The 72,089-nt window shown below is 42.2% G+C and overlaps 1 long non-coding RNA gene across 3 annotated transcripts; it reads right to left on the reverse strand.

The window, feature by feature from the left end:
• Positions 1–21,155: 21,155 nt before the first annotated feature.
• On the reverse strand, positions 21,156–46,758 carry LOC144988989 (uncharacterized). 3 transcript variants are annotated; one of them, XR_013653107.1, is made up of 4 exons: positions 45,568–46,758; positions 31,321–33,062; positions 28,434–31,249; positions 21,156–22,365 (listed from the first exon to the last, which is right to left on the reverse strand). It is a non-coding gene; the product is annotated as an uncharacterized LOC144988989 (long non-coding RNA). The 3 variants fall into 3 exon arrangements; XR_013653108.1 differs by having other exon boundaries at positions 28,434–30,915; positions 31,105–33,062; XR_013653106.1 differs by having other exon boundaries at positions 28,434–33,062.
• Between the last annotated feature and the right edge of the window lie 25,331 nt (positions 46,759–72,089).

The following is a 72,089-nucleotide window of genomic DNA, read 5'->3' on the forward strand; positions in this document are numbered from 1 at the left end:
TGATTGAGGAGGCACGTGGGCCAGGGTCAGATTGGTCCTCCGCCGTGGACCCGGCGTACAGAGAACTGGCAGAGGCTCTGTGATGGCAGGCAGAATGTTTGCCCACTGTAGCTGAACATGCATGTGCAGTGACCTTTGAATCAGAGGATGTTCGATTGGCTGTTCTGGATTTCAATTAAAAGACCTACTTTATGGTGAGGATAATTATTTGCTAAGAGAATGTTTTTAAAAATTGTTGATATTGTTATTGTTGTTTATTTATTTTTGATCCCCCGCGATCGGACACATGTCCTTCACAATCGACCGGTCCATCAAAATCAATGTAATTGGTGTGCGTTTGTGTGTGTGTGTAGGAGTGATTGTTTGGCCCTGCGCAGACCGGGCAAATGTCCAGGGTGTACCACGCCTTCACCCAATAGTAGCCAGGACAGGCTCCGCCAAGCCTGTAACCCCAAAAGAGATATAACGGGTTAAGAAAATGGGTTGATCGAAATTTAGATGAGTCTGTAAGATTACAACCTGACAAAAGGTTCCTCTGTCAGTTTCCTTCAACAGCCTGTTGAATTGGACCAGTGTGTTCATAGTTGTCATGTTAACAGTGTGTCGACTACAGAAACATTCCATTGGCGTTCTGTTTGAGGTTCTTTTTAAAAGACTGATCTCATATCCATGGTAGGGAGTCTGACGCTGAACGCTCACATCTTTCTGACGTTTAGGAGGAAGAAGAATTCCACTCTTCACCTGCAGACAACAGCAAACGAGGATTCAGCTTAGTCACAGCAATAAACAGCATGAGCACAGTGGCCTGAAGACACACTTACCAGCTCAGAGCTAAATGAACCATTGTGTTGTCTGCAGCCACAACCATTGTCTTTCTGTCTTTCAACATATTCCTTTTGGTGCAAGACAGCCAGCTTCTTTTTATCTTGACTGCTTTAATTTGTTTGTTTGCATAAGACAGCACTCCCTATTGTGATGTCCTGAGAGACCTCAGCGGAGGATAATGGGCTTCTGAGGATGCAAAATGTTTTGGTTCATTTAGGTTTGTTAAGGTTTGTTTTAGTTGCATTTTTCTTGTGTTGTTGTTGTTCTGGCCCAAATATAGTCAAATAATTGTGTTTTTGCAGCACCTGTAATCCAGACAGTCCAGGCTGTAGGGTACTGAGCATATTATAATATAATCTATATGAACATATAGATGAACAGAGCATGTGGAAACAATGTTCTTTGGTAGGATAGAGTAAAAATAGAAATACAGCACTTCCTTTTTTTGTGTAAATCAGAGTTTGTGATCCTATAAAGCAGGGCTCGCAACCTGAGGCTCTGGAGCCACATATGGCTCCTTCACCCCTCCATAGTGGCCGTTTGGCTGAAAAAAAAAAGTAAGTTATTTGTTTAGGGTTGATTTATGAATTTAAGACAGTGGTGCTTCCAATACAGTAAAATTTGGATTTGGAAATGTTCATTTCAAGCAATCAAATAAGAATAATACACAAGATGTTTAGACATATTTATAAATATTGCTTGAAAGGGAGTGGAAGGAAAATCAAATGAAATACAAATCGGTTGGTCTTGTGTGATCTATACATTCTCCAGAATGCTCACCTTTCAAATACTGAGCAAAAATGTGGTCAAAAGCTTGATTTATTGTAAGCTTTCTTAACAACTGCAAGAGCACATTGTATCTTATGCTGCACAACAATGTTTTGTTTTTGTACAGACAGAAAGAGATATATTGTTGTGTGCATATTTGTACATTTTTGTTTATCATAAACCTGTTAAAATTGGGTGAATTCCCACAGAAGTTATTGTTTCTTAGTATTTCTACATTTAATAGAATGTGTCAATGTTCTCTAGGTCTGTATTTTGAATGGTTAAATGTTGACAGTGGATTTTGAGTTCTGCTTTTTCAATACTGACTATGGCCGTGGTTACATGAGCAAAATATCTTGATTGGATCAATGGTCGGATTAAAATCCAACCCTGCACATGGGCCCAGAAAACGTTCACATGGTCTCACTTCCGGCGGAATAAATCATCTGGGCATGCACAGTAGTGTTGAAAATACCGGAAAAAGAAAATCAGTCCGACAGTAAAAAAACCTTTGCTGTCATATACATTTATGCAGCAGCTTGGTAATATACGAGACGATCTTCTAAATGTGCTTTTATTACTGTTGTGAATATTATGAAGTGCCTGTTCGCTCATCGTTTTAATTTTAATCCGTGTGGTCAGTGCTTTTTGTGTGGAAGAATGGAGCTGAAAGAAGCCAGTGTTAGGAGAGGCTAACACGCGCTAACACCATTAGCCTTGTTTGATGAACACAAAATCCATGCAGGAAAAGCTGCAATCTGCATCTTGGCTGCACGTAAATATGTGGAAATATCATCTGCCTTTATTTTGTCGGGACGCGACTGGAAACACAAATCCACGTAATTGTTTGAACAGTTTCTAAGGACTGAGTGACATTTCTGCTTTGAAAAGCTGACACACCGCCCCAAAGCCGCTGAGTGAGCTGGAAGTCCGAGCTCTGCTCGAACACACGGTTCTCCTGACAGCAGCTAACCGAGAGCGGTAGGACGGATCACAGTCCTACAAACAACAAAACGCACACGTAACAAAGCATCCTCCCTCCCCTCAAACACAGTTATTAATCCAGCTGCTCTGCTCAGAGACACAGTTTTAGCGTATCGTTACACCCCTAGTGTATATATAAGATCCATTGTTGTTATCTATTTTGTCATGATTTGTCTTTTAAGATGAAAAGTCAGTTCTTGTTCCTGAATTTAAAAAAAAACATTTTCTTCTTTATTATACATTTTGGACTTTTGCAACTATTGAAAGTGGTTAGACACTGGCTTTCCCTCCTTGTGGATGCAGCCCATTTCATGACGTCAACCTAGAGCCCATGAAAACAAACAACAGCCAAACTTTTGTACAGATGCATGTGCATACAAAAGGAAAGCCTTTTTGCCCAAATACCGCTAGCTCCGTCGATAAAGTGTGTGTGTGTGTGTGTTAGACTGGGGGCGGTGCTGGCAGCGTACACCCTTCCTTGAAGAAGCTGTTCCTCCCTTTGTGACGTCACAGTGTGAGACCCCACTCATTTTGGTAGATTGGAAAGTGCTGGAGTTCAGAGCTGTTGGTTTTTACAGGAATGCTCAGAAATACATGAGTGGATAAAAATACTGCTCTGGATTATTTTTCTGTGAGGAATTACCATAATAATACAATTAAAAGCCCAAAAGTTGATTTTTCATGATATCAGCCCTATAAAACATAAAAAGTCAAAGTTAGTTCAAATAGCAGCAACACACACAAAAGATTTTTTTCTTGTCTCTCAAAATCCTTGAATGTTATTGTGTTTGAACTATTGCCAACAGCTTTGGAATAACTTTTTAAAAAGCAGCAAGAATCTTGACATTGCTTCTTTTTAGAGCAGCAACATAGTTTGAAGATGTAGCCGTGTACATTCAAAGTTCAGTGAAAACATAATGGCCAGAGGCAGAAAAAACCCCCAACTAAACCTCAAATCAAAAGGACTTTTCTTTAACAGAAACTTTAGGAAGTATCTGCCTTTGTAACTTCAACAAGCAGGAAAGAAGAAGAGTGCTACGACTCTGACTCACCGTCAGCTGCTTCATTATTTTGGCATATTTTTAGAAGTCAGAAACTCATAGAGGTTGTTCTCCTTTCCCCAGTAGCTTGACTCCTGACTTATAGAATGAATGCAAGGCCCTGTTAGAACCAGTGACTCCGAAAACACACATTTGTAAGGCAGACTGATGTCGCGGCTTCCTATTTTAAACCTGCCATCACTAAGCTTTGCTCTGCCACACAGACGTGTTTGGTGGAGGGGAAAAATACCTCTGATGAAGGGCCAAAAATGCAAAACATGTTTTCCTAAAAGTTTTCAGAACATTATACTAGAAATAAACCATTTTTTGCTGTATTGTTTATTTTACAATTTAGTTAAAAATGTGTACTCAAATGAGATCAATAAGAGTGTTACTATTAACTTTCTTCTTTGGCTTTTCCCATCAGGGGTCGCTACAGCGTAACAACCTCTCTTTCGGGGATGAGTCGCATGGTTAACTTGGCAATGTTTTACGCCGGATGCCCTTCCTGACACAACCCTCTCAATTTATCCGGGCTTGGGACCGGCACAGAAGCAGAGAAGGGAATAGGGAGCAGCCCGGATTCGAACCTTGGTTTCACAGACGGAAGGCGCTGCAAACCAGCACGAGCTAAACTTGCTCCTGTTTCTATTAACTTTGATTATACAAAAACACAAATTTTGAACCCGTTAAGAAAGAAAAATTGTACAAATCTCTCCTCACATTGTGAAAACAAATTGTCACAAATATCGGGTGACAGCAGTAATCCAGTTTTAATGAGTCACTCACCAAAGTGTCACTGAGTCACTCACTCAGTACAAAGTATACATGTTTACACAAATATTACTTGCTGTCATGTCCAAAATATTCAAACTACTAAAATAATTGGTAACCCTCCTGTTATGTTCATTTGTAAGACACAGAAATGGTGTTCCCGGGTCATATGGTTGACCCGGGTCATATTTAATTATCGAAAAGATGTCAGACACCAAACCATCCTAACAAGCAGTGTTAGGAAGTTTTCATGCAAGTATGCAAGTTTTCCTAAATACCCTGCTAAATCAGCCACATGCAGAAAATGCTGTAAACATGGACATTTTGAGAGAGTCTGCAGGAGTGGGACTGTGTTAAATAACGTGAGGGAGGTGTCGGTTGAACAGCCTGATACAATCAAAACATTACTAGTGGAAGAAGAGGACATGACGAGCCTTAACAGCAGGCTGATGTGCAAAGTCTCTATGCGTGCAGCTGAGGGACCTACAATTACAGTTGACCTGCTCGATCTGCAGTTTCCATTCTCCCTATGCGCCTGTACCAGAAGCATTATGGTCATATTCCACTTTCCGCAGCAAAAAGAAGATTAGTTACATACTCAGGAGAACCTATTTCTGTCTTAGGCTGTTTGGAACTGACAGTGAGCTGTGGAACAAGCTGTGCCACAATCAATGTGTATGTGGTGTCAACTGGAAACCCACTTTTGGGTTTGGATCTTTTCAATGCTTTGAACCTAGTTATCAGAGATGGCCGGGTCAGTGCAGCTGTGCCTTCTCCAGCTGTGCCTTCGACTTCAGAACATCCTTCGGTCTCTGTGCAGTACACAGCTCCTGCCAACAACCTTGAGGAACCCCTAAATAATGCTGACCAACTGGGACTAGTGACGGGTTTTGCCCACAAGGTGAAGGTCAGACCGGAAGTTCGCCCTGTGCAACAAAAGCTGCGTCGCCTGCCATTTACTGTGCGGGATGCAGTTTCCAAGGAACTGCAGAGATTGGAACACGACGGCGTCATTGAACGCATTGACTCATCCCCATGGGTTTCGCCTATTGTGGTCGTGAAAAGAAAGTCCGGCCGTATCCGATTGTGTCCTGATTTAAGAGAGCCCAATAAAGCAGTGGTTGTTGACAGCCATCCGCTACCACACATTGAGGAGGTGTTTCATCAGGCTACGTGGAGCACGGATGTTTTCCACCATAGACTTGCAGAATGCTTACCTCCAAGTACCCCTTCATCCTGAAAGCAGGGACCTTACTGGTTTCATTACACATGATGGACTGTTCCGTTTTACCAGAGTACCTTTTGGTTTGGCTTCAGCCCCCAGTGCTTTTCAAAGGATGATGACACAGATTCTGTCAGGTTTGGATGGTGTTCAATGTTATTTGGATGATGTGATTGTGTTTGCTAACACGCCTGATCTCCATGAAAAGCGATTAAAGGCTGTGCAGTAGTGGGCTGAAACTTAACATGGAAAAGTGCTTGTTCAGACAAACTGAGCTGTCATTTTTGGGGCACATTGTTTCTGCTGCAGGTATCAGGCCAAATCCTGATCACATCAGTGCTATCACAGATGCTGCTCCCCCTTGTGATGCTACAACTCTACATTCTTTCCTGGGCCTCACAGGGTGGTATGCAAAGTTCATTCCCAACTACGCTTGTGTTGTGGAACCACTTCGTTCCATGTTGCGTAAGAACGCAAACTTCAAATGGACCGAGGAAGCACAAGTGGCTTTTGAGAACTCTAAAAAACTGATAGCTACTAGCTCTGCTCTTTCTCTGTTTGACCCAGCTCTTCCCACCATAGTTACCACAGATGCATGTGATTATGGTATTGTTGCAGTTCTTACCCAGTTACATGGGGACACCAAAAAAACCATTGCGTTTGCTTCACGGTCTCTTAGTGAGTGTGAAAGGAAGCATTCTATCATTGAGAAAGAGGCGCTCGCCTGTGTTTGGGCTGCTGATCGTGGCGTACATATTTGTGGGGTAAACAATTTACTCTACGCACTGACCATAGCCCACTCACCACGCTGCTATCTACTAAAGCAGGGGTGTCAAACATACGGCCCGCGGGCCGCAATCGGCCCGCCAGGTGGTTAAGTGCGGTCCACACATGAAGAGTAAGAATCACAAGGATGGTTAAAAAAGAAAGCAAGTTTTGTAGTCCATTCCTGTGGTGAGTTATGATTTTTTAAAGAAATAACCGAAATGCGCAATTCCGCCACTAGGGGGAGCAAAGGAAAAGCAAAACAGGTGAAACAGCATGTCTCTGCATGTGCCAAAAGTGAAACCTAACAGTTCTGTGTCTGGGTAGGATGCATTTTGGTTCCCTATGAGACTTACCACTGTTATCTTGCTATAAGGATGATCATTAGCGACACCCTAATAACCAAAATGTTGTCAAAGTGAAGTGAAGTGAAGATCTTTCCAGGAAAAATGGACAGTTTTTTTTTTTCTTTCACGAAGCTGAATGCAAAACCCCCATGCTTGGTATGTCATCAACAGGTTGCAGTGTTCAAAGACTACAACATTCAGCACCACTATGAGACTCACTATAAAGAAAAGTTTCTGGATTGCTTCAGTGTCATATGTTAAATATTCAGTCTGTATAAAATTAAATAGACCAACTTTTTTTTAATTGAAATTAATTTTATTTGAGATCCATTGGCCCCAAGTGATTAGTTGCCTATGTTGGTTGAAGCATTGGTTCCAACTGAGTAAAAAACTAAAACAAAGCTGTTATTTTGCCTTTATGTTTCTGGTCCGGCCCACTTGAGATCAGATGGGCTGAATGTGGCCCCTGAACCAAAATGAGTTTGACACCCCTGCTGTAGAGTATAAACCGGGTTGTGAGAACGTTGTGGCAGACTGTTTATCTCGTTTACCTGTTTCTTCTCCTCCACCACACAAGCTAGAAGAGGACATGGTAGCACTGGTGGCTAATGGGGACTTTGCCACTGTCACAAAAGACCAGCTGATCCAGGTCTGTCTGGACTGTCCTGTGTTGCAACAGGTTTTAGTTTATCTTCGTGATGGCTGGTCCCGTAACGCAAAAGGCCTTGACCCAGCTCTTTTACCCTACTACTGCATCCAAGCAGAGCTGGCTGAAATAGACGGTTACCTGATCCGTGGATCTCATCGTCTTATCATTCCAAACTCTCAGCTTATACAGCTAGCTCACGACACGCACCAAGGTATTGTTAGGACCAAACAACGTTTGAGAGAGCTCTATTTGTGGCCTGATATGGATGTGGAAGCTGCTGTTAAATCATGCACAACCTGCTCCCAGCACCTACAAAACTGCTATAACTAGAGCTGCCCCTTTACAACCGGTTCCATTTCCCAGTACAGCGTGGGAAAAGGTTGCTATAGATATAGTGGGACCCTTTAACTCTGCTTCAGCTGACTGTCCTTACGCCATCACACTGATAGATTACTACAGTAAGTGGCCTGAAGTAGCATTTCTCTCAAATGTGACCACTGCGACTGTCACTTCGTTTTTGTCTGCTGTGTTCAGTCGTGAACCCCCTCGAATTAGTGACTGATAATGGTTCTTGTTTTGTTTCTACTGAGTTTGAGGACTTCTTAGCTGCTCACGACATTACGCACTGCCGCAGCTCCAACTACTACCCTCAGAGTAATGGTGAAATAGAGAGGTGGAACAGGGTGTTTGTACACTGCTTACAAACAGCCGACATTCAAGGTCAGCCATGGCTCCCCTATGTTACTGACTTTCTCCTTGCTTATCGGGCTACTCCTCATGCAATAACTTCTGTTTCACCAGCCGAACTGCTGCATGGCTGCCCTTTTAGCACCAAACTCAACATGAAAAACCTGGCTCCTCCACGTGCATCTTCTCAGATGAAATGTGGGACGTTGAGCAATATGGTTGCGCGACGCCAAGCTAAGATTAAACAGTACACAGATAAGCGACGTGCAGCACAAACCACAAACTTTCCATGTGGTTCCTATGTGTGGATTAGGAAACCTGGTTTTGTGAAGAAAAGACGTTCCAAGTTCACACAGCCGCTTCGGGTTTTAGCACAAAAAGGACCTTCAACATTCAAACTCTGAGATGGCAAGGTGTGGAATGCCATTCATTTGTCCCCAGCATCACCTGCCATTGGTGAAGAGACTCATGACAGTTCTGTACAGCCTGAGGAGGTGTATCTACCATCTTTTGCTCCTTTGCCTTCTCCTCTGGGGCGCCAGCGTGGTCGCAGCTACGTTCTGCCTCCTGGCTCAGTGATTACGTCACTTAAGTGTTTTTTTTCAGGGGGATGACAGGTTATGATAAACTGTTACATATGTTTATGTTGTTCCTGACTTTGACATTGGTTGCTAATTAAATTTGATATTACCAAGGTCATATATTTAAGCTAAACATTCTGGCCACAGGTTATCTTTTACGGTTCCATTTGATTGGAGATTGAATATTATTAACCTTAATGTTCAGGCGTTTACTCAAATTGGCAATTCTATTTCTGTTTGTATTTTGCTATTCATACCATTTGAAAAGTTATGGAGTCAAATGTTTCCTCTTATGGAGAATCCTCTATTTGTTATAAAAAAACAAAGGGGGATATGTGGTGTTGTTATGGAGTGTCATTACACCTTTTACCCAGTAGGTGGAGATAACCCCTGATGTATGAGTAATTGGGACTGAGAGAAGCTGCAGAAGAATAAAGTTGGATCTTGAACTGAGCGGGTGTCTACATTTCTTTTCTACAACTCGACCGACACAACATACTCTTATAATCTAAATGAAAGGCAGAATCAGCTGTGAGTTTCTATGAGTTATGCTGTTTATTACATTATTGCCTGAATAAAATTAGTAAGTTGGACACTAATGTTAGTTTATGTTTGTAAAAAGTGGTGGAATTGATTCATTTTCTTTAGTTTGCTTTGCAACACAAAGTGACGAATGAATTTAATAATAATGGGGACAGGCTATCAGAGTAGAGCAGCAGCTGAGGAGAGGAAGCAGTTCCTCCCGGTAAAACATGCTGTTAAGGTAAAGCTAAACTAAGCTAAAGCTATAACGTTAGCTGAGCCGCAGCTCGGATGGAGCTCAGCTAAGACTGTAGCCGAGCTGCTACTGCGAAGTGATTCTTCCAAACGATTCACCTCGAAACTAGGCAAACTGCTCGGGGATTCGTTTATAAATCCTGACTAATGATTCAGTCCAAACCGAGGCGGTCCGAACCGGTGAGCTCTGAGTCGTGAAACTTGTTGTGGTTCATACCATTGAGCTCAAAATAAGGCGAATTGTTGAAGCGTTCAGTGATTGGTTCAGAGGTATGAGTCCTAACTCAAACCTGTTCCTACGATTCAGCCCAGACTCAGAGAGAAGCCCCTGGCTGCAGTGTACAGAATGAGGCGTGGCTCAACATGGGCGGAGTTAAAGGTGGCAAGCCCACTGGCCACTGTATGTGATTTTTCATCACAGTAAAGGTTGGCATTCAAAAATATTACATGTCTTAGCTTTGTGAAGCTAATCTGGTTTCTTCAGTCAGTAATGACCTGCTCTGTAAAGGAGAAGGTTCTCTCAGTTCACAGGTGCAGGTTGGATGAAATTGTTTTCTTGCTGACTCTAAATTCTCTTTTCACATTATCAATTCAAGTAATGTCAAATTTGGCCAAAACCGCTAGCATGTTTCTGAAAAAGTAGCTAAATGTCAAATTAGCATACAAATCCACAGTACATACCAAATCAGCATAATGCAAATTTAACCATTAAATGGCAAATAAAAACCATAAGGAATTTTAAAAGCAAAAAAAAAAACAAGTTTGAGAGCACAAAGTCTGCTGAGTAGTTTAAATGTTGAATGGTTTTTGTAGTTGAAAGTCTTCTTGAGTTAAAGAGGTATGTAGTTGAAACTTTCGAGCACCCATCCTGAAGGAGCTGAACAATTTGATCGTTGAATGAGTTGAATGGATGAAGGGCTTGAAGAGCTGGGGATGTCCTGAAAGTGTATGGAAGAAAAACAGGAACACTATAGCATGAATGCTCCACAACATTCACACAATAGTTCAAAACAGGTTTAGGAAGATTTAAGTGACAATTATATGATCTGAGAAAACATCTGCACTTAATAAAAAAACAGGTTTAATAAATCAGCAAATATTTGAAACAGTGACACACAGACACAGACACACACACACGCACACAAAAGGTGCAGATATACATCATGAAAGTAGAATATTCTGAATTACACACAAAAAAGCTGTATGCAACCTAATGTTTTCCTGTACAAGTCATGGATTTACAACTTTAGAACAAATACATTTAGAGGAAAAAGTCATGGTGCCTCAGGCAGCACTCCTCCCCCTCCTCCCCACTGCGAGAGACGCAGTGAGTAAACACCCTGACAGCCGCCACCGCCGTCGCCCGAACGTAACCCACGTCCTCGTGGGATCATCAAACAATGCGGGGTCTCCATCTGCGGTCGCGACCGGGGCGTCAGGTTCAAAGTTCGCTGCGTCTCCCCTCGCGGCAGGTGTCGCGGTGACCGCCGCCACCTCTCCTCTTCCTGGCGGCTCGCCCCCCTCGTCGGCCGCTTCCCCGGCCCGCGCAACAGGTGTAACGCCAACTCCCGCTTGTCCTGCTGCGACAAGCCCGCTCACTTCGGCGGCCAGATCTCACGGCCGTGGGGACCCCCCTGGCTACGTCTTCGTGGGAACCTCTATGGTCAGGCATGTCCGCGTTAACGGGGGCCGCACCTTCTGTCACCCAGGCGCCCTCATCCGAGACATCACCAACTCTGCCCACCAGGATTCCCTTCGCAACCCCTCCACACACACAGTAATAGTCCACGCAGGAGTGAATGACCTCAAGTTTCAGCAAACGGAGGCCCTCAAGAAGGACTTCATCACCCTCATCCATCATCAAGCAGTTGGACAAACAATGCATCATCTCCGGTCCGCTTCCATCTGCCCGCTTTGGAGACATTAAATTCAGCCGTCTGCGACAACTTCACATCTGGCTTAAAGGACACTGCATTTCTAATAATATTCCATATGTTGATAATTTCACCACCTTCCTCAATAGACCAAATCTCTTTAAACCAGACGGCATCCATCCAAACCAAACAGGATCTCAACTTCTGGCCATGAATATTGAACTCACACTCCGCTCTGCTAAACTTCTCACTGACTGACTGGACCACCGGCATCCATCCTTAGTTAAAACAACAGTTATCACACAACATATCCCAGTTCACATAACAAGCAGATCTCACAAACACCCCCAGAACAGATCCACCAGACCCACAGTTATATATGTCCATCACATTCACACATTACTGGACAAAAAAGATAAATCAGTCCATCTGCACACACACACTGTTTTAAACATTCGCTCTCTTTTAAACAAATCTTTTATTGTGAATGAGCTCATTTTAGACAACAGTTTAGATTGCCTTCTTTTAACAGAGACCTGGCTGGGTACTGATGCTGCTGTTGTTCTCACTGAAGCTTCCCCACTAAATTTTAACTTTTTATTTTCTACCAGGGGAGATAAAAAAGGCGGTGGCACTGCATCGATTGCTCGTGGCTCATTTGAAATCAAAACAATCACGCTACATAGCTACTCCTCATTTGAGCACCATGCATTTTCTTTTGTAACAGCCCGTCTATTTTATGTGTTACTGTATACAGACCACCAAAGCCTCCCTCCTGTTTTATTCAAGAATTTTCTGAATTTTATCAATAATACACTCCAAATACAGAAGAGTTTTAATATATAACCTAGAGATAGTGATGCTCATGCAAAGGAGTTTCTCAACGTTTTGCACTGTATGGAGTTCACACAGCATGTCACACAGCCTACCCACAGCAGGGGGCGCACTCTAGACTTGGTGATAACCTATGGCCTGTCATGCAGTGTGTCCTCTGTTGTTGACATGGCTGTGTCAGATCACTGTTATACAATTTTTAAGATCACCAGTTTTACTCGACAGGAAGCTCCAGTGAGAACTGTGAGGAAACAATACATAACTCCTGATGTCGCTGCAAATTTTATTAATATTTTACATCAAACTCCTGCTCAGATTTTACCTGCATCATGTGATATTATGGTTGAACATTTTAACAACAAACTACAGTCAGCCATTGATGCTGTAGCTCCACTTAAAACTAAAACGTTGAAAACTAAAGCTACAGCACCCTGGAGGAAGAACCAATCAGAGCCTTGAAACGTGAATGCAGGAGAGCGGAGAGGCAGTGGAAAAAAACAAAATTAACTGTACATCGCGACATTTTTAAAGAACAGCAAATGATGTACAGTCATGCAATAAAAAAAAGCCAGAACCCTCCACTTCTCAAACTTAATTTTAGAAAACAAAAACGATCCTAAAGTTCTATTTAAAACAATAGACAGTTTAACTAAAAGAGACTCTCAAAGGTCCTCCATAGCAGCATCAGATGCTGTATGTGAGAGTTTTGCAGACCACTTCAGGAGTAAAATCAATGCTATTAGATCTAGTCTCTTAACTCAGAAAGGTGTTGATTTTAATGAATCTATAGCATTGTATTTATCAGAGGAAACACTGGAAAGTTTTGTCCTGGTTGATGTTGTGCCTCTTGGTCAGGTTTTCTCCCAGTTAAAGCCAACCACCTGCCTTTTAGACCCAATCCCCACATCATTGTTGAAATCATTTTATGACTTCTTTGAGTTTGAGCTTTTAAATATAGTAAATTACTCTCTTCAGACAGGTGTCTTCCCTGCTGCCTTTAAAACGGCAGTGGTGAGGCCTCTTCTTGCATTGCATAACTGCCAGCACCCAAACCCCCCCACGCAGCCTCAACATAACAAAGGAGCAGGTGAGAAAAGAGCTTCGGAGGATCAAGACCAGGAAAGCCACAGGTCCAGATGGCATCTGCTCCAGACTGCTCAGGGACTGCACTGACCAACTCTGCCTGGTTGTAGCATACATGTTCAACCTGAGCCTCGACATGAGGAGGGTCCCTGGGCTGTGGAAAACCTTCTGCGTGGTCCCAATACCAAAGACCGCACAGGCAAGGGAGCCCAACAACTACAGACCTGTGGCTTTAAGGTCTCACCTAATGAAGACCCTGAGAGGCTGATCCTGAATCACCTCCAGCCCCTAGTGAGCCCAGTGCTTGACCCCCTGCAGTTTGCATATCAACCTGGCATTGGAGCGGATGACGCTGTCATCTACTTGATGCATAGAACCCTGCTACACCTAGAGGAACCTGGAAGTACTGTCAGAATCATGTTCTTCGACTTCTCCAGCGCCTTCAACACAATTCAACCATCACTGCTAAGGGGAAAACTGGAAGGTGCTGGGGTTGACAACCGGCTGACCTCATGGATTGTTGTCTACCTCACCAACAGACCACAGTACGTGAGGCTCCAAGTCGTTGTGCTGTCGTTGCATCAGCAACTTTCTGTGGTCTGCTGGTGTGGAGGAATCAATGAAAGGGACAGAAAGAAGCTGGACAAGCTGGTGAAGAGAGCTAGCTCTGTCCTGGGCTGTCCCCTGGACTCAGTGGACTATGTAGGCGAAAGGAGGATGCTGACCAAGCTGTCCAGCATTCGGAACAACCCCTCCCACCCCCTGTATGCGACGGTGAGGACTATGAGCAGCTCATTCAGCCAGAGACTGCTACACCCCCTAGTGCAAAAAAGAGCGTTACCGAAGGTCCTTCATCCCAACAGCAGTAAGACTATTCAACAACACGTTCTAGGACTGTTGAAAACCGCTGCTGCTATTTATTGCCTTATTTAATCTGTTATTTATGACCTGTACTTTTACTTCCACCTTGTATTATTTTTATTCTTACCCATTGCTACTTTTTTTTCCGTACTTTTCCAACTGCCATTTTTTTCTTGTTTTTGGCTGCTGTGACAACCCAATTTCCCCCCGGGGATCAATAAAGTCCTTCCTTCCTATCTATCTATCTATCTATCTATCTATCTATCTATCTATCTATCTATCTATCTATCTATCTATCTATCTATCTATCTATCTATCTATCTATCTATCTATCTATCTATCTATCTATCTATCTATCTATCTATCTATCTATCTATCTATCTATCTATCTATCTATCGCTCTCTCGCTCTCTCGCTCTCTCGCTCTCTTTTTATTTTTTATTTAACCTTTATTTAACCAGGAAAGTCCCATTGAGATTAAAAACCTCTTTTGCAAGGGAGTCCTGGCCAAGAGGCAGCAAAAAGTTACTTCTGAAGAAGAGTCATTTAGATCCAAGCAACTATAACAATTATCGTATCCAACTTACCATTTTTAAGTAAAATGATTGAAAAAACAGTTTTAATCCAATTTAATGAGTTTTTAAATAGAAATAACATCTGTGAAAAATATCAATCTGGTTTTAGGACAAACCACAGCACAGAGACGGCCTTTGTTAAAATAGTAAATGATATTAGATGTAACCTGGATTGTCAGAAACTCTCAGTTCTGGTACTACTGGATCTCAGTGCTGCATTTGACACTGTAGATCACAGTATTTTACTCAACAGGGTGAGAGGTTTGGGCATCTCTGGTACTGTACTAAAGTGGTTTTATTCCTATCTCACAGATCGAAGTTTTTACGTAAGTATGAATACATGCTCCTCAAAGGTCATTGACATTAACTGCGGGGTCCCCCAAGGTTCAATTTTAGGCCCACTACTTTTTAATCTACATATGCTGCCACTAGGGGACGTCATCAGGAGGCATGGCGTTTGTTTTCATAGTTACGCTGATGACACTCAACTCTGTCTCCTGATGACGAAGAGTCGGTCAACACACTCTTAAAATGCATTTTAGACATTGAGTCAGAGAACTTTGTAACAAACTTTTCCAAACTTAATTTTGGAAAAGAGTACAATAAAGCAATTCAAAATATTAACTGCTTAAATTAAGGAAAACAGGTGCGTGCAACATAAACATTAAACAAAGAATGACAACTCAGAGGTCCCACTTGAGGTTTGTTCAGGTGTATATTATATATTCACCACGCCCAAAACCGTTCATCCGACAAAACATACGACCACCACCGTATTTTTACATATGTATATATATAAGTCTCTGTTCATAACCTAGAGTCCAACTACTAATGGAGTTTGTAAACTCAGTCCCAGCAATGCATTGCAAACAAAAACAAAAAAGGCTCGATCTCACCGGCGTTTTCCAGATCTATGACGTGTAGATTTCATGATGAGGAAGTTCCACGCAATAATCCGCCCTCCAGGAAGTGGGGAGTATAATCCAGTGTGTGGAGCATGAAAACGGAGCGGCTCTGGGACATTCGACGCAGTTTCTCAGACACGGCCCATCCGTTGTGTTTCTCTTTCGCGCTCCCGGTCTTTCTCTTTTTTTAAAGCATCAGCTGTTTGCCCTCGCTGCCTTTGCGTCATTGGCCGCCTCCCTCTCGTAGATCCGCCTCTTCTTAAAGGGGCATGCTGCTTTTCCTCATTCACCAAAGTCCATTCATAAAAGTCCCAAAACATAAAGCTCTGTCCAGATAAAGTACATTAGCAGCATAAGCAAGTATTCTGCCCCTGCAGGGATTCGTAACAAAATACATAAAACAGTGCTCAGCATGCTGTTTGTGGCAACGTCACAACTTCCTACAGCTAAACCAGGACAAAACAGAGGTTTTAGTGATTGGTTCTGAGGACAAGAGAGAGATAGTTTTATCGAAACTAAAGAATTACAAAACTTCTCAGTGTGTGAGAAACCTGGGCGTTATTTTTGACTCTGAAATGAATTTTTTCCCACAAATTAAAAATATCACGAAAACAGGATTTTATCATCCAAAAAATATAGCCAGAGTCCGCCCATTTCTCTCTCTTGCCAGTACAGAGGTGCTAATGCATGCTTTTATTACCAGCAGACTAGATTACTGTAATGCTCTGCTCTCTGGTCTTCCCAGAACAAGGACAGCAAACCTTCAACTGCTGCAAAATTCAGCAGCACGCGTATTGACAAGAACCAGAGGGCGGGAACACATTACACCCATTTTAAAATCGCTGCATTGGCTCCCTGTGCAATTCAGGATTGATTTTAAAGTTCTTTTATTGGTTTATAATTGTTTTTTTGGTCTCGGGCCTTCATATTTATCTGACATGATTTTAAAGTATGAGCCCCCGTGGACCCTGAGGTCCTCTGATACAGGCCTTTTGGTTATCCCAAAAGTTAGAATTAAAACATACGGCGAGGCTTCATTCAGTTTTTACGGACCCCGCCTGTGGAACAGCCTCCCAGAGAGCCTCAGGGCCGCAGAGACAGTTCATGTTTTTAAAGGAAGGCTTAAGACCTACCTTTTTAATTTAGGTTTTAGTTGAATTGTAGGAATTTATTTGATATTTGAATTATTTATTTTTTCTTTTTATTAGTTTCATATGTGTATGTAAATACATTTATTTATTTAATTTATTTATTTTTAATTTTTTAGTCACACTTACCATTTCATATGTCTATTAAGGTTTATGTAATTATTTGTTTCGTGTTCATGTTTTAAATATATTTTAATTTTATTCCTTTTACATTTCATTTGTAACTCCAGTGTTTTCCTCTGAGGGATCCTTCACATCGGTGACTGACCCTTCTCAGTGAACGGGGTCGCTGCAATGGGACCTCCCGGGTCTGACTCTTTTGATCGGATCTGGGGGGTTCTGTGGTAGTGTTCTCCGTGAACTTGGGTGGGGGGTCACTGATGTGGACATGTCCCCAAAATATCGTTTCCCCACTTCAGGACAAAGCCAGGTCTCTACATTCTATCATTTTATCACTTTTTTTTTATCATGGTGTGCATATGTATGTCTGTGTGTGTGTGGGTGTGTGTGTGTATGGGGGGGGGGGGGTCCCACTGTTTGTCTTGTCATCTTGTTTTTTAAATTTTATTGTATTTTATGCACAGCACTTTGAGTGACATATGTTGTTGTAAAAGTGCTATTGATTTGAATAACATTAAAGTTTCCTCTGAGTAAATAAAAAAAGGTGCTCAAGGATACAGTACCTTTCTGCACAAGCATTCCTGTGCAGACCACCGCCAAATCTCCAGACTGCTGCCAGAGTTCAAAGACAATCCTTTTTCTCTTTTGGGTTGAGCAGAAAAAGCAATTACTGCTCTGTGGCACGTGACTATGGCCCCAAATGTCACTTGCGCTAAGAGATTTTGACTGTGAGCATCAAGAAATGGCCCAGTGGCCCTGAAAATCTATTTAAAATGACAACATCCTTTTTTATAGTTCATAGTTTTACAGACCTAATTAAGCACTAAAATGAAGCAATTTGTTTTACATAATTCTCTTTTCCCCTGTCAAAAAGCTAATGTGCTTCCCCAGAGAAATGTGCAAAGATCTGGACAACAACAGTCAAAAATGAACAACACCCCCCGGCCCACCCTCTACATTTTGGTGTATTAGAACAGAACCAAATTTCATTTTCAAAATCACCTCAGACTTAAGTCAAAATATAGAACACAAGGATTGGAGCCAAAAGATGTTCCTGCTTAATAATTGTGTTGTTAAAGCTGTTATGTTGTTGTTTGCTGTTACAGTAGTAGGTGTGTGTCTTTATGAAGTCTATGATATTGCTTTACATATTTTCTTAACTTTGCATTTTGCATGTGTTTTTCAAATGAGTAACAGAAAAGAATTCATGACCACACAAGAAGATTATTCAGACTGGACACGTTTGGTTTGCTTAAAGTGAATCCAGACTTTGTTTCCCCCGATAATCTGTAAAAAACTTTCAGTCTGATTACACCCAAGTAGACCCTGGTCTGGGATCAGGAACTGCTCTTGCATCCATCCTTTGAGTTGTTCTTGGTTCATTTCCAAACAGACTAAGCTCCGGTTAGCTCTGAGTTTCCTCAGTCCGAATAGGCTCCATGCTCGGAGTGGGGCAACGCGACCAGAACTGCCACTGTAGCCGGGCGTTACGATGTGAACAGAGAGCGGTGGAGAAACGTGAAGCAACAGTAAGACACAGCAACTCATTGAAATGTGGTTGGATGAATGCAAGGTCATTAAAACAACTTTAAACATGATCCACATTGCTTCTTACACTATTTTCCCCATAATTTGTATGTCATAAACACTTATCAGTGCACCTTAATAGCTTTTGTCTCCTCAGTAACCACCATTCAGCATGCCTCCAAAGTAGCAAGTTAAAAGTTTTGTTACTAACGTTAATACAGACGTACAAAATCGGTGAGCAAAATACAAAGTTTGACTAAGTAAACTATCCCGACAAGGACTGGAAAGTGCAGGACTACCATAATTTCAGCCTCTAGTTGCTTTAGCCTGCCCTCTTAATTCTTGGCCAATGAGATCTTTAGTGATGTGCTATTGATCACAAGCTTTGGTATGAAACAGGAAAGGCTGGTAGACCAAACGCAAGGTTCAGGACTCGATCCAGACCAAATTAAGCTGACTTGGTCCAAACCAGATGCTCTTTCCAGTCTGAACAGACCATAGAAGATTAATTCCAATTAATTCTGGTCTATCCAACCAGCAAGACCCACTCTTATAAAAATTGTGTTTTTGGTGTTTTTGACATGTTCGTGTGGTATTTTTCTCATCATGGAGGACATACAAGAAGAAAATTATGATTGAAATTGCATTTCTTAGTATTTTTTATACATATAGTTGTGAATAAGGAACAAGAATAACGCGTTTGAAAAAGCGTGTAGTTGTGACATAGAAGCTACAAGCTCCATGTGCCTCTCCATTCTGATGCATCCACTTTCAGATAAATAGATCCCTGTGTGACCTTGTTTTCTTCATCTAAGCTTGCATCTGGCTGAAAACTGTATGTGTCAGAAGTCAGAGCTCTGTCTCCCCCTCTGGTCACCGGAGTTCTGAGTGCACTTCATCTCCCAGCAACCCCAGCACACAGTTTCTGGATGCCACACACCTGACTCTCATTAGCAATCACTCACAGTACACTTAAGCAGTGCACTGAGCCTCACTCAGTGCGAAGTATTGTTTGTGCCACTCTTCCTGCATTAACCAATATTATATCTGGAGCTGATATTCTAATTTCCATACCCTTTTTGTCCCTCACTTCATTTGCCTGCCACCTGCCCCAAATCTCGTCTGGATCCTGACTACTAGGGATGGGAGTAGAAGTCCCATGAAGCTTTCCTTGGGGTTCATGTAATTGTACCGGAAAAATGAACCAACCATTCAGTGCTTTGAAACCACACAGAACAGCAGCATCTGGGGGTGGACTGGGTGTATATCATCTGCTTGGACCAAGCTCCTTGTCCTTGTAACCCTTCAATGTGGAAATGATACTGAAAAAATGTAAAACATGTTGTTGATAATATATTAAAAAAACATAAAACAAAACAATACAACATGTGATGATTTCTGTGAGAAGTGCTTTCTTGACACTGCAAAACATACTTCACTTGAAGAAAATAAACGCAAGGCAAAAATTGTAAAATGCTGGTCTCAAACTCATGACCCCTGGATCCAAACACCTCTGACTTTGTCATTGAGCTATCTGTAATGCGTCTACGACACCCATAAAACCACCCAATTTATATTATCACCTTATTAGAAGAACCCAAGTTGAAATGATCCCAAGCCACAAAACCTTTTTCACCAGGAGTCATGATAAAGTGCAATGAACTGGCAATGATTCCGATAGTGGGGAAACAATAGAACTGGTCGGGAAACAATGTTTGGGATTAATTTGTATTTATAGAGAATAGCTCGCCCTACTGTTCAAACACAAGTGACATCTGAACCCTGGTTCGACCAAACAATGCATTTGCCGCTTCAAACGTCATCAGCCACGCGATCTGCGCTAGTTATCACTCTGTTTCACGAAGGTGAAACAAGTACAGAAGTGTCCGTGTCAAACGGGCCATCCCTACTGACTACTCTAGTTTCCTCTCTAATGCTCTTATGCTTGTTATTGAACCCTGCCTGCCTGACCCTGATTTCGCTTTGTGGACTTTTAGCTGTGCAAATAAAACTTGCTGCAATTGGAACCAGCCGTCTGCCTGTTCTTGTGACAGAATGGCTGGATGGCTCCAGTGTTACACGCCATTTTTGTTGCACCAGTAATGTCAGGTTGGTGGTGTGAGTGGCTGCAAACCGGGAGAGAACTTTAGCAAGAGCATCATGGGAAATGAGGGAAGGATTACTCTTTGCCAAAAGTGCCGCCCACAACTCAGAGGCAAATTTCTGATGAACTCCAGTTGCTCTGCAGAAAGTGTCCTTATTAAATTACTCTGATTTTTACATTTTAGCTAAAAGTGACGTAATCATAAAAAAAGACCAGTGGGAATGCTTTAATAATAGATTATTTGATGATCAGAGTGGGACTTTAAACTGTTTTCTGTGAGCTGATAGTCCAAACCTAAAACAGCTTTATAAGTAGGTATATAGACCAATAATGCACACATTTAATTTTTTCTTATTGTTGCAGAAAGGTTTGTAATAAAATATTCAAAATGAACAATGGGTAGAAAGTGAATCACTGGGAGTGAATTGGTCCAGCGCCTGTGTAATTTTAAATATGTTGTTTTACTCCACTCTTCTGGCATGTCTTTGACTGATTGTGTGCCCTAGGAACTGGTGCAGTAATCAGCCCATTCACTGCAAGTATAAAGAACTACAGTAATTTCACTTTTTAGCCAGAGTTTCCTTCAAAGGTTCCTGTTTGGTAAAAGAATCCTGTGCAGATACAAAATTGAAATAGTTATATAGTTATGAGCATGAGGCATATGCAAAGAACTTGTAATGCTCTCAATATATCACATTTGCTGGATATTTATTTTAAAAGACTTTGAACAACAAAGAAAAAAGTACAGTGTTAGTCTAGTGTTTCCTTATGTCAAACTTCTACATATGTAATAAGCAAATACTAAAAAATAACAATTTAGGACTAGTATGAATTTATCTGTAAACAGACAGACTGACCAACATTGATGGACAAGATATAGAAGTATACAAAAAACTACAATAAAAAATTAAATAAAATTATAAAAAGCACAGCATGTAAATTGAATCGGTTAGTTCAAAAGGGGCCCAAGCCCAAGAGGTTTGTTTTCCCTGGAAATGACTGTAATTCCAAAGCATAAAGGGAGGCTACACCAAATAATTCATACTTTATCCAGATTTAGCACCAGTTCATAGCTTACAAATGCTATAATATGAAGCACCTCACTTTTATCATTTCAGAGGACTAGCAAACTAAAGTCTCTGGACTTGGGCCCTTCTTGAATTAAACATGGGTGCTGCCATATTGGGTAACTAGTGCTGCCATCTATGGGATAAACCCATGCAAGAGAGGCCCAAGTCCAGGAATTTTGCATTTAATGCATTTTAAGTGTCAAGCATAGTCAATACATTACAACAGACTTGGGACTTTTCTGCACATAATCTTATAGCTTTTCCCTTGAAGACCATTGAACATGTAATATCTCTATTTTGAAAAAAATGTGGGCTTGGGCTCCTTTTGAACTAACTGATTCAATTAGCTTAAAGGACAGATACAAAGGCAACTCTTCCAGTGTTTTCACATATCTGACGAAAAGTGTATGGCACTAAACACAATATGGCTTATGGAAGAGATAACAGCGATTTCTGACATATTCAAACTACAGGTAAACAATACGAGGGTCATTGTGACGCATAGAGTGTTAATTCTGGAAGAAAAACAACTCATCGGCACTTGTCCACCTCAGCTTTTTAGAAAACACTCTTTATGGTTTATAAATACACATAAATACATTTTTTTTAAACAACCTTTAACTTTGTCCCTAATTCTTGATGTGATGAATGCTGATGTACAGATGGGCGAGTCAGGCATCTGTGGAAAATCTTCTGCAGCACATCTTAAAGGTTGTTAGCAGATTAAAATCTGGACTCAGTGGTAACCAATCCATGCGTAAAACATATCGCGTGGTTCTTAAGCACATGGCATGATGATGCATCACTTTATCTGTTTCTCTTCTTGGCCTGGTGCAACCATCACTCTGAAACAGAGTAAAAGGGAAGTCTTATTTTCCTGCTTCCGTCTCAATTCTTTATGCTCAGCAGTAATCGATGTATCTAGTAAATTCACAAAGAAGAGTTGTTTTTCTGTGGCACCCACAGATGCTTGGTTTTAATAACTTTCCAATAACTTTATTTCCCACTGAGTTCAGCTATGACATTTTTTATTTATTTTTACTTTGACAGTTTTTATGTGATCTTCTCATGACTTTTTTAATTAGATGACCACCGCATTAGTCTATGCTGATTAATCACTACCATTTTTACTACTTGAATTACTTTTATGGACTTCAGACATCTGTGCACTGAAAAAAGGTTCACAGGGTGCTGAAGGGCGTACTGAAAATGTTATAGTCCTCATTAGTGTCAGACAGAGGCTGTGTGTTTGTGATTGCCTGTCCATATACTGCATCCAGAAGCATCTTTAATAGAAATACTGTATATATATCTATGGGTTTTTTTGGGCATATATACCATATTGTTGCCCACAAATGCTCACTTCTGAGCCTAGCTTCCATTACGCTTTACCATAAAGTCACTGTGTGACTCATTAGCCTTATTCTACGGTGGCCCAGAAGGGTCACAACACACAATCACACAACACAATAACTCACAACACAATAACTCACAACAAAATAACTCACAACACATTAACACACAACACAATTTCTACAAAAAAAGTTCTACAAGAGAAGCTAGCAGCAGTGTTGCTAGATTGTGCGGTTTTGGTTCTAAATTTGTGGGTAAAAATGGCTTTGGTATGCATAATTTTGGCGGTTTTAGGGTCGGTTCTGCTGCTTTTTCCCCTCATGAATATATAATAGCGGACTACGTTAGGCCGTGTGGCTGTTGGAGTTCTATGTACTGAAGCTCCGTGAACTCACCAGGTATAGACGCTTAATGGACCGGGCTCTGTCATCTAACCTGTTGTTGGGGGTGTGCAAGGCCCGCCCCGCCTCTTAGAAATTGTGTTCTTTAAAGCTTGATACCGCGGCCGCGTGTGGGAGGAGCTACCAGCTAAAGTAATCGTCTGATCGCTACATGGAGCGGTGTCTGTGTTTATCAATGCATGGCAGACACAGAGAAAGCGGAAGGATCAGGTTTATTATTTTGAAGAGTTCTGCATGGTAATCATGTTTCCATGTTTGAGTTCATAAAATCATCCCAGAGAAAGCCTGCTTAAACTCCCGCAGTGAAAGCTGCATCTTAATCTGACGCCCGTAATAATAAATAATAATAATAGTTATTTAAATTAAATTGTTAATTTTATTTTAATAGTTTTACGGTTATGTCTTGCTTTTGAGTTTTACTTCCCTGGTCCCAATCTCTCCTGATCATGCTCATCTGTGTCTTGTCAGTGCTGTTTGTAGTTAAGTCTTGTCTCTGCCTTTCTCTTGTGCTGGTCCATTAACATCTCTTTCCTTCTGCCATGTGTTCATGCTATGCCCACTGTAAGTTTAGTTTTGTCTTCCTGCTCTGCAGCGCTTTTTGTTAGTTGAAAAAATCCCTTGCCCTGGAACCGTGTGCCTCCCGTCTCTGCATTTTGGGTCCTTCATGGTCACCAGCCCCCCCTACCTGTCAAGAACTTTAGGTTACAAAAGGAAATGTGAAATGAAAATATGTAGAGCCTGAGCAGATCTCCACTCTACGTAGTTTGTCCAAGTAGGGGCACCGTAGTGTGACGGTCGAAAGGACCCCGAACGGTTATTCCAGGCCGAATGGTTATGGTACCTACACTGGCTCCGCAGGTTGTCGACCTCTTTGCTAGACTAAAACCACCCATTTCCGCGTAAAATTAACTAGTTTTGCATCAGGGCGCCGATACTATCCTGTCAACTATCTGCTATGATAACCACATGTTCCGTTGTCTATTCTGAACACGCTGGAGGGGGGGTTCCACGCGGAGGAAAACAACCTCGCAGCTGCAGAGGATGTGAACAGGTAGAGAGGCGGAGGAGGGGCTTGGACTTAGACCCCGCAACAAACTAACAGCTGCTTCCTAATGAAAAATAGTTGTCATCCATAAAATTAATATACTTTATTGGGTTTAATGGATTTTATGAGAACAAACAAACAAACAGAAAGGAGTCTGCATCAAAGTGAAATTGTTTCCAGCTCATTCATCTTAACTTTGGGTGTTTGACAGACAGAAAAGTCTATTCAAGGTTGTGGAAATTGGACAAAAGATTAAAGGAAACATTAGTGTCCAGTTTAGAAAGAAGAGGAAAAAAACACTCCAAGGATAAAGGAATCCAGGCGGTGTCCAAAATAAAAACTTTCTAGATGCCAAAAAAGACCAAATTTACTGTTGGAGGAGAAAATTTTGGAGCAACATTTGGTTTGCTCTTCGACTAGTCATGTTAATTAGCTTATTAGTGGATTTCATTCTCATATACAGTCAATGCTTCAGATGCAATGAACACAATCATTTGTCTTTTTTTCTTCAATTTAATGTGACACAAAAACAGAAGAATATGTCCTTTAGTTTCCATTGATGTTCATGCATTAACCAAAGGTAAATGACCGGTATTTATTCATTCATCATTTGTGTCAGGGTTGGATTCAGCTCAAGAAAAAAAATAACAGAAAAATGTGGACATTTTATACCAAAACCAGCTTCAAAAAGCAAAAGCAAAACCTGGTTTGTTGAATGTGAACTAACTACATACTATATCTTAATTGTTAATTCAACTATACAAGTATGTTTTAATTATGTTTAATAATAAAGTAAAATAAATTATATTTTGTTTCACACAAGGCGTCAGACTTGCCATACATCTTTAATTGTAATGAAATTGTAAAATTCAGTATATTTAGTGATCAGAATATTAAGAACTGCAACTGTATCTCATATATAAGTTGCTTTTACCAAAGCAAATTCATATTGCTTTTATTTTGGTAACTTGAAATAAAGAAAGTGAATTGTCAACATTGTCTGATTTCCACAAAAACTATTTTTAAGCATAAGAAAAAATGGAATGAATGTACCTTAACCACTAAGGTTCTAAAAGTATGATTGAGTAAATAAAGTGCTGTTTACCGTATTTTCAATATTGCTTAATGTAGCTTCTCCAGTACTTTTAAACGGTTCAGGAGCCTAAACGGTGCTTCACAAATAAATAGGGGGAAACCTTCTTTCCAGAAACAATAGTGTGATGATGAGGCAATGTGACAGGGTGAAGGAAAGCTGCTTTAATGTGGCTAAGATGCTTTGCTCACATATCAGTCTGCACTTTACCGCTGCTGCCCCGCTTTCTCACACCGAAGTAAACTAGTAACGGTCATCGCCAAGATGTTAGCCTTTTTTAGAGCGTTCTACACATCTCTCTGATCAATCGGGTTGCTGAACTAGAATGTATTGCTGGGAGGTTCTGCATTTTGGTAGATGCTCCGTGCAGTAGCACCTGTGCAGCTGCAGTGCTTCACTTGTTCTTATCTGAGCCGCTTAAAAGCACCGCAATCCGCGTTTTTATATGTTACTGGCTGCAACATGGCTCAGAGTTTCAGTTCGGTACCCATTCTTAGTAACAACTAAGTAGTTCATGTCTAACAACAAAACAAGCTGCCTCTAGCTGAGGTCTTCCTGTTGTTTTGTGCGTGTAGAGCTGCTCAAAGAGGCTCCATGTGCTCTGCTGCCAACTAGCGGTCGGAGGTTAAAGTGGAAACAAAAGTCAGATGCTGAGGGATGCTCATGAATAATTAAAATAAATAATTAAATAAATATCCTGACAGCATTTTGAATCAATACAAGTATCGCCAAATGAACTATCGCGATATATCGCCGAAACGATTTTCTCTAGCACTCCCTATGCTTTCCTTTCTGTGGGCAACTGATCCAATTGGCTCTTTGAGCGGTAAAGGTTGCAGACCCCTGGCATACCCAACAACCCTCTGATGGGGCTAGAGAGGATTACAAGAGGAGAGCCACCTTCTCTGGTTTCTCTTCTTCGTTTCCCTTTAATGAGGAATGTGGTTGTCCCACCTGGAGGATGCAAATATGGACTGAATCCTGCCCCACTGATGTAGCCACTTGGATGAGCAGCGAAATGTTTCAAGGAAGAAGAAGCGCTTCCGCATCTGCACAATACGTAATACACTGTGCGTGCACACACTGCACACACAGTGTGTGCACGTGGTCAGTAAAGAGCCAGTGTGTGCTACTTAAGCCCGGTTTACAATTCATAGCGATCAGCCAACCAATCAACTGAGGTATCCAGTTCATACTTGCGGTCTAGTTGCTTGCGATTGTCCACGATAACTCTGATGAACTTCTGTGTGGCGTTTATACTTTTTAAGTATAAACTGCCTGTGTGGATAGGTATTTCCTAACTCTTTCAATGAAGTTTTCATCATCTTCTGTGTTACAAAGACATTTTTCTGACCAGAGTTTGTTCTGTCATCACATACTCGAATTGCTTGAATAAATTCAGGTTAAATGACTTGCATGCAATTGCACTACATCCGTAAAATTCCAGTTGTGGATGATGTCATCAGGTGATGTAACATTTCCTAGCGATTGGGGCAATTCCATTCCAATGGTCTTGCGACTAATGTGACTACAGCGATTCCAAATCACTTTGGAGCATAAGCCGGGTTTTACTAACAACTGAAGTACAGTGTAAGGGCACCATATGAGAAATAACGTTATCATTATAAATACTTTACAATTCACTTACCACACGCACAACAATTGTATGTTCCATTTTCATTACGTTGCATAAGATGGCTGCATGTCCTACAAGGGAACTACAAGACAAACCTGCATTCCCTGTAAGATGCGTGCGCTCCTCCCTATGGGCCCAGACAACCCAAAATAAAAAATTAAACGGTCTAACAAACAAACACTTGAAACATGTTTTCTGTTTATAACACGACAATCGTTGCTTTATATTTGTCTGTGGTTCATCAGTTGCTACATTCCTACTCTGTTTATATTACATGACCACTGGCTATGGTGGCCATTTGGTTCAGTTGTTCCGCTATGAGAACAGATCGTATTTAGAATTCAGAGCGAACTGAAGCTTAGTCTGATGCAGAGACCATCTTGAAGGATTGGTCCAAGAGTGGTTCCCGGGCCTGGACCAGTTTGGGTGTATTCAGCCTGAAAATTTGTTCCAGATTATTGGGGAAAATTAACTCTGGTTTACTTTAATCGGACGAAATGTCTCCAGTCTGAATACACCCTAAGACTTTTGCTACCTCTCTCTACACCTTTAGCTGCTTCTTTCTTTACTCTCTGCTGTCTTCTGTCCTCTCAGTGTTCCCATTTTCTTAGCCAATCTTTTCCTCTTAACACACTTCTGAATTTCTTCATTCCACCACCAGGTCTCCTTATCTGCGTTCCTCATTCTAGATGACACACAAAGCACCTTCATCCCACTCTCCCTGATCACTTTAGCTGTCCACTCATCTGGAAAAACCTCCTGATCTCCCAAAGCCTGTTTCACCTCCTCCCTAAAAGCCTCACAGGACTCCTCTTTTTTAACTTTTACTAATAGATCCTCTGCCAGTGTCTTCTTAATCTTCGTCATCGCCTGTCATCCTCACACCATCCTTCTTATGCTGTCTAACTACAACTCTCCCCAGGCATCTCTTTGCAGTCTATGATCTCTTTGAGATATCTACATTTGCACAAGATGTGATAACTACCATTTCACATTGCTTTATAATTTTTAATTTCATTCCTTTATAATTGCCATTTCACATTCTTTTAGTTTGGCAAAAGACTCCGTGCAATTCCATGAGACAAATTTCCATAAACTTTCGGGTAATAACTATTCCGGGCACCAAATTTATTAAGGTTGAATAGAATTTAAATATATATCAGTGTGTAATCAGATGAAGTGTGTTTTCTGAGGCATTCCATATTCAGACTTACAAGTATGACTGCTATGTGTGACCCGGCACCTTTGACCTTTGGGCCACTCCCGTTCGAGTGGCAATATATTTTTTCAAACATCTATAATCCATGGCATTCTGATAATAACATGTTGGTTGATTCAAGTAAGAAATATCATTGAAACTCGGAGGACGTTTACCGCCCCATCACCTTCAGTGTAGATTAGGTACGTAGAGTGCAGTCGTCGTCGCAGCTCCAGATCAAGGAGTGCAAGGGCAACGATCTGCAAGGAAGCTGCAGGACGAGCAGAGACTGTGGAACTTGGAGACATCCGACTTTGTTGAGGGGTTTTACATCATCCGCCAGAAACTGAATTGCTGACCGGGGAGTATGGGTCGCAGGCTCAGGAAGTGATGCATAGATAAAGACAAAGCAGTATTAGTCTTGGCAATGAATATATAAATAATTTAGAACTGATCAGTTTAGAATGCTTAAGATAAAAGGGAATAAAGTGACTCTGAGAAAGTGAAATCAAGTAGTGAGTTTAAAGAGAAGGTTATATTTTGTGTATTCATCGCACCATAGAAAACTATCAGAGCACAGATTCCAACAAGAAACGACAGTTAATATGGAACCTGACGTAATATTAACACCAAATATAAAAAATTAAATGCACCAATGGTAAGAGAGTAAAGTAAAGTAACATTTCATCATTTCCGGAGGGGCGCATCTTAGGAAGGCCATCGAGGAGCAGGTGAATAGAAGGGTATCCAAGGTCCAAGGACATTACGTAGATGAGGAAGGTTGCCATCCCACGTAGCAATAGACGGCAGCTCGGCTGGATTTGATGTTTTGTACTTGATATCAGCGGTTCTCAAATAGATGGACAACAAGAGCACGTAAAACTTAAATATTAATTGGCAAAGGGGTGCGTGGATACTGCAATGAAGAACAATTTGAAATTGATGAGGGATCATAGGTTCTGATAGTATTTAAACTGGCTGAACCTCATGCATTTAGAAAAAAGTGCAGCGAGACCGAAGACCTGATACAGACATCGTTATAACAAAACCACTATAAGCATCAAGAATTAGATACCAGAAAAGCAAGACAGAAACATCCAGAAAAACAGAAACAAGGAAGTCCAGGACTGAACTACCCAGAACAAGAAAACAAAATGAACGGATGACAGTGGGGAATAATCCACATAGCAAAATTCAGGTGGCCCAACAGCGACAAATTCATATTTATACCACCAGAGATCGAATAAACGATGTGCTGCACAAACGCGAAGGACGACATAGTGGCAGAGAGGCATGCATCAATAAACCAGAGATCTATGGCAGAAATAGATCCAGACAGGCGGAGGAACATACGAAACCTAGATTCGAAAACGAGTCGCGACCACAAAGTCACAAAAAAATGGTGACAAGGAGGAAGATAGAACACCGAGAAAACATCAAGAAGATGCTAAACAAAGGGGAGCCCATATGATTACACCAAGTCCAGCACAGGGCTTCCGAGAAATGAAGTAAAAAAACATGACTGATACGACAGCCGAAAGGTAAACTGATACATAACACTTCGAGCCCCACCTAAGCCAGAAGACACCACTGGGAGGGATGGAGAGGCAGAACAGCGAAAACATCAACAATATCAGCCTCCCCAGCCATGCACTGTGTCCGGTGGAATTAATCATAGAGATGGCAAGGTCAGCCAAAGTGCAAAAACCCCCCCAAAAAATGAATAAAACGGAAGGATCACGAGGAATTAGGCTGCTGATGCCTAAAATGGATGAACTGAGGCGCCGACAGTTCTCACATAATCACATCAAACAGGAAAACGTCAGAGTGGCCACATTAGGGCTGACTCAAAAAATGGGGCCCTGGAAACAGCCCATCACAAAGCCCCCCACAAACCAGCCATAAAGCCCTAAATAACAAAATATCTGAGAGGTTGAGAAGACAGGGCCACTTACAAACTGACACATTCACAATGGGGCTGATGTTCGGTCCATGAAGGCTAGGCTGCATAAGAGACCAATGATAAGCAAAAAGTCCACAGAAGAGACAGGTCCATAGACTGACCAATCCAAAATGCACGTTAAACTATTAAATGTACACAGCTTTAAGAGAAAAGAAACAAAAAAACAAAACAAAGAGCCACCACAACAAAGCCAGCACCGAATGATGGCCCCCACAGCAGAAACCGGACCAGGTTTTGAAGAAAACGCATCGTGTATTTATAAAGAACTGCAAGTCCCAGGGTTCTTAGGGGCGTGACGTCACCGATGACCGGGTCGAGCAGGAAACAGGAAGAGACATAACCCGGAAAAAACACAACACAGAAGCACAAAAGATGGCAGCACGCCGCTCACCAAGAGATTGAAAAGAACGGGGGGAGGACATCATGACGCTGAAAATGAGAAGGCGAACAGCGAGCAATAGGACGCTGAACAGGTGATTTGATTAACTGAACCGCCCTAGGGGAGTAACCGAAGTAAACGCCTGCCTGAGTTATCTGCCCGAAATGCTCCCAAGGTAGCTCACTTACACTCAGAGGTTTTGTGTTGGAGACACTTACACAGTGTCTTCTAAGAACAGTCCAGCAGTATGCAGGTCAACATCATCATCATCGTCGTCATCATTTTCCTTCAGGAGAGGATGCAGCTGGGTCTCCTCTGGTGTAATAGCTGTGGAGATGAGACGATTGCACAAAGAATGCAGGCAAGGAATACAACAGCATCCACACAAGGTCAAGATTGCAATAAATACAGCTATGGACTCCAAAGCGGAAGCTACCAGTGAGTGGTACTTCCCAAACATGCCCAGCCAGGAGTACCACATGGTGGTATCAATACCAGAATGGTCCTTCATCTTACCATTGACAGTGCGAAGGCCCTCTATGGCCTTGGTCAGACTGCCGTCTGCAGCGGTGTTGTTAGGAATGAACGTGCAACACTGTTCTCCGAACATGGCACATACGCCACCCTTTTCAGCCAGTAACATGTCCAGAGCGATCCTGTTCTGGAATACCATTAAAGATGTAGCAGAAAGCTGTTCATGCACAGCTTCAAACCCTTTTTGTGTCCAGTTACCTAATTTTTGGATGTTGTAGTGGATGTAGTTGATCCTGTCCACGTTTTTGTTAATCGTACACCACCAACAGATTGAAGATTCCCAGCTGGCAGCCACCTGATTAACTAATTTATATTCGTCTGGTACTCCACGAGGAACCCCTATGGCGTCTATGTAAGTAGGGTCAGTTTCTGTCAGCTACACTTCTCACTTATGTCTAGCTCTCCATCTGTGAGGATAAATACTAGACAAGTTATTAACCAAAACTTCAACTTTCATAGGATACACAAAAACAGGTAACATAAGTGTAACCTGAGCACAATAACCAGTAACATTTCTAGGCAATCTTTCGAACAGTCTGCCATCTCCAAACCACCACCAGATGTCTCCACGGGACAGTGGAACAAAGTCATTTTTCATTATTATTACATTTTTAGTGGGTGGACTTACAGTTCTCTCAGTTGGAAGGGTTGTTTCATTTTCATACCCAGGTGGGTGCCAGTATAACAATGGTTACAATATCAACAACATTACATTTCACACAATTTTGACAACCTTGGTTTGCCATTTCGACTAACTGTTTTTCCCAGTCTAAATGGGTTTGTGGCTTTACAAGAGGTTTCACTGACTTTCGGGTCTACCCAGACTCTAAATGTCTGAGTCCACCCTATTATCAGACTTTAGCTCACCTTACACCTTGGAGTTTCCAGTCGAGATTACCTTTTTACAGTGTGTCAGGTGAATCCAGGTGGATCTTTCTGCGATTTTGACTGTAGTAGGAGTGGTCAGCAGTGCCTGGTATGGCCCTTCCCACTTGGGTGAATACAAGCGTTTTTTCTTGATGCTTCTTATTAGCACCCAATCACCTGGTTCCACAAGCTGGTTTTCCTGCTGAGGGGCAAGAGGCTCTTCATTAGTCAAGTTTTCTCTTTGTTTTTCTAAAATGGCCCTCATCTAGTCAGCCGATTTGCTTCTTCATTAGTCTCCCATCGGTTTTTAAACTGTGGTAACCTGTAAGGTCTTCCAAAAAGGGTCTCATAAGGTGTTAGGCCTGTTGTACTGCCAATATTTATGTACAGTTTTACTAAATCTAGGCACTGAGTCCATGGCCTTCCAGTTTCATCAATACGTTTCTTCAGCCTATTTTTAATTGTACCATTCATTCTTTCTACCAACCCAGCACTCTGCGGGTGGTAGGAACAGTGATTCTTTAAGTCAATGTGAAACATAGTTCCTATTCTTTTTATGATTTGATTAACAAAATGAGACCCATTGTCACTATAGATTTTTTCAGGTAAACCATATTGAGGTATTATATCTTTGCATAATGCTTTAGCTACTGTTATTGCATCAGGATGTTTTGTTGGGAACAATTCAATCCATTTAGAGAATGCATCTATTATGACCAGACAGAATTTTTTCCATTCGCTTCTGTTTAATTCTATAAAGTCCATGTGTATAATTTGAAATGGATATTGGGGAGTTGGAAACTTCCCTCGTTTTGGTCTAAGGTTTCCCTGAGCATTGTACTTGGCACAGGTGAGACATGATCTACAACAGTTTTTTGAATAAGAATGAAATCCATAGGTTGTGTAATGTTTGTTTACCTGCCCCATCACTATCCTTGTACATTTTTTTTTATCTTGAATACCAAATTTATCCTTCAGTCTGTTTCCTTCACCTACATGTCCAGTAAAGTCTGCCCAATCACCTCTCTCTTCCCTCGATGGATAACCTGGATCACCTCGTCCAACTCCACTGCCTAAAGTAAAAGTGAAATGACAGTGATGAACTTCAGTACAAAAGTCAGAGCTAGAAAGACAAACCAGAATGCAAAAGATGTCAGCTGGTGAAATGGGCATGTGTCATTTTCTTTTATCCATTTTCAGCCGTAAGTCTTGCAGAGCAGGTGTGGGACAGATGGATGAACAGAGGGATGAGAAGAAAAAAGGCAGAAACCAAATGTTATGGCCTGGAGTGACGACATGAAGGTAGACAGTCGAAAAGGGTTTTTGAACAAAACAACTGGGGCAGGAAATCCAATCTTTACTGAAAGAGGAAAAGAGCCGTAGCAAGGGCCAAGAAGTACAACACTAATTTAAACTGTCACGGCAAAAACACACACTTTCACACTCTGACCTACCCCATCAGGAGACTTAGGCACTTCACTGCCGAGCGCGCCGGTTATTTTGTATATTTTAGCACTTTATAATAACCGTGTTTTCACTGAGACATGGCATAAATTACTTTTGCTTCCAAACATTATAATTTACTCATTATTTGTTCTTGATTGCCTGCTACCCTGGAATGAAAATCGCATCTCTTTGTGAGTTGCTTTATAATTGTTTGGGGAATTGCTTCATTTGTGCGAGGAATTTGATTTGTCAAAGTTTTATTTATTTCGTTTTTTTCCCTTTCTCCTTTTGTTTCATTTTGCCTCACTGATTTATATATAAAATGATGGTAAACATTAAATAACAATCCAAATGCACATTTATATAGAGCCTACGTTGCTTTTTACTTCATGACCTGAATGTGTCTAGAATGTTGTGCATGTGCGTGCAAGCCAAAGGTACTTTCAAGAGACCGTTTAAGCACATCTGATGCCTCTGCCTCCCCTTATGACCTTTTTGTAAAGCCATCAGACATATCTAAGGCTTTTGGACTGGTGTAGTTCTTTGACGACAGAGTTAAGCTACGTTCACACCGCCCTTGGCAATACGATTTAAGCTCCCACTTTCCATGAATAGCCTGTGTAAACGTACGTATATGCAAAGGCTTTCGTCTTTAAAACTCTTGGGTTCACATGTAGCCACGCAAGTTTCTATGACCATTTTGAGGCTCTATGTACAAAAGGTACATAAAGTGCCATTTAATGTTTATTGCTAATATAACCAGGTCGAACTTTGACCAACCAGAGACTTGGTAGTGACATATAGATGGCGTCCCTTTCAATTCACGGAAGTGCCAAACATTTCAAAATTGATAATAGAGGATAAATTAATAATTGTGGATTGTGCCAAGCTGGAATTCTATGACACCAAATCTTTCATATATCGGAATGGAGCTGTGAAAGAAAAAGCTTGGAGCAAGATTCACTATATTTGCACTGCTTCAACATTTCACAACAAGCCTCTTCCAACTGTAGGTGGCAGAGAGGCGCTAGTACCGGTTAGCGACAGTCCAGCGTGAACACCATGTGTTAAAAGATCCCCGGCACCGCATGCCCGGTGTGACCGTAGCATCATTATGTATTGTTGACTTTTTGAAGGGTGCTCCTCTGTGAAGAGGATCATAAGGAGTGAGATGATCTGACCCACACAGGTGGTGGGAAGGCAAAGCGTGACCTTCCAGGGACAAACAAGACAGGGCGGACAGGAGACACAGCAGCGTTTAGCCCAGAAATAGTTGTGGCAGGAAGTTTGTGGGTAATAGAGGATGATGTGTGAGTGGAAGAAAACAAGTTTGACCCTCTCTTTCACTCGGAGGGGTTTTAGTTTTAGCTTGCAGAGTGAATATAGGTGAGTGTATACATCACGATGACACTGTGGGTCCAGTGAGGGGAAAATCTGTCCTAGGAATAGTTGCTCATGTCCTATAAAACTGTGTGTTGGTTTGTGTTTGGATGATTTCTTATGTGACTGTGTGCATTCCCACCAACCACTTTCCCTCCATAAACACACAGATGGTGTCACAACAGCACAGCTAAACTCTTTTGCTGTTTACCTTCTCCTCAGCAGCTCTGCAGCTTTACTACACAAACATATACTGGGATTAAATAACACCACCTTTTCCCTGGGGATTGACACTGAAAGAAATCACCAGAAAATTACTGGTAAGCTCGTTTCTCACTTGACTCTGGTGAAATGTGTAGCCTGTGGTAAAATAATAGGGACTTTCTTTAAGGAGGACAAAATTACGTCTCTACCTCGCTTTCTCAATTTCTCCAGATTTTTCCACCACATGCACAGTTTTGCTCAAATCTGTTCTAGTCTGGTGACAGGGGGACGATAAATACCTAAGGGCTGGTAGACTGCTTGTGATGCACATGTTGCAGGTGGTTAGAATCATAAGGGGCCGCATAAATAGATGGATGCACAGGTGGCAGACAGGAAGCTGTCAGTTCAGAATAAAATATAGTTCATTTATTTGTCTTTGCAATTTCTTCTGTTGTGAAGCGTGAAAAGTAGGACCTAAATGAGCAGATGAAGGATGAAGATCTAGACAGTATCCTAGGAAAAAATTAACGCAACATAAGGTCTTAGTTTTTAAATTAACTTGATCAAAATTTTATTCATTTATCAAAAGTGTTAATTGGTGTGTTCATTGCCATACAAAAGTGAGTCGAAACTTGTGACAGTGTAGTAGGTAAAAAAATGTATAGAAATCTACTTGTGAGACTAATTCCTTAGTCCCATACACCCATACAAGACTTGACCCGTATGGGTGCAGTGGGTTTTTGGGTTGTCTGAGCCCGTGGAGAGTTGTAGACAGGAGTAGCCACATCCTAAAATGAGCGTAGTTGTGTTTTGTAGTTCCCTTGTGGCTCATATGGCCACCTTAAGGGACGTCATGAAAATCAAACGTACCATTGTTGTGCTTGTGATAAGCGTACTGTGAAGTAAGGATAGTGGAAGTTACACTAACTTACGGGTGATGCTGTCATACAGTGCCCTTTACTGTGCACTCTAGTTGTTGGTAAGGTGCCTGTGCTGGCTCCTTGCTGACAGCGCACAAATGCTACTCGTACGGGATGTGTAGGTGAAATTTAGTTGTTGTCCACGCAAACTACATCCTGATTGTTTCATTTCCTCACAGCCAGGCTGCAAGCACCAAGCATGCAAGGGGTGTGCACCTATCCTTTACTCTGTGTATGTACACTGACCAAAAATATAAACGCAACACTTTTGTTATTGCTCCCATTTTTTATGGTATAGACTCAAAGATGTGAAACATTTTCCACATACACAAAATAACCAGTTCTCTGAAATATTGTTCACAAATCTGTCTAAATCTGTGATAGTGAGCACTTCTCCTTTGCCAAGACAATCCAACCCACCTCGCAGGTGTGCCATATCAAGATGCTGATTAGACAGCATGATTATTGCACAGGTGTGCCTCAGACTGGCCACAAGAAAAGGCCACTCTGAAATCTTCAGTTGTATCACACAGCACAATGCCACAGATGTCGCAAGTTTTGAGGGAGCGTGCAATTGGCACGCTGATAGCAGGAATGTCCACCAGAGCTGTTGCTAGGGAATTGAATGTCCATTTCTCCCCCATAAACCGTCTCCAAAGGCATTTCTGAGAATTTGGCAGCACATCCAACCGGCCTCACAACCACAGACCGCAACCTACTTCACCCTTTTGTGTTTTTTAAGTCTTCGCTACAACCTATTGCCCAAAGCATGACTGCAGAAAAACATGCATGAACATTTTTGCTCTATGAGTTTACTGAGCAATCTCTGACCTTAAGGTTTTGTGTGGGCCACCTGTGTGCCCCGTACAGGATTGCCTATTCTTCGCCCGCAGGCAAATCCTATTTATCTGTAACTGCAGTTTTTTTTTTCTTTTTAACTTGTCCTGTCCAACAGTTGAGCAAGCAGATAAGAGCTGAAGCTCTCATGTGTTGGACAAAATTTACTCTTACAATAGGGGTTTTTGAATCTTCAGACAAAATTTTGTATTTGAGGCTAAGCTTTATTTATAATAATTATGTTTTTCAATTCAATTTTATTTATATAGCCCAATATTACAATAGTCATCTCAATGGGCTTCATGCATTTCTTATGCATTCCTTGTAGGACCAGATGGGAAACAAAGAAGAGAGAGGGATAGAGTGGGGAAGTTGATAATACATTCATAACAAAAGAGTGTCATGAGTAATAGCAGTTCTGAACAAGGCATAAAAGGCAAATTAGAGGTCCTTATTTTAAATTAATCTTCACGTTTGTATCTTTGTTTGTGCTTCACTTTAGCCTTTACAAACAAGGGGGAACCAAACAAAACACGGTACCATACAGTATTTTTGGAATGGTCAAAAACTGGCCCAGTTGTTCACAACTCAAAAAAACACTAGTTAGGGTGCAGTGAGACGGTTGGAGCACTTGTCAATGTATGGAATTTAAAAACAAAAAAGAGAAAAATCAAATCATGTTTCTCATCCATCCTTTCTTCAATTAAGAAAGTTTACTCTTTCAGAAACATGCTCTCCTTACTTTTTTATTTATTTATTTTATCAAGCCCGCTTACTAAATAAGAATACAAACGTGGTTTTCTTTAGACACTCATGTCAAAAAACCTATTTGCCGTGGTGCTCTACCACAGCATCTGACTCTTTGTGTTGCGCTTAGTGATATATGGCTTGGATGCAGCTGCTCAGCCACTGTGACCTGTTCCAGAAGCACACTATATGCGGTTTTGGGACTATAGTAAAGGCTATATTAAGCTTGGAGGTCTGTGGCGATTGGCTACAGAAAGTTGGCTACCTCTGCTAACCATGTGCCTCATCATCCCCTGACCCTCCGAGTATATTGCTACCACTTTGAGGCTGAGATATTGTCAGCTCCAATCACCTTCTCTGCGTTTTGATTCTACTGACATTTGACTATTGTGGCATATTTATTAGCCAGAAAATGTCTTGCCTGTAACACAGGTGGCATACCATTACACGCTCATTCTTTCACAAATGTTCCTAGAGGTGGTCTGCAGTTTATAATAATATATAATAATGATCACTTTCACTCATTTCAACAAAATGATAAGGTTGATGTTTTTGACATATTGTGTTTGAAAGTGTTTAAAGATAGGATTAATGAGGAATGTTTTATTTTTTGCTGGAAAATTTTGTTAGTTTAGTAAATGAAACAGAATTATGTTGTAGATGGAAATCCATTTAGAACTAAAATTACATTGGAATAAACAAATTTATCTATCCCCATATAAATATGCCAACATACGTGCCAATATTATATGTACACTCAATGGCCACTTTATCAGGTACACCTTGCTAGGACCAGGTTGGACCCCCTTTTGCCCTCAAAACTGCCCTAATCCTTGGTGGCATAGATTCAGCAAGGCTCTGGAAAAATTCTTTAAAGAGTTTGCTCCACATTGACATGATAGCATCACGCAGTTGCTGCAGATTTGTCGGCTACACAACCATGATGCCTATCTTCTGTACCATCACATCTCAAGGGTGATCTATTGGGTTGAGATCTGGTGACTGGAGGCCATTTGAATCCAGTGAAGTCATTGTTATGTTCAAGAAACTGATCCGAGATGATTCCAGCTTTATCACATGGCGCTAGGGGGTGGGTGAAACTGGGAATTTGGGTATCGATACAATACCAAGTGATTACAGGGCTAATATCACCAATATCAATATCGCTATACTTTTCTAGAAATGGAAATACTCAATTTTTTGTTTCTATAAGGGCACAATAAAACACAAGACAGAGACCTTCAGCAAATAAAACGTTTGTTAACTTATTAAAACAATCTGAACTGAAAATTCATCAAATATATATATACAAGCATTATTAATAGGATGTTTTTAATATGCTAAAAAAAACATTGATTAGATGCCTAACAAATTTGTCAGTGTTAATAAGCTTATTAAGATTTATTAACAAACTTTGTTAACAAATTAAGAAGTATTATTATTGTTTGGGGTTCTAGTAAGACATTTATTAGCATTATAGATGTCTCACACAAGCCTAAGTGTTGATAAGCTTAATAAGTTTTATTAACTAACAAATAAATAGGCTTTATTAATGTGTAAGATGCTAGAAAGATATTTATTAGCATTACAGATGTCTTGCAAATACCTGTTAATAAGATTCATTAACATCTGAAGTCAGACCATCCATCCTTCTTCCTCCGCTTATCCGGCACCGGGTCGCGGGGGCAGCAGACTGAGCAGAGATGCCCAGACTTCCCTCACCCCAGCCACTTCCTCCGGCTCCTCTGGGGGGACCCCGAAGCGTTCCCAGGCCAGCCAAGAGACGTACCCGGAACACCTCTCCAGGGAGGCGTCCAGGGGGCATCCGGACTAGATGCCCGAGCCACCTCAACTGGCTCCTTTCGATGTGGAGGAGAAGCGGTTCTACTCCGAGCTCCCCGCGGGTGACCGAGCTTCTCACCCCATCTCTAAGGGAGCGCCCAGCCACCCTACGGAGGAAGCACATTTCAGCCGCTTGTATTCGGGACCTCTTTCTTTCGGTCATGACCCATAGCTCATGACCACAGGTGAGTATTGGAACGAAGATTGACCGGTAAATTGAGAGCTTTGCTTTTCGGCTCAGCTCTCTCTTCACCACGACGGACCGATAGAGCGACCGCATAACTACGGACGCCGCTCCGATCCGCCTGTCAATCTCACGCTCCGATCTTCCCTCACTCGTGAACAAGACCCCAAGATATTTAGACTCCTCCACCTGGGGCAAGGACACTCCACCCACCGAGAGATGGCAAACTACCTTACTCCGGTCAAGGACCATGGCCTCAGATTTAGCAGTGCTGACCCTCATCCCAGCCGCTTCACACTCGGCCGCAAACCGCCCCAATGCACGCTGGAGGTCCTGGCTCGATGAAGCCTACAGGACAACATCATCTGCAAAAAGCAGAGAGGAAATCCTGTGGTCCCCAAACCAGATCCCTTCCGGCCCCTGGCTGCGCCTAGAAATTCTGTCCATAAAAACTATGAACAGAACCGGTGATAACGGGCAGCCCTGCCGGAGTCCAACGTGGACCGGGAACAGGTCTGACTTACTGCCGGCTATGCGAACCAAGCTCCTACTCCGGTCATACAGAGACCGGACAGCCCTCAGTAAGGTTCCCTGGACCCCATACTCCCAGAGCACCCCCCACAGGATGCCACGGGGAACGCGGTCGAACGCCTTCTCCAAATCCACAAAACACATATGGACTGGATGAGCGAACTCCCACAATCCCTCCAGCACCCTAGATAGGGTGTAGAGCTGGTCCACTGTTCCACGACCAGGACGGAAACCGCACTGTTGTTCCTGAATCCGAGGTTCGACTATCGGACGGACTCTCCTCTCCAGTACCCTGGCATAGACTTTCCCAGGGAGGCTGAGGAGTGTAATTCCCCTATGGTTGGAACACACCCTCCGGTCCCCCTTCTTAAAGAGGGGAACCACCACCCCTGTCTGCCAGTCCAGTGGTACGGTTCCCGACCGCCACGCGATGCTGCAGAGACGTGTCAGCCAAGACACTCCCACAGCATCCAGAGACTTGAGGTGCTCAGGGCGGACTTCATCCACCCCCGGGGCCTTGCCACCGAGGAGCTCGTTGACTACCTCAGTGACTTCAGCCCGGGTAATAGACAGCCGCACCCCAAAGTCCTCACTCTCCGCTTCTTCAAAAGAAGGCGTGTCAGTGGGATTGAAGAGATCCTCGATGTACTCCTTCCACCGCCCGACAATGTCCCCAGTCGAAGTCAACAGCTCCCCACCTGCACTGAAAACGGTGCCTGTGGAGAACTGCTTTCCCCTCCTGAGTCGCCGGATGGTTTGCCAGAATTTCTTCGAGGCCAACCGATAGTCCTTCTCCATGGCCTCACCGAACTCCTCCCAGGACCGAGTTTTCGCCTCCGCAACAGTCCGGGCCGCAGCTTGCTTAGAGTCAGACCAATGTCAGACCAATGTCTTCAAAATCCATATTACTAAGCTGATTATAAGCTTTACAAATGTATTCATTAACTTTGTTAACAGTTCATTAATTGTTTTGCAGCACCTCATCTAAAGTAAGGACAGTTTTTACCACAAACAACCACAAAGTATAAAGATTGTAAAAAGAACTTTATAACATTAAAACAGACTAAACATACAAAACTCTTTCTGTAAAAGAAATATAATGATTTAATTCAGACAAATTTTCAAAAACAAAAGCAAAACAAAACACAGGGACCGGTGTTGGATGACTCTAGCATCATAGCTAATAAGGGTAAAGTATTAGCATCTATCCTGAGTGAAACATTTTTTGCAAATCCTATCCCATGGACACAGTTCTCTGGATTCAATGCCAACTGCATTCAACCACTGTTGCCTTGCTTCCAAATCCACCAGAAAGTTGCACAAGCCAGTAATTTTTGAAGATCTAAGGCAATAAACCTACGAGCCATGCTAAAGCTAACACGCTGACGACAGACCGGAACAGAATTAAAGATGGGCGGGGCTTTTTTTGTCACCTGTCTGAAAGCTTAGAGAAAGTCTAAGAGGCCATTCAATTGGCTGAAAGCGAGCACGCCTGTTTTGAGTTTGATTGACAGATTCATTAGCCAATGGTGACATTAGTTGACCTGCCCATCTTTGATTCTGTACCGGTCGGTAGTCATTTTGGAATGTAACATTGAATAAGAATAAAAACTGCAATGTACAAATAAGACAGAAAATTTGAAGAACCAGATGATAAACAAGCTTTGAAAAAGGCCTGAGGCATTTTAAACCAATTTTCCTTTTAGTCAGAGCAATTGTGTTGTCAAAGTCACTTTCCATTCATAAATGGTAAGGACAAAATTAAAATTTTGATTCTTTTTCTTCTGCTGGACAGAGAAAGAATAAACCAGTTCATCAATCATCATAGTGTTTAACACAGAAGATGTCACCGGTGACACCTAAATGACACGCTCTTTATCTACATTCACACCACCTGCAGCGTCAAGCAGCCACTTTCAATAAAAAGTCTATCTAAAAGCCTGTTTCCGGTTTTTCATGTTTAAAACTCTCGCATTGACACATAACTAACACAAGTTTCTACAAACATTTTCAGGCTTTATATACACGCCATTGAACACGCATTGCTGATTAGGCCAAGTTAAGATTTGACCAATTAGGGATTTGGATTTTGTAGTGACACATGGATGCTGTCCCCTTAATTCAGACAAGTGCCAACTGTTCGAAATTAGATAATGGAAGAGAAATCAATAATTGTGGTTTCTACCCGACTAGAATTATATCTAATTAAGTCTTTCATATGTTGGAATAGAGCTGTGAAAGAAAAAGCCTGGAGCAAGATTCACAAGATTTGTTACATTTTGCACCAAGTTTCTTTCAACTGTAGGTGGGGGACAAACAGTAGAAAAAGAAGAAGCAGCCCCCCTGCTTGTCAAGTGTGAACACCATGAGTTAAACGTGGGTCAATTGCCCATGTATACATAGCTTAAGTTACACCATAAATCTTTGACCATTTGTGTGATTAACATGCATCATGGGATTCTGACAGGGAAAACAACGTATTTTCATATCGGCTTTGCTCTGATAAGCAACACATTACAAACGTAAAATTTTTCATAACAGCACAGAGCCATTTTTCTCTGCAACAGAATTAGTTGATTTACGTAGATTACTTAAGGACTTCACCACTGTCAAGTGTTGCATATCAGCTTTTCTCCACTTTAGAATAAGCTGGAATTATGTTAATTGCATAAATGCTATAGTTGCAGGAAAGAATGTCAATATTGGAGCTTAAAGGGTTAACTCTGAAGATAACGGATTGCCCTTCTTGTGTAAATTTGATTTTGATTTGATTTAAAATGGTTTATTTCGAGCAATTAAATAAGAAAAGTACAAAAAAACAATTCAATCATCAGTTATACATTCATACAATGACGAATCAAACTTAGGCTAATTAGACATATTAATAAATATTGCTTGAAAGGGAGTGGAAGGAAGCAAACTTATATCCCACCCCATTATACCGTAACCATTTTATTACATGATTTATCATTATCCGGTTCCTAGCTTTTATCAGAATTAAGAATCTTGAAGTATCAATAAAGCACATGACAAAGAAAATTACTTTTAGAAATCAACATGGCAATGAAGTATCCAAAATATATGCAAATGATGTTACTTACAAAAGTAATTGATATGATTTAAAAATAATACTAAATCAGTAAAATAGACATAACACTGTTTCAGAAATTTTCATAGCAAAATTTGATCAAGTATCAAAAGTTAAAAATATGTGCAAAATTATGTTACATTAGGAAAAATCATGAATCCATTTTTCAATTTTTGGAGCAAGTGAAGTAATATCATTAGAAATCAATCAATTTAACCATTTTCAATAATTGATTAAGCATTTTTTTAACAGGTAATGCTGTGAAGTAAAATAAAAAAGGGTCCTTAAGCTGTCAAGTGACCAAGGTTGGTTTTCCTTCTTCTGCTGATTAACAGCCGTTCTTCTGATTTTAACAGAGTAAATAGTTCTCTTCCATGTTATGTCTGCAAACATTAGATTAAGGTCCATATCCTTCTTCAGCTGATATCAGCAGCGCTGAAAGTTGAGGTCAAGTTGTCTGCAGGTCAGAACTCTCTGCTAAAAATCAGGGTCACTTCAGACTTTTGGAGAAAGTGATGAATCTAGGCGTCATATTTCTTGAAATTATTTGGTTCTTTGATTTATTATTGCATGTTGGTTCAGACGTCCATAATCAAACACTTCTCAAAGTCCTTCATGGTGTTCATAACCAGAACCTTGGACCGGTCCGGTGGACCGAGTGGTTTGACGTAAATCCTGCAGCCTTTAACCCAAGTGTTCTCAATCTGCTTCCTGAGAAGCAGTGCATGTTTGGCGATTTCAGCATTCTTTCTGGTCAGGTGGTCGTTCAGATAAGCACCAGGGGCCTCATTTCTAAAACTTTGCGTAGGATTTGCGTCAGAAGTGGCGTACGGATGACACATAGGACGTGCGTACGCACAGAAATATTCGGATTTATAAAACCGTGCGCATGCACATCCTACGCATCTTTCCCTTAATAAATCACAACCAATTCTAAATGCAGCGCAGCTTTTACGGCTTCATGACACGCCCATAGTTGCCCATAAATAGTCCGTGAAACGCCCACAAATGAATATTCATTGATTGCGAAATCATGGCAAACACAGAGAGGAAATAAAAAAAAACGTAACTTCACTCAATGTGAAGTAGAAGTTATCGTTGGCGAGGTGGAAAAGAGGAGAAAAATGTTGTTTGGAGGGCACAGTGTGGGCATTACTAATGCCAAAAAGGCAAGTGGCAAAAAAAACGTCTGGCGCTGCATCGCCAGAGTGTGTCTGCCACGGGGGGGGGGGGGGGGCACCGGGCACCGGAGCTGACCCCTCTTGATGAGAGACTGGCGGCAATAATTGGGGAATCCCTTTTAAGTGGAGTGGTGACTTAGGCGCAGGGGGAACACCGACGCGCCAGATGCACCGGGTGACACACCCCCAAAAGCCCGCAGAGGTCCAACAGAACGGCTGGAGGAAGTCGGAACCGGCTCATAAGCCACTCGTCCTCGTTTGCCAGCAAGTTTTCTTGCTGTCTAAAGATGCGTTCACTCCGAATTCTTCCATTTGCCACATCTTCTAAGAGCACAAGATCAGCCATTGTGCGTCACTACGCGTTGTGATGGGGCATTTTATTTCCCTCCATTTAGTTACATCTGACAAGCTACAGATGTCGGTAATAATCCACGTGGAAATGGGAAATTGTTCAGCGCAAATGTAATTTCTTGTTGCTTTCTGAATGGTTGAGACATACGCCATACATTGTTTTATCAAAAATAAAACAAACTAAAGGCATATGCATGAATATCATAATTCCGTAGCTTATGAAGAAATGTTTTACTATGAAAACAACTTTCCCCAGTGGACAATTAATGCATCTCTCTCTATCTATCCGTCTTTCTGTCTAATTGCACCTATATCTGCTCCGCCAGACGGACACACTGAGGAGAATATCAGTTTTGTACATTATTTCGTTCTGTTAACTATATTATTTATGAGGATGAATTGTACAACATGCCAATATTGCAGAACATATTTCACTTGTCTTTTTGCAAATAAGTGTTCATTTGAATTTCTGTTGTAATTTTAGTTAGATTTTTTTTTGTTTGTTTCACTGCTGATCGATCAAACGGGTGTTCGTGTAGGCTGTTAATTGTAAGACTTGCATTGTGAAGTCTTCGTGTTATTTATGAAAGGCAGTATTGTCATTTTCACTTTCACGTGTTTCTTCCATCTGCCGACGGTGTCGCCGTTTCTCATTTCACCTGTTTTTGTGCGTACGCCTGGGTCAGAGCTTGCGTGAAGGACCGCACATTTTCCCGTCAAGTTTGCTTTTTATAAATCTCAATTATTGCGCAGAGAGTGGCGTACGCCTTCTTTTGTGCGTACGCAACGTTTATAAATGAGGCCCCAGATCCTTTCAGATTTTTACGTTGATTCAACAGAGCTAGCTTGTATTTTTGATTCACAAACCTGATGAGGATTGCTGGTTTATCCGTCTCCTTTCTCCAGGGGAGCGGGTGGCAGGTCTTGATGGTATTGAGGGAAATCCCTTTAGACGTGAGAAATTATTCCACTTGGTGTTCCAGAGTCTCTCCATCTCTCCCCGTTATAGAATGCTAGCATTGCTATTAGCATTAGCAGTGCTAGCTCCAGCTGCATTTAGCTTTGCCTGAGGTTTGACAGGTACTCCAGTGAGAATGACATTATTCATCCTTGCTTGTTGTTCCACATCGTCCAGTCTTTTCTCCAGAATGTCGACCCGGTTTTCTTTTTGCTCATTTTGAGCTCGGAATCTTCAGAAGTCTTCCATGAGAGGAATTAGCTATGCGGTCACTTGCTCCATGAAAGGATAACGCAGCTTGGATATCATCAAGAATCTTTTTAAGGTCTTCGTAGTCATGGTTTTTCTTAGGGGCCATGGTCATCTCTCTTTTTTTGGAGATCTACTTTTAAGTCACTTGAAGAGAGTTGTTAAGCCGCCGTGAGCCACACACGTCCGTGCTGTAACCCGGAACCAGAAAAAAAATCTTTTATATGGCACAAATTTACTAAACTAAAGAGGCATAGATGTCCAGTATTATATTAATAATAATAACAACAAAATAAATTATAATACTAGTATTTATGGTTATAGAGCGCCTTTTGTTGAATGTAATGCTACTGCATGTGTAGCCACAAAGGGGGTCCAAGTCTTGGTCCCCTTGTGCCGGTCCCCAGACCAGAAAAAATACAGCAGTGTCAGGAAGGGCATCCGGCGTAAAAGTCTTGGCCAAACCGGTGCAAATCATTGAAAGCTTTTGCTGTGGTGACCCCTGAAGAAAAATGCCAAAAGGTGAAAAACAAGACAAGACAAATGCATCCAATAGCAGCAGAAGTCCTTTGAGGATTCTAGGTTAACCAAGATAAATCACAACTAGAGCACAACACAGAAACAGAGGTAAACAAACGAAACTAAACTAAACATTGAAGGTAATGTTTTCTGATAAAGAGTAACGATCAGTGTTTTACAAACGTATTGTTCTCATTTCAAAGGAACTGAGGTTCTCCAAGGTGCCTCTTGGCCATGCAAATTTATGTCACCCAGTAGTAAATAACCAGATCATATCTGCTGATTTTTGTCAGTTTTAATGCAGATTCATCCATTTTGAACTTGGATTCATCACATAAGATGACTGGTCTCTAATAATAGTTTTTCTCAACTTGTGACACCATCACTTGTTTTTATAGAAATAGTAATACCTTTAGTAATTTAAATAAACAATGGAAAAATGCAGTCATGTGATAAACTTTACATATTTTTACATTTTCTGCATCAAGGCAGTTTGGTTTACATGAAGACCTTCTCTACACACCAGTTTAAAAAGTTTCCCAGTAAAGGCAGGCTCCCCTCATTTACAGCCAATTCTCCATAGATCCAGTGCTGCTGGCAGGCAAAGATTGATCTACTTTACAGTGACAGCTGGAGTTAACCTGCTGTGCACAGATAAAGGGGGAAAAAAGCTAGACTCCATTAAAACATGCTGAGAAGAGGAAAGATGGGTTTACATTTAGACATTTGTGTGGAGCTTGTTGACCTATGAACTGTTTGCAGGTTGGAAGGTAACACGACACCCATAAAAGTGTTGTCCTTCAGAAGGTAAAAGAATTTGGTTAAGAGTCTGGACTAATGGTCTCAAACCTTGCTGCAGGATTGCACTTCAGTGGTTCCTGCTGCTTGGTTATGGCCTGTCAACCTTTATTTGACTCCAAAGAAAAAGGCAAAACTTTTCTTTCTCTTTTCCTGTTGAGGTTATATGTATAAAATCACAAAGGAAACTAAAAATGTGTTGTCCTTCTCCCTTTGAAACCATTTAACACATCATAATAACTTTTGTACAAGTAAATCCTAGAATATCTCCAAGTTAATGCTTTTGGATGCCATTATGGGTCTCTACTTAATAAAATAAACAAAGGAAGCCCTTAGCTGAATGTATCAGATAAATGCAGAAACAGCCAGCCAAAACATTTAAACCCAAACTTGAATATTTTTTGAACAGGCAAAAGCTGCAAGTCTTCCAAATTGCAATAACCACTGGTTGGTAAGCTCTCAACCTTTACTGGATTTACTCTAATTTTGGACATTTTAATTTGGTCCAGAGTCAGTTTAAAGTGTTCTTACTTTAAGCCATTTGTAAAGGAGCCCTGCACTGGAGAAGTATGCAATAAAAATTGTTGAGGAAATGGGCTGTTTAAAAAAAAAAAAAAAAAAACTGTTAATAAGGATCTAAACTTTTTACACCTATCTTTATAGTCTTAAGTGCCCTCATGGGTAGATCCAGGCTGTCTGTGGGTGAAAAATAAGAACGCAGGGAGTCAGCACAAAGTTTTGAGATTGTTGACCTCTCTGTGAACCCGTAGACTGAAACATTTTGTGCACATTTTTCTACGGACATGTTGTGAGCAACATCTCGTAGTGAAACCTTGAACAACACGAAAGGGTAAGGAAGGGTGACGTAGGTGAGACTCAGACGTGTTGTCCACATTTTTTAATCCCCATATACCTGTGCACTGCGCAAAGAGCCTGATAGTGCTGTTTGAGGGAGTGACTGTTAGGCTGCATTTCCACTGCAGGTCTTGATGCCCAAATCCGATTTTCTGACTATATCCGATTTTTTTGACGACCCGCTTACATCATCTTTTAAAAGTGACCCGTATCCGATTTTTGCATTCACACTATACAATGCTGAAACTATCAAATGTAGATCTTCTGAGGACTACGTAGCAGGCATTTCCGCCTTCCGCGGACCTCCTTCAGACTTTTGTGACTGCGGTTTTCATGGAGGCAACGCAGCGACGGAGGAGGCGTTGCCTTGGGAGCTCCTGAGGGGAGAGGAAAAAGGAGGGCTGCTCGGCTCTCTCTGAATTTTGAATGAGGAAGTGTTTGCAGACGTGCCGTACTAACAGTTTGATCCAAGTGTTGAACCTTTCCTGCGCGATGACTTCTCTTTTTCCAACCGTGGTCAGAAACGCACGGGAGATTTTCTCCAGGGCCGAAGGCGGATTCTCCTTCGGGGTTCACTTTCCCGTTCTGAACCCTCAGCCTCCAGAGTGGGTTAAGAAAGACTCCAAAACTTTTGGGGGAGACACCTTCTTTTTAATATACGGTTCTTCGACACTCCCCCGCTCTGCGCTCACACCCCCTCTCCTCTCTTTACACACACACACAGCAAGCGCAGTCGCCATCATACACGCCCCCACTCCGCAACACAAGCAAAGAAATAAACAGCTTCTAGCCTGTTCCAGAGCAACGGTGTCCAGCTTGATTAGTTACCGTTTGCGTCCCGACCGGGACCGGACCGGAAATAACAGCAGTTTCCGACTACGGTCTGAAGCCTGAGGCTGAAAAGTAACACGCTGACAGCAAAATCAGCGCACAAAAGCACCTTAATAAGTCATGTGATCTAAGTTGCTGGTGTCCTGAGTTGACGTCACTGACGTACGACTCGCATTAACCGGGGAATATCCGATTTGTCTGCTTACATGGCACACGCAAATGCACGTATCCGATTCATATCCGATTTATTTCCACATATGAATGAGGCCTGAATCCGATCTGAGAAAAGCGAAATCCATGCGCTCTTTTTCCTGCTTACACGTTCACCGGTCATATCTGATCTGTGCCACATGAGAGGAAAAAAATCGGAAATGGGGTCACTTGAACCATGCAGTGGAAATGCGGCCTTAGACATTACAAAATTAGACAACAAAAGCTTAGTTTGTGGGGGCATCCTATGGGCAACTATCACCTACATACCTTGTGCGTGGTCACTAAGGAGCCAGTGCGTGCACCTCACAAATGGCTAGTGTAGTGTGCAGAGTTGGGGCACCATACGACAGCATCAGCTGTACGTTATAAATGCATGCAACTTAAATAATCCTCAAATATCCAATAACTTACAATGCACTAACCACATGCACGACCATGGTACTTTCCACTTTCATGATGTCCTTTAAGGTGGCAACGAGCCACAAGAGAACTCCAAAACACACTTGAGCTCCCCTTTGACAAGCCAAAACTCAGCAGTGCCCGTGTGAGATGGTTCAGGTTTATTTTGTAGCCCAGGTTAAAGAGTGCCTTGCAACATTGTCAATTCAGATGAAACACATTTCATTAATTCCAAAGAGAAAATTTGAAACAAAGCAAGATGGATGGAATACCAAAGCAGAACATTTTACATGCAGCCACAGGCAGGGCAAAATGAGGCTAATTTTCTCTAAACTGCATTTTGAGACAGTCATCCATGCCTTTGTTGCCACTTGTACAAATGTTAGATGTGGGAGTTTAGCATTTGTGCAATTGGGGTTGGTGCAAAACGCTGCTGTAGGTCTTTTAACCAGGACAATGAAGTATAAACAAATCTCCAGATTTTGGCTTCTTTAAATTGGCTGCCCATTCAGTTTAGAATCCACTTTATTTGCTTTTAAATCCTTGAGTTGTTTTGCACCTACCTATCGTACCTGTCTGAACTGGGGCGACCGTGGTGCAGAGGTCAACCTCTGATCGGAATATTGCAGGCTGGGTTCCCGCCCTGCCCGCCCATGTCTCAAAATGTCCTTGGGAAAGACACTGAACCCCACTGTTACGACTGTGGCCGTATTTGATTTTGTTTTGTTTGTTTGTTCTGTGTTTTGTGTATTTTTGTATCGGAGTGGGACTTCTGTGTTTTGTGGATCTTTGGGTTTGTTTGTGATTATTTTCAGGTGTGGTGGAAAGGGTGTGGCCTCCCATTGGACTAGCTGGTGGAGGCAGCCTTTAAAGCCACCACTTGGACTTCCACACCGTGGGAAGGGAGCCTTGCTGCATCAGTCTCCACTGCAGCTCGGCCCTCTTCTCCATTTTGGTTTTGATTTCACCTCTTGTTTAGTTGTGTGTTGCACTTTTGTATTTTGTATTCGTAGTCCTTCGTAGTTTTGTCTGTGCCCACTCTGATTAATCTTTTGGTTTATAGTTATGTTAAGTGAAGCTGTAGGGGTGAACCGCCATTTTCTTTAGTACATGTTTTCTCCTGTTTTTGTTAGGTTAAGGAGGTTAGTTTTTGTCTTTATTTTCCTTTTCCTTTGTACAGGTAAGATTACATGTTTCAGTTAGGTGGGGTTTTGTTTGTTATTTTGGCCTGGGTTCACCCTGAAGCCTTTTAGCTTCACTTTTAGTTATTGTTGGATTGTTTGTTTATTTGTAAATAAATTTTGGTTATTTTATGGAGACATTTGTTTGGTGTTTTGTGTTGCAGTTAATTTAGTAGCCAAAACTTTACTTTTTTTATGTTATGCCCCCTCGTCCCCCCTAGACACAAAGGGGGCATAACATAATTGGGGGCTTGTCCGGGATTTAAAACCAATTGTGTTCACATCATTTGTGATTTAAGCTGTGGGTTTTTGTTCAGATTTGATTGCATTTGGAAACTTTGGTTAACAGTTTTTTTTTTTTTGGTTCACTTAGACTTGGTTGGCCAGCTTCTTTCTTTGTGGGCCATGTTTGGCTTTGGAGACAAGAGCATTTCAAAGGGCAGTTGTCTAAGCATGAAATGCTACAATCACCAGGCGGACCTTGGCTGGAGACATAAGTTGGAGGTGGTGTAGGAGTGGAGGCAACTGCATGTGTTGCCAATGCCACTAACCCGATCGGACGGCAGCAGGTGCGTAAGTTCCTGCAGCCGTAACCGGTGCAAGGGCAGACCCAACTCTTGTGTTTCAGACTGGGGTTGCCAGAGAGAACGTCAACTGCTCTTCAAATTATGTGAGTAAAAACATCGCTCTTAAGTCACTCTGAGCTTGTACTAGCAGGTTTGAGTGCATTGTGGCCTCTTTGTCTTGACAAATTTGAAGTTGGTGTTTTAAGCACACCACATAGTTTTTTTGTACAACTGGAAAAAGAAAACTGTTAACCAAACTTGTGGTGATTTTTGTGTGGTGCAACATTCATTTTGTTTAGTTAATTTTGAACAGTTCGTTTTGAGTACTAGTCTTGTGAGGCTAGTTGACGGGTGCGTGTCCTGCGGGGCGCGCACCCTGAGTTGACGGGTGCGTGCCTTGCGGGGCGTGCACCCCGAGTTGACGGGTGCGTGTCTTGCGGGGCGCGCACCCCGAGTTGACGGGTGCGTGTCTTGTGGGGCGCGCACCCCGAGTTGACGGGTGCGTGTCTTTTGGGGCGTGCACCCCGAGTTGACGGGTGCGTGTCTTTTGGGGCGCGCACCCCGAGTTGACGGGTGCGTGTCTTTTGGGGCGCGCACCCCGAGTTGACGGGTGCGTGTCTTTTGGGGCGCGCACCCCGAGTTGACGGGTGCGTGTCTTGCGGGGCGCGCACCCCGAGTTGGACGGCCGTGTGCCCAAGGGGGCACGCGTCCCGAGTAGACGGTCGCGTGTCTCAAGGGGAACGCGGCCTGAGTTTGTGTGTCGCATCGTGTGGCCATCTTAAGTTTGTGTTGTGCGTTAGCTTTGTGTGGTGTATTGTGTGTGGTGTCCTGAGTTTATGTGCTTTGTCTCAAGCCCATCTTGAGTTTGTGTGGTGTGCTGTGAGAGCTACCACTTTTTTTTTTTTTTTTTTTGTGCTCCACTTTGGGTAAAAACTTCTTTTGAAAAGAAGTTTTATTTTGGGTAGTGGGGTGTTACGGCTGTGGCCGTATTTTATTTTGTTTTGTTTGTTCTGTGTTTTGTCTATTTTTGTATCGGAGTGGGACTTCTGTGTTTTGTGGATCTTTGGGTTTGTATGTCTTTGTTTGTGATTATTTTCAGGTGTGGTGGAAAGGGTGTGGCCTCCCATTGGACTAGCTGGTGGAGGCAGCCTTTAAAGCCACCACTTGCACTTCCACACCGTGGGAAGGGAGCCTTGCTGCATCAGTCTCCACTGCAGCTTGGCCCTCTTCTCCATTTTGGTTTTGATTTCACCTCTTGTTTAGTTGTGTGTTGCACTTTTGTATTTTGTATTCGTAGTCCTTCGTAGTTTTGTCTGTGCCCACTCTGATTAATCTTTTGGTTTATAGTTATGTTAACTGAAGCTGTAGGGGTGAACCGCCATTTTCTTTAGTACATGTTTTCTCCTGTTTTTGTTAGGTTAAGGAGGTTAGTTTTTGTCTTTATTTTCCTTTTCCTTTGTACAGGTAAGATTACATGTTTCAGTTAGGTGGGGTTTTGTTTGTTATTTTGGCCTGGGTTCACCCTGAAGCCTTTTAGCTTCACTTTTAGTTATTGTTGGATTGTTTGTTTATTTGTAAATAAATTTTGGTTATTTTATGGAGACATTTGTTTGGTGTTTTGTGTTGCAGTTAATTTAGTAGCCAAAACTTTACTTTTTTTATGTTATGCCCCCTCGTCGCCCCTAGACACAAAGGGGGCGTAACACCCACATTGCTCCTGGTGGTTAAAGGTTGGCACCAGTGCTCGTCTGCAGAGCTGCCATGAGTGTGTGAATGTGTGTATGCGTGGGTGAATGAGACTGTGACTGCAAAAGCCCTTTGGGCCTTCTTAGAAGGTAAGTGCCAAAGAAGCATAAACCATTTTACAATTTACCTTTGGAACTTTTGCTGCCTTGTGTCCTTTGGTGTTCTAGCAGGTCGGCTGATGAGCTGCTTCTATAAGCATTGGAGATGAGGCGTTACCCTCATCTCTTTGAAGAAACCGCACTTTTGCTGCAGCAGCTCAAAGACTTTGAAACAACCAGCTGCTCCATGTCAGACCCTTTCCATCACTGACTATATTTAGTCCTCTCCTGAAACAAAACAGAGCTGTTATTACGTAATACCAATTTTATCCATCACATTTGATTTTAGCAACATCTCTCCTGTAGGGGACTGTATGCACTTTGTTTGATCCTATGTAATTGCACCTTAGATTTGTGTAAAAGTTTAAAGTGGTTTATAAATAAAATTGATCTGGACTGAACTGGAACGGACTCTTTCAGAGAATTCTATAGATTATTGTACATGTTGTCCCAAGCAAGTTCCACCACTATTAAAACTTAACAGAGAAATACAAATATTTTTACATGTGTTTAAAAACATTATTTTTCTATACTACAACAGTCTCCTAAAAGTAAGACAAAAAGGACCAAAAACATGTTTCATAAGTTCTCCTAATTGTCATAAAGAAGCCATGAAACGAAACTCTTTAATATATTTTGAATCTGAAACTGCAAAAAAATAGCTGTGTGAAATTTACCAAATTCATAAAACTCAACTGGGACTGACAAAAATGTTAACTTGAAATTTGCAAGTAAGACCAAACATTCAACTGCACGTCAGCAAATCGTGTCACAGTGAGAAGTCCTGGTTGGAATCCCAGCTGGGATTTTTCTGTGTGGAGTTTGCATGTTCTCCCTGTGCATGCATGGGTTTTCTCCAGCCACCCCAGCTTCTTCCCACAGTCTGAAAACATGCTTCACAGGTTGATTACTCTAAGCCTAATGTCTCCCCAGGTGTGCATGTGTGGGAGTGATTGTGTGCTCTGCAACCGACTGGTGACTTGTTCTGGGTGTACCCCGCCTTCGCCAAACAGTAGATAGGACAGGCTCCAGCAACCCCGTTACCCCTAAAGGGACATACAGCAGATTAAGAAAATGGTTGGATGTTTTAGTGTAATTTCAAATAAAAGTGTCACCAAATTTCAGCTCGTTTTGAGTAGTTGTGGCCTGATGAGATACAACCCTACCTCTCTCCAGAGGAAAATGTGTTGTAAGATGATTCCATGTATTTGAAATCCTAATACTTTTTAATACCTATTCTTCATGATTCAATTTTGGCCAAAGATTCTTCAGTGAAAGTTTTTTGAAAATTCATACCTATGTTTTTTGTGTAATCCATTGAAAGATATAGGAATCCTGTGTATAAATCTTCATGAAAGCTAAAGGCACAAGACAGTCTGAAGGGAAGCCATGTTTGCTCACAGTTTTGTATTTAAAAGCCAAGCAGCCACGTTCAGAATCATTTGCAAGATGTTAGTTACTTCATGCAGAAGGACAATCTGTTAAAAAGGCATGCTGCAATTGTGGCTTGTTATAAAAGCATGAATGAGTTTTCTGCATCAATGTCTAACGTGATACAAATGAGAACAAGATAAAGATGCGATTGGAATCTTGAAGGTTACTTGGATTTAGATGAGGGGATGAATGTAGGAAATAAGAATGTTTGGATTTCAGATGGAAATATCTCTCAAGATTTTGGAGACAAATGTCCTTTGGCCTTTTGTTAAAAATACTGTCAGGGTCCACTATAATACAGATCAGAAATTATGTATGTGACTTCAGTGGGGTTGGGAATGTAAAAATCTTTAGCTCTACTACAGTTTATAAAAATGACTGCACAGCCCTAAAGGCAACATACTGCTCAGAAAATTATGGTCTTTCAAAATCACTACTGTGAATGGTCGTAAACATAACCTCTGAACAAATAAGCCTCGCTAGGGGCCACAGCAGAGCAGCCATTCAACAGTAATATCTTGAAGTTCTTTTTTTTTCCTTTTAAAACTAAGTCTAAGAATAAAAATGCCTTTATTGGGATTATAACTGTAGCTGCGATTCAGATCAGATAACTCCCTCCGGTCTTTGACGTAGGACTCTGCTGTACAAATCAAGAGAGCGACATGCAACTCAGATGGAGCAGGATGTGCAGAGATATGGCAATGCTCAGCTCAGACAGCAGCAATAATGCAGCCTACCAAATCCTATTATCACTGTAATGGAACGAATTGTATGGGAGGAGAGGGGATGGATGTGTAGGAGGGAGAGGAAGAAGAAGAGGACTCTCTGTCTCAGGCTGCCCCTGCCACCCGACTCCAACGATATGGAAGGCAAAAGGAGGTTTAGCTTACATGTGCCTTCATAAAGTACAGATTTCTTCTGCTGTCCTTATTTCTATTGGAAGAGGTTTTAATTGCATTTTCTAAATGTACCTGAGAAATTGAACAGTCAGACAGGAACATTCAGAAGAAAGCTATAAGGAGTTGCAAAGGGAAAATTAATGAGTTGTGCAGTCATATTGTCCACAGCTGAGGGTAAAAATGGAAGAGTTTAATACTTTTCTTTTAAAGTACCACTCCGATCATCTTTTGATCTATTGTCAAAGCGTTTCCAGTGGTCTTTTAATAATGATGATGCCCATTAGGGGCCAAAATGAAAAAAAAAACGGTGTGTTTTTCAAGGACAAAATTTTTGCAGAGTGGCAGTAGTTCATTAGAAATTCATCTGAGTTGTCTGAGCTTCATGAAGCTCTGTCACTTATGCCTAAAGGTAAAGCACCAGGGCCTGACGGCTTTCCTGCAGAGTTTTATAAGGAATTCTGGGAACAACTGGCACCAACGTTTTATAAAACGGTAAAATTTATCAATGAAAGCCAATCTCTACCACCTAACATGAACTCTGCCAACATTATCCTTCTTCTAAAACCAGACAAAGACCCCACGAGTCCTTCAAGCTATCGCCCCATTTCTTTAATTAATGCAGATGTAAAAATTATCTGCAAAGCACTAGCACAGAGAATAGAAAAAGTCACTCCTCACATAATTGACTTTGATCAAACTGGATTCATCAAAGGCAGACACTCGGATGACAATGTCCGCAGACTCGTTAACATAATAGACTTTGCCACCATCAAAAACCAGGAAATGACTATACTATCACTGGACGCTGAAAAAGCCTTTGATAGAGTAAATTGGAAGTTCCTCATTGCTGCCCTCCATAAGTTTGGGTTTGGAGAATCATTCATCAATTGGATCAAAATATTATATCACAACCCCAATGCATCAGTTAGAACTAATAAACAGACTTCCAACAGGTTTTTTCTTGGAAGAGGAACTAGACAGGGTTGCCCACTCTCCCCCTCTCTTTTTGCAATATTTATCGAGCCTCTAGCTGCAGCAATAAGACAGAATGAGAGTATTAAAGGAATTAAAACCAAACACAGCCATCATAAAATTAGTCTCTATGCAGATGACATATTACTGTTTTTAAGTAATATACATTCTGTAAATGAAACGGCAACAATCATTAATGAATTCTCTTCTATATCAGACTATTCCATTAATTGGAATAAATCTGTTTTATTACCACTGAACAGTAATGCGGAGCAAGGACTCACAATACCAGTTAAATCAGGCAATATAAAATATCTAGGTATTTATTTTTCCCCCAAAATATCAGAACTGGTGCTGCTAAACTACACCCCATTACTGAAAAACATACAGGACGATCTAACACGCTGGACCAACCTGCCTTTGTCCCTTATGGGCAAGGTAGCCACGGTTAAAATGAAAATCTTACCCAAAGTTAATTATCTCTTCTCAATGATTCCCACACAACCGCCATTAAAATGGTTCAAAACATTAGACTCATCCATATCAAGCTTTCTATGGAACAATAAACCTGCAAGAATTAGTCTAAAAACTTTAAAATCTGCAAAAAGCTGTGGAGGATTAGAATTACCTAACTTCCACAATTACTTTCTTGCAAATAGATTACAATACATCTTAAAATGGTTAAAAAATAATCCAGAAACCAACTCATGGTTAGACTTGGAACAGGCGTTATGTGGAAAGATCAACCTGTCAGATCTTCCATTTATTAGTCAAATAGTTAAAAGACAGGATTGTTTCAAAAGTATTAATATAAATGCCACTTTAACAGCCTGGTGGGAATTTCTCAAAATATCAAAATCATCAATTCAACCGTGCAAAATGACACCCATCTGGAACAACCCAGACATCCTCATAAACAAAAAAATTATCCACTTCCCAGCTTGGCAAGCAGGGGGCATAAAACAACTAGAGCACATAATTATTAATAGAAGATTCATAACTCCCCAGGAACTTCAAGACAAACACGGAATATATAACTTCTTGGAATATCAGCAACTTAAATCAATTATTACTAAAAAGTTTAAATACAGAGACAACGATTTAAAGCTACCAGATGTAGTTACCACTCTGATCAATTTCTCAATGAATAAAACTCTCTCCAAAATATACAAACTTTTATGTAATTTAGATAACAATATTTCACTTCCGACAACAAAATGGGATGCGGATTTGAGCATCAGCACAGATGAAAGTTTTTGGTCAGAACTTTGTCTAAACACCTTTAAAATGACAAAAAATCCAAATCTGCAGCTAATCCATTTCAAAACTCTTCACAGAATTTACTACACTGGACAGAGGATGTTCAAGATGGGTCTCAGTAACTCAGACATTTGTCAGCACTGTGACAGTAATCTACCCGACAATTACATGCATGCACTATGGTTCTGCACGCCTGTCCAGGCTCTCTGGCAGCAGGTATGTGCCGATCTATCAGTCTGGCTTAAGGTTTCAATCACAGCTTCACCGTCACTTTGTGTGCTTGGTGACATGAGTGCCATCGATGTAGAAGGAGGATTAGCATCTATCATTTTCATAACTCTTTGCATTGCTAAAAAAACTATTTTAATAAATTGGAAAAGCAAAAAAAATATAAATATAAGTCAACACAGAAATCTGCTGCTTGATCATATCAGCTTGGAAAAAATGTCAGCCCAAAGTTCAAGTAACTTTGAAAGAATTCGGTCTCTCTGGTCTCCCATAGCTAACTCCGTGACTTAGGGGGTGGGGGGGGCATGGTCGTCGCTGCTCCTTGCCCTTCTGCCGTGGGCCGGGGTGGGGGTCGGGGCCTCCGGTGCCTGGCCGGGGGTGGTGGGGGCTCCGTTGGTCGGGGGGTCGGGTCCGGCGCCTGGGTGGGGCGGCCTGGGGCGCTGCGTGGTCCTCTGGGCTTGGGTGTGGGGGTGCGTGGTGGGGGGTGGGGTGGTGGTCTGGCTTGGCTTGGGGGGGTGGTCCCTTTGCCTGTGCTGGGGGGGGTTGGCGGGGGGCGCTGCTCGGGGGGGGGGGGGGGGGGGGGGGGCCAGCGGCGCTGGATGGGCTTCCCGTCTACACCTGGGGCTGGGATCGGCCCTTCCCTGGCTCTGGGGCGGGACGGGACAACCCTCTTGGGGCCCCCGGTCGCTCTGGGTGTCATCCGCTTCGGCTGCGGGGTCTGGGGGTGGGGTGGGGGTCTTGTCGGCTCTGTCCTGTGGGGGGGCATTCTGGGGGAGGGGAGGGGGGGGGGCCACTATTGGTACGGGGCAGGGGGGGGTTGACGGGTCGGGGTCTCCGCTGAGGCCATCGGCGGTTTCCCCGGCCGGTTGGCTGCCTCGGTCCCGTCGAGGCCTGACCAGAGCTCTTCTAGGGCCGGCGTTTGGGGGTGGGGGCCTGGGCTTGCTCCGGGGGGGGCCGGCGCTTTCTGGCTCCCCTCTCTCTGTGTGGGGGTGGTGGTGCTGGGCCTGGGGTGTCTGCGCCTCCGGGGGTGGGGCCCCGGGGCTGGGTGGGCCTGGCCCCCTTGCTGGGGGGGGGGCGGGGGACAGCTGTTTGACCACCGGGGGACAGTCTATCATCTGTCCCCAACTTACCCCCTTCCTCATTTAACCTCATAATAGGGTGAGGGGGTGGGGGGCTTAGCCTGCGATGAGCCTTGGGGGGGGGGTTTACTAGGCAGTGACCCCCCTCCTGTGGTTGCCGTATGGAGTGGGCCCCCCCTCTTTCGGTTTTATTTGCACCTTAGACATGTAGGGCCCTTGGTAGGGGGGGTGCTTGGACATCACTGCCAGCAAGCAGCGGATGTCCTCCTAGCACCCTACCCGCCAATTTTAACCGCACCTTAGACATTTAGGGCCCCTTGGTGGGGAGGGTGAGGGGACGTCACTGTGAGTAATCAGGAGACGTCCCCTTAGTGCCCTACCCGCCAATTTTAACCGCACCCCCCTTAGTACACACACCCCTCCCCCCTCAATATATACATCCCAACATAAACACACACACATGCACACACACACTCTCTCAAACACACATACACGCACACACATTTTGCAAGGAAGGTGGGACCTAGGACCTTCTGTCCCCTGCCTCTTCCCTGGTGGGGGGTACGGGCCCCTTTGCAACGGCGGCTGTGTCCCCGGGGTGCTGGCCTCCTGGGCCCGGCGGTGCTCTCTCCGCGCGGTGGGGGGGTTCACATTACATCTGAGCCGGGGGTGTTCGTGTCCCTGGGGGGTGGGTTCTGGTCCTTGCTCCTGAGTGCTGGGCCCCGCCAAATTTCCAACTGTGGCCGAGCCTGGTCGGGCCATATTTACAACACCCCTTGTGGGCCCTCTTTTTTCCCCGGGGTTCCCCCCTTCTGGGCGGGGGCGGCGGGCCCCTGCCTCGCTCCTCCCTGGACCAACCGTGGGCCGGGCGGGTGGCTGCCTGGAGTGCGGAGTGGGTCTCCCTTGGGGGGTCCTGGCTCGTACCTGGGGTTGGGGCGGGGGGATGCCCGGAACTCCTGGGTGGTGGTGGGGTGCTCGTCTGGGGCTGTGGGCGTCCTTCTCCGGTGGGGCCCTGCGTTGGGTTCTCCCGGCGCGGCGGGGGGGCTGCTCTCCTGGTTGGGCTGGGGCGGCGCCCTCTTTCCCTCCGTGCCTCCCTGCTCTCTGGCTCTGGGGGCCTTGCGGCGGCCCTGCTGGCCCTGGCCTGGGTGGCGGGCTTGGTCGCCCGGGCGGCGGTTGTTCCCTGCCGGTTCCCGTGTGGCGTTGGGGGGATTCCGGCTGCCGCTGCTGGTGCGGTGGGGGTCTTGGGGTGGGGATGGCTGGGCACTCTCCCTCCTTCTTTTCACGTTCCACCATCCATTTTAGAAGAACATAAACACTCACCTGAGCACAGGTGTTAGCTCAACAGACTGAATGACTGAAATATTTCACACTAGTTGGTTTTAAGGCATAAGTATGCGTGTGAACACTATCTGTTTTGTGTACATGTCGACAGGTGGACATTTTTGCAACTAACAGGTGTGTTTATAACATTTGAGTGTGTGTGTGGACAGGCTCCGCCCTTTTTTTTTGTTTTTTTTTTCATTTGAACCTTACCATAATGATTAACAACCAGTAAACTTGCTGCTTTATGCAGCTTCATGGTCTTATCCCCCTTCCCCTCCTATTATCACCCCCTACCCCCCCTCTCTCTAACGTCCCTCTCTCTTCTTCCCCTCTTTCCTTTTCCGTCCGGTCCAACACCAAAGATTTTCAGACATGTTTGAAATTAATAAAGTTTGGCCTCAATTACAAAAGGGGTTTATTCAGACATACCTTTGGTTTGTCTGAAGATTAATAACCCCTCTTGTTAAAGTAAAATATGTCCAACCCAAGAGGCCCTCAGCTCTCATCTGTCTGCCTAGCTGTTGGACAGGACAAGTTAGAAAAAAAAAAAAAAAAAAAAAAAGAAATTCATCTGAGTTGGGGGCCCACTATCCGTACGGGACCTTGGGGGTTTGACGGGTCGGGGTCTCCGCTGGTGGCCTGACCAGAGCTCTCCCAGGGCCGGCGCCTGGGGGTGGGGGCTTTCTGGGTCCTTTCTCTCTGTGTGGGGTGGGTGGTGCTGGGCCTGGGGCGTTGGCGCCTCGGGGGATGGGACCCCGGGGGACCTGGGCCCTATGCTGGGGGGGGCTGGGGGACGGATGTTTGACCACCGGGGGGACAGTCTACCAGCTGTCCCCAATTTACCCCCTTCCTCATATAATCTCATATTAGGGTGAGGGGGTGGGGGGGTTTAGCCTGCAATGCGCTTTGGGGGGGGCTACTTGGCAGTGGCCCCCCTCCCATTGTTTCCGTATGGAATGCCCCCCCCCCTATCGGTTTTATTTGCACCTTAGACATGTAGGGCCCTTGGTAGGGGGGGTGCTTGAACATCACTGCCAGCAAGCAGCAGATGTCCTCCTAGCACCATAACCGCCAATTTTAACCGCACTGTAGACATTTAGGGCCCCTTGGTGGGGAGGGTGAGGGGACATCACTGTGAGTAATCAGGAGATGTCCCCTTAGTGCCTACCCGCCAATTTTAACTGCACCCCCTTAGTACACACACCCTTTACCCCTCAAAATATACATCTCAACATAGACACACACACACATGCACACAAACACCCCCACAAACACACACACCCATTCCGCAATGAAGGTGGGACCTTGGACCATCTGTTCCCTACCCCATCTCTAGTAGGGGGTACTGGGCCCTGGGTGCTGGTTTCCTGGGCCCGGCGGTCCTCTCTCCGCGCAGGGAGGGGGATCCCTGAGCTTTCTGGCAAGGCCAGAAGCCGGGGATCACTGTGGGGTGGGTTCTGGTCTTTGCCCCCGGGTGATGGGCCTAGCCAAATTTCCAACTGTGGCCGAGTCTGGTCGGGCCATGTCTACAACACCCTTGTGGGCCCCCTTCTCCCCGGGGTGCCCCCCTCCTGGGCGGGGGCGGCTGGCCCCTGCCTTGCTCCTTCCTGGACCAACTGTGGCCCGAGTGGGTGGCTGCCTGGAGCGCGGAGCGCGTCTCCCTTGGGGGGTCCTGGCTCGTACCTGGGGTTGGGGTGGGGGGATGCCCAGAACTCCTGGGTGGTGATGGGGTGCTCGTCTAGGGTTGTGGGCACCCCTCTTGGGCGGGGCCCAGCGTTGGGCCCTTCTGGCGCAGTGGGGGGCTGCTCTCCTGGTTGGGCTGGGGCAGCGCTTTCTTTCCCCCCCTCTCTTCTCTAAATTTAAAATTGAACTTTTTACGTGTTATTTTTTTATCTTCATAGATTGTAAAATATGCAAGTTTTTTTCATTTTATTTCATTTTAATGAAAATATACCTTATTCTAAGCAAACTGCATTCATGTGAAGGTAGAAACATTGAGTCAGATGGATTGCTAACCTGCTTTTTAAACATAGTATTGTAAATATTACAAGTGATTACAAATGAATGACAGTGAACAGTTAATTTAAAAATGGGGGTTTTATAGCCTATGATAATGAATTTGAGTAGTTAGATGATGCAGTGCAAACCATAAATAAAACCAGCACTATGTTGAGTTGAGACTTAAAGAAACATTAGGGTGGTTTGTTTTCAGGTGTCTCCAGATTGATACTGTATTATTACAAAAATATTGCTAAGAAATCTTTCTTTAAGAAGATCAAAGGGATCCCAAACAGCTGATCTGGAACAAAACATGTTAAAACTACCAAAAACACAATTTTCATAAGGATGGGTCTCTAAAGATAAAAGAAACAAAGCTTTTGGAGTCAAAGTATCTTCAAATGAAACATTCTGTCAGGAACTGGTGGTGGAGGACCCAAATGCAGGAGACCAAGCTTGGTGACAGGAACTAAAACATTTACTAGGCAAACTGAACCATGACAAAACTATGAGGAGAAACAAAACTGTGACATAACAGAGCAGATGACCTGACAAGGAAGAACAGAAACCAAGACACTTAAATAGGCTGAGGGCAATTAACTTAACTGAATACAGCTGTGGATCATGAACCAGAAACTGGAGTGACTGACAAGAAGGAAACCAAAAACATGACAAAGAAAACCAAACCACTGAATCCTTACACATTCAGTGTCTGGTTTTGCTAAAATCATCTTCCATGTTGGCAGATTTAGGCTTGAGCATTGTGGGCAGTAAAGACATGAAAACCAAAATAAATGCGCAAACATGTTATTCCCGACTCAATTGTCACATCAAACGTGCCCTGGGGTCGGTTTGCCTGGTCTGTGCACACAGTCATTTTCTCACTCACAATTAGTCAGAGTTGAAGAGGAGCAGAGATTGGTCTACGTTGTCACACCAGGGATTGGGGGAATCTATACTTGGCATGATTTATTTTTACAGCATCTAATTATTCCTACTTCTGCTCATAATTAAAGCATCTATTTCTGACGATTGTTTTTGTAATATATTGCTGTTTACATGTTGTCTATGTAGCCCCATCACTCAGCATTACTTTAAAGAATAGCAACCTACAGAGTCGTTATGGGGGGATTGGGTTCGTTGAGCTATGGTAGCTCCCAATCGGGTTACCTATTTACGTCTAAAAAGTTACAGCTTCACAGAAGTCAAAGTAAACATGTATACCTTCCTAAAAAATATGACACCAGACAACCATTTGAAACTGAACACTGTTTCAAGTTTAATACCATAAAGATTTGACCCTCAAACAAATAAAATATTGGTCAATATATATTGGTTTTATACTCTTCCTCTCAAATGAAAAAATATACACTTTAGAAAAATGCAAACTTCAAAACTTAACTGAACATTCAGAAGCTGGTTTCAAAAGTTCGTTTCAAACACAAATATTGCAATACTTCACCACGTCATGAAAAATAACAAACTCACTCACTCATTCACACAGTCAGTTATTACCCCCGGGGGAAAAACTTGTTGCAGGCCTGAAAAAAATCACCGACTTCCTTCCGTGCAGAGCCGTCCTGCGTTCTCCGTGCAGCGTTAGCCGTTGCTCCGCCTTCCACAGCACCTGCCGTCTGTCGCGGGGAAAATCCAACGTGCTCAGCGCTGCAGCTCCGCTCCGTGGGCTCCGGGTCACGCTCAAGTGAGAAACTCCAAAATGGGAAACTTTCAGTCACCTTTTCTGTCACGGGAAACCACTCTCAAGTTTTCCTCCTGACTTTGGCCGGCAGAAAGTTTATTTTTCCCGTCTTCTTCTCCACTTCCCCGCGTGCTTCCACATCCAGAACCTTTTTTTTCTTCTTTCTTCTCTTTGATCCTCTCCTCCGCCAATCAGATCAGTCCAATGAAAACCAAAGAACACTCCACAGAACACTCCGCATTTCTTCAAAATAAAACATAGTCCTGTAAACTGACTACGTTGAGGTTACATAATCCAAAATAATTCAATAAACAACAATAACATTGTTATTCACAATCAACCCATTTCCTTATAGTTAAATCTGTGTCATCACCCAGACTTATTCAACCATATTCCTTTTAGTAACTCTGCAATATCAATATTAATACTAATATTGATCATTTATGGGATTAATTTATTTAATCCTCCTCCTTTTTTCTTCTCGGGGCTACATCTATTTACCAAAGAAGACTTGATGTGTCGTAAGCAAAGAGGAGGGTGGGACTATGAAATATATGGTTTAAATAAATGAACATAAAAGATTTTTAAATATTCTACAAACTATGCATTTTACTTTCTACACCCCCCTTATGCTAAATTCCCATAAACAGGCTTTCAGCATATGAAAATATTGGTGTCATACAATTCCGGCCGGGCACAAACGGGAATTATTCATTTCTCCTTCATGATAGATTTTCACACAGTTTGCACTTGAAGTGAATTAAAAAGGATGCCATCCATATGTCACTACCAAAGAAATCTGCTTTCTTTTTCAAATAAAAAAGCCTTAATCTAATTCAGAACATTCAAATAGAAAAATGTCCACGATAAAACCTTTTGATTGTTTCGTTTCACTTGTTCTCATTGTGAAAGCCCCTTGACAAATTCTGTTTATGTTTTTCCGAGCTAAGCTCTTCTCTTTTATTTGTGCAAATGCTCTTTTGAAGTGTCTTCCGCACTGGACGTCACGACCTTGTGTTGGATGTTTTTTAGAGGACTCTAGTGACGAGAGGACTGATTGAATGTTGTTTATTTTTCCGCCCCCCCTTCAGTGGTCGCCACAGTCAGTCACCTTTCACTGATTCAAACAGGTCATTTGGCAGAAATGTACTGTGTAGGCCGGAAACCCGTCCTGACACAACCCTGTATTTTAACTGGACTGGGGACCTACACAAGGGTTCCTTGACTGGGGTCCCCTTGTGACTACATAGTTTGGCAGCAGCACAAAGGGTCTTGCCCATGGACCCACAATGGATGAAGCTTACCGCGCACCCTGGGTATTGAATCCTGATTTCCCATGCCCCAGTCTTTGCCAGTCTTTCCTCTTAATGACTACAGCTCAGCCCTTTGGATGTTTTGTCTTGAAACCTTGAGTTTGCCAGTCTGTCTGTCTCCCCAGCTCCTACCTCTCAGCCAATGCCTGAGCTCTTAGCCCAGGTTTTGAGTCTTCAAAGCAGTCTAAATACTGAAAATACATAGCAGGAATATTGCCTCTGATGTTATGGGCCACTGAGGTAAAACTGATTCGAGTGGCAAAGACAAAATTATCAGATCATTCAGAAAAAGTCATGCGTTACTAGAAGGAAGTCCTGCTGTCTACCCCAGTAGACATATAAAATGTTTCAATTTTTCCTTCGATGCAATTTGATAATTATTATTTATAATATTCAGTGTCCTTGTGAAAAAATAATGAAATGTTTCAATAAGTTGGGAAGAAACAAAAAAGGGGGTAAACTATTTAAAAAAAGAAAAGAAAACATAAATTGTCCAACATTAAAGGCTGTGAGGCAAAAATACTAAATGACTTATGATGGTAAAGTTTTTGCTGAAACAAGCACACACAGCATCATGAGTGTCACTGTGCTACTTGTCTCTATTTGTCATTTGAGATCACTAGAGTACATGAACAACAGGGTAATATCAAATTAGGTAGTCCAGTTAGTGGAATTTTGTTTTCAATACTTGTTTTTGCATTTTTGTTTTGTTGTTTTCTGATCATTAAGCTGTTTTTGACGGGCATGGATTTTTTTTACATTTAGTGAGTGGAGTGGGATGCCTGCTGCTCCTTTTGGGATGTTTTTTTCCACCACTAAAGCGGTCTGTGGGTGCATCAAGTAACAAAAAGCCACTGGAGATCACAGTACAGGCTGAGAAGACTGAGGTTCTCCAGAGTTTGCAGCCCTCTACTACAGAGGGATGTGTTGGGGGTGGAAGCACTGACAGGAACAGGAAGAGGATCTACAAACTGGTGCAGAGATCCGGCTCCGTTCTGGACTGTCCCCTAGAGCCTGTGACTGTGATAAGTGAGAGGAGTATGTTGCAAAAACCCATCATGGGCAATCCTCTTCATCATCACATCATCATCGTCCTCTGCAGGAGACCGTGCGTGCCTCGAGGAGCTCTAGGCTTTAACAACTCCTGCCTGACGGAGCGCTTTCGCAGATTCATCTTCCTGTCAGCTATTAGACTCTAAAACACCCCAGAGACACTGGAAAATCATCATTGTTGTTAATTTTTAAGAGTATATTTAGTTTTATTTATTATCTATCTGCTGTTTTTAACAGAGCTTGGTAACAAGGTAATTTCCCCTTTGTGGGATCAATAAAGGTTTATTCTATTCTATTCTTAACTGATGTTGAGACAATGCTGTAAAGGGTTTCTGTGACTGCCATGACTTTTTCTAAGTTCATTGAAGTGAATCTGAAGTAAACTTTGGCAAATTGTAAAAAGTTATGCATTCATATTTAAATCATCAACCTAACTTCGTATAATTAAATGCAATCAAAGGGGCTTAGGAAGGTAAGTTGGGGGATTGGGGCGGCATGCAGGGGGGTCTTGTATGTCTGTTTCTAAATGTTTTAATGGCTCACTTTTAGCTAAAAATGTACATTATGCACAAATTAACAACTCAAAAAAGAAATGATTGAAGTGCTCTGACTTTTACTCATAAAATGGTTGTGGAAATGCAACAATAAAGAGCTTCAGTAAAACTGAACTCAACTATTTAAGCCTATTTGGATTTGTCAGAAAATAATTGGAGTATAATTTGATTCAATTTAGTTAATTTATTATATTTTTCAGCTAAAAAAAAGTCTGTTTACATCATCTAAAAACACCCAGACTGTACGTAAGAAGAAAGGAGTGGAGTGAGCGGATCACCTGCATGTTATGGATTCCAGTTTGACTCTACAGGACTGTCAGAGTTTACCTTCATGCTTCATTGTCTTGCTGCAACAGGGATGGAACAAAAAAGTATGAAACCAAACTGCAGTCTGGTGACAAGTCAAGGAGTCTGGCTGAGCAAAGAGAATTCAAACTCATTACTCCATGAACTTTGATGCATGAGTAAACATACAAAAGACCAACTGAAAGTAATTACCGGTACACAATATAGACATTCCATATGTACTTATCTGGGTATATTTATCTTATAGGTGCAATAAAAGCCTAATAATGCTGATTTACTCTGGTTTGCACAAGCAGGAAGACACTACTTGTCTGGGATAACTGGCCTGATTAACACTTAGTGGGTTTTTAGGTTCACTCAAATGACCTGAGAATTGTTTTTTATATATGTATAATTATATAGGCCACAGGCCAAAATGTCCTTTTTTTCATTTTAGCTTCTGTTTGTTTGAGAAGAGAATGAACCACAGTTTCCTAAATAAAGAAATGCAACCCCCTTGTTGGTCAGGTTGGGATGTTTTTCAGAACCTGTCAGTTGGATTTGAAATGTTGGAGCCTTTACAAACAATGCAGAAAAAAAATGACAGAACAAGAAAAAGATCAGAGTCCTGATCTAGGAAAGAAACGCTCAAAGCAATAATACGAACACCCTACAACGGCCTAAAAAACAAGCAAGCAGCCACTGGAGTCAACAGTTGTGACTGAACTAACGGACGCCAAAACGAAAGCCTTCATTAACACCAAAACAAATGGGATCGAGCTCAAAGTGGGATGATTGAAGCAGTTATGGCCAGTTGGTAATTAGATAAATGGCCTTTTCAATTTAACTGGGGGGGTGATGCCACACATTTTACTCAGTGGAAAGCAAAAAATGGATTAGATAAATGTCCACCTTAAAAAGGCATTTGGCACTTTGGGTACATAAGGAGCAGAGATTATGTATAACAATAATTATTGAAAAACTGCAGGGAAATTTTAGCAGGACAATTCAATTTTAGACAAAGCCAAAAAAGAAGGAAGACTTATCCCTTTTATGCATACATTATGAAGGCCTTGGTCAAGATTTATTCCTGGAGTGTTTATTCTTTTTGGGACAGAAACGTGTCCTTTTTTCCCTCAAAATATATTCTCAAAAATATCATCCAATCCAGTGGATCAAAAGAAACAGTGAAGCAATTAAATGATTTGGAATAAAATAATATACTGGGGGATGCATGTTGTCCGCTTCACTGGACACATGGATGGTTAAAACTCATTTTCGACATATTGTTCATAAAACATTCATATTCCAAACAGATTCACATACAATACTTGCAATATTCTATAGTGAGGCTCTTTAAGCATAGAAGAATTGATCGGATGTGCCAGCAGTAGTCACCAGCGGTGGCTGGTTGTTCTTGGACTGAAAGTAAATTTACTTGCAGTTACACCGACTGACCACTGAATTGAACTCAATGGACAATGGCAGCAGAGAGCGATGTAGTTAAAACACTTCCACCACAAAAACAATGCATTTAAGAGCCAGTTATTTTTTAGTAGCTGTCCACTGTAGTGACTGCGAGGCACCTGAGGGGTAAAAAAATGAAAATGAATACATTTTAAGATTACTATTGCATAACTCATAAACTAAGTAGAGAAGAATCTGGATCTCCAAATCATTGTGGTTTTGGTAATATATCTGTACTGTTAGTGAGCTCATAGTAAAGATTCATCCTTTAAACTGATCGTTGAACCAATACACAGATTTCCTTCAATAAATCAAGCTATTTAGAGAATCCAAAAGCCACAATTTACGGTGGCCCTGAAGGGCAAATCACACCAACAGATCACTCAATTCAAAACCATATTAAAGATTTCAACAACAAAGCGAAAAAAACAAAACGTTGAAGTTTAGAAATCAAGACAAATTCCAAAAAAAGAAGTGAAATTAAAATGAAATGTTTCAGAAACATTTCCAGAAATCAAAATGAAAATGTTAAAAAACAAAACACAATAGGAAACAGGAAAGGTAAGAACTATGGGACATTGCTGATCAAAGGATGAACTTTTACTTTGAATATTTCTTTCAAAGGTGTTTGGTTTTACCTAACAAGTTTTAACTGTAACTAAAAAAAATCATTCTATTTAATTACCTAAAAAATATTCCATATATTGTATTTTTTTTAGATGTGTTTCACAAAATCATAACACTTTGTTTTTAAGCCAAACACAATTTTTATGGATTTATTTATTTTTTTTATTCAAAATGCGAAAAAAATGAATATGTTATTTAAATCAGTTGCATAAAAAAGTGAAAAAGTAGAGCAGAAATACATTCAAAAAGGGTCAGAGTTCAGAAAGAGCATCTTCTAATACGCACACACAGATCTTAGAAAGCAAAAAAGGTCTTTAAAAAATAAAACAAAAATAAGATAGTTTTTTTATTTTTGGGTTACAGTTCAGGTTTTGATTATTTAGAGAGAATCTTGCACCATTTAGTATTTTAGCTTTTAGAAAGTTTTTAGGTCCAGAGGAAAAGGGTAAAAACATTGGGCACACGGTAATATGAAAAATATATCCTAAAGCTCCTTGAGGGTTGCACAAACAAATCCATAAAAGCAGTCTCTGGGACATGGAATACTGATTGATGTAAAGTATAGTAAAGTAACAGATGTTAAAGTGTTTATTTATGCTTATTAAACCTTGACTTTCCCTCCATGGCACTGCCAAGTAATCCTGCATGTAATATGCCTTTGAAGTTTAAACTCAAGATGACATCACTTTAAACTTGAGGTGGAAGGCTCCCCACTTAGTTCTTTTAAAGCCTCACGGAAAATTGACCCACTGCAGAGCAAAGAAATATTCTTTCTGAAGGTTGTTAGGCCTGCCACTGAACACAGCAGACTTGTTTTCCGTGAATGATACAGACTATTGCAATTATTTCTTCAGTGTTATAACTAATATAAAATGTAGCTTCCAAACAGTACATCCATACATAAATACATACTTGGGATACCTGCTGGCAATCACCTCAAAACTGTGTTTTTGCAGGTTTTTTTGCACTCAACCTTTGTGTTTGTCTGCACAGGGGAAAGACAAACAGATCAAAAAGTTTTGACAACATGGAAGAAGAGTTGATGAGACATTTTCTAAAAATCCTGAAGCAAAACCTCAGAAATGATTTTTTTAGCCTTCCAAAAAGAATGAGGGGATGTTTGTCTGGATTCAGTCAGAGATTCTATTAAATTGAACAGGACAGTGGTTTGGGGGGGGTGTTACGGTCTCAACCCTAATCAGGCTGTAGGAGAGAGCTTCACAATGCAGCCAATAATGTAATGGATTATGTAGAGATTGACTGACAGACAAATTCTGTTTCATTTCCCTTGAAATTTGAAATGTTCGTGTTGTTCGTCTTCCTATGCTGAACTAAATCTATTACCTGCAGCTTATCATTTCCATATCCACACGTTACAGTTTCAGATCAGAAAATATAATTACAGATGTACTTATTCTTCTGTTGTTTTGTAGAAAGCTGTTATGATTGTTCTTTCCAAAAAAAACACTTGTCAAGGTTCAGGTTTGTGCATAAATGTATTTTTAGGGCTTCTGTGTTCAAAACTCTTGCGTTTACGCGTCTTTTTTTCCTCTGGTGTTGGACAGATTTTACTGTTACAATAGGAGGTTATGAATCTTCTGACATACAATGTGTATGTCTTGTATTAGAGACTAAACTTTATATTGATTACTTTATATTGATTATGTGTGTATACATTTTTTTGTTGTTGGACCAGAGAAAAAGAGAGCAGGATATTAGAGATAGGGGAAAAAGGTACAAAAGAAATGGGAGAAAAGAAAAGGAAAAAAGGGGGGAGAAAAGGAAGTCACAGGATGATTGATGAAGTAAGGAGGTGGTAGAATCATAAAGCAACAGGTTGCTGGAGATTTATCATCATTACTGTCAGGTGTAGTTGTTGGTCAAAAGGGGCGGGGCCTGTCCACACACACACTCAAATGTTGCAAACATACCTGTTGGCTCCAAAAATGTTCACATACAAACATGTCAACACATACATAATACAACTACAGTCCACATGCACACACCAATGCTTACAAACACACACATGTAAAGCATTTCACTCTAATAAACATGCTATTTTTGCAATGGTGTGTTGACACCTGTGCTTAGTTTTTATGTTTTACAGAGGTGGATGGTGAAATGTAAAAAGAGGGAGAGTGCCCAATCAACCCCCCCCCCCAACCAAGACCTTTGCCGAAGCAGGAGTGCCAACCAGAGTTCCCGATGCCTGCGCGGTATGGTAGATAGAGGATGTCCACCCATTGGGCAATCACGTCGGCCACCCAGGCCAGGGACAGCAGGTCCGCCAGGGCCAGAGAGCAGGGGGGCATAGGAGCACAGAGAGTGCAAGGTCCAGGCCTGCAAGAAGAATAGCCCTCCCACCGCGCCAGGGGGCCTAACACCCCTAGAGAGCCTTCCCCCCACAGCCCCAGACACCCAGTGGAAGGTCCAGAATACAGCAAGGCAGGGAACCGCCCACTCCCGTCCAGGAGAAAGACACCCAAGACAAGTGGGGGTCCTTCACGAGTGTGGTAAACATGGGCCAACCAGGCTCTCACTGTCGGAATTTTGGAGAGGCCCAGCCCCCAGGGGCAAGGACCAAAACCAGCACCACAGGGAAACGGACACCCCCAGGCTTAGATGTGATGTGATTCCTGGCTCATGGTCTTGCTAGAGAACTCAGGGACCTCTCTCTCCTTGCATGGAGCAAAAGCCGCGGGGCCAAGATAGCAGGCACCCAAAGGACACAGCCACCACTGCTAAGGGCCTGGTACCCCCCACCAGGGATGGGGTAGGGGACAGA

The sequence above is a fragment of the Oryzias latipes genome, chromosome 22 (genome assembly GCF_053564925.1).
Source record: "Oryzias latipes strain Hd-rR chromosome 22, Olatipes_Hd-rR_3.1".
Lineage (NCBI taxonomy): Eukaryota > Metazoa > Chordata > Actinopteri > Beloniformes > Adrianichthyidae > Oryzias > Oryzias latipes.